The 72,089-nt window shown below is 32.9% G+C and overlaps 3 protein-coding genes across 3 annotated transcripts; all 3 read right to left on the reverse strand.

The window, feature by feature from the left end:
- Nucleotides 1-22,154: 22,154 nt before the first annotated feature.
- LOC147074939 (putative chitinase 2) lies at nucleotides 22,155-25,234 on the reverse strand. The gene is made up of 4 exons (XM_085942532.1): nucleotides 25,057-25,234; nucleotides 23,337-23,437; nucleotides 22,716-22,975; nucleotides 22,155-22,433 (listed from the first exon to the last, which is right to left on the reverse strand). Exons 1-4 carry the CDS (start codon nucleotides 25,232-25,234, stop codon nucleotides 22,268-22,270), a joined length of 705 nt encoding a protein of 234 aa, XP_085798658.1. The 3' UTR covers nucleotides 22,155-22,267.
- Nucleotides 25,235-35,645: 10,411 nt separating this feature from the next.
- Nucleotides 35,646-44,381, reverse strand: LOC147074940 (chitinase-3-like protein 1). Its single transcript, XM_085942531.1, has 8 exons — nucleotides 43,629-44,381; nucleotides 43,010-43,110; nucleotides 42,307-42,566; nucleotides 41,685-41,811; nucleotides 40,328-40,513; nucleotides 39,717-39,833; nucleotides 37,155-37,289; nucleotides 35,646-36,918 (listed from the first exon to the last, which is right to left on the reverse strand). Exons 1-8 carry the CDS (start codon nucleotides 43,804-43,806, stop codon nucleotides 36,685-36,687), a joined length of 1,338 nt encoding a protein of 445 aa, XP_085798657.1. The 5' UTR covers nucleotides 43,807-44,381; the 3' UTR covers nucleotides 35,646-36,684.
- A 3,440-nt stretch (nucleotides 44,382-47,821) lies between these two features.
- mRpL54 (mitochondrial ribosomal protein L54) lies at nucleotides 47,822-53,823 on the reverse strand. The gene is made up of 3 exons (XM_085942533.1): nucleotides 53,601-53,823; nucleotides 53,244-53,395; nucleotides 47,822-48,215 (listed from the first exon to the last, which is right to left on the reverse strand). Exons 1-3 carry the CDS (start codon nucleotides 53,716-53,718, stop codon nucleotides 48,054-48,056), a joined length of 432 nt encoding a protein of 143 aa, XP_085798659.1. The 5' UTR covers nucleotides 53,719-53,823; the 3' UTR covers nucleotides 47,822-48,053.
- Nucleotides 53,824-72,089: the final 18,266 nt, after the last annotated feature.

Here is a 72,089-nt window from a genome sequence, read left to right on the forward strand (position 1 = left end):
AGTCAGGCAATACAAATAGATCATTTCTAAATGCATTAAATAATTTATTTCTCAACAAAATGACATTTTAGTATGTATATACACAAATGGTATAGAGTCATTATAGAGTACTATTTGAAAATTATTTATCATTATATACGAGGGTTGTCCAACGTCCCCGTTGCAATCGATGCACTTGGAGAGCCGTGCGTGGCACAGGTTCTTGATTCCCTTGTCGTGAAACTCCGCCGCCGCCGTCCTCAAAAATATTTTCATCTCTTCCTCCACGTCCTCGTCGGTCTCGAAGCGTTTGCCAATCAAATGTTGCTCAGGGTGAAGAAAAATATGGAAATAACCCAGCGTCAGGTCGGGCCTATGAGCAGGATGACGGAGGACATCCCATTTGAACGAGTCAAAAGGTTCAAAAAGACCTAAGCGCTTTTTAGACGATTTTGTTTGTGAGCTTCCATCAGCATTTTGGGCACCCAACGAGCACACCTTTGCATACCCCGATTTCCCCCTCAAAATCGTTTGTATGGTAGACGTCTGAGATCAAAATTGCGAGCTCACGGACTGTCAGACGGCGATCTTCACGAACTTTATCATTGATTTTCTTCATCAAAACGTCACCAATTGAGGACCTTTTTCCTATTCCCTCCTCATCATGAACAATCGTTCTACCACTCAAAAACTCAGTACACCACTTCCCGCTGGTTCATCACATTACCATAATCAGGTGTGAGACGACGATGGATTTCAACAGGGTGGACTCCCTTCCTGGCTGAGAAACCAAATGATTGAATGCACCTCGCAGGCGGCGGGACTCGACAGCGGAGCGTCCATCTCAAACGGTCTCAAAGTTCATACTGAAAGCAGCTACCGAGCTGACTCACCACTTGTTCTGAAGAGGAAAGTCTACGCTACACGCTAATGCTGTCATCTTTAATAAAGGTCTTTAATTCTTGGGGACAACCCTCGTACATTAAATATATGCATAATGAATAGTAGATGAGATAAATTACTCATTTTCTTATATGAGCGTTATAATTATATTGTGAAGTCTAATATAAAGTGTCTATATTATTATATTATAATAATACGATGTTTATTGTTTATTTATTTAAAATATTAATTCAAGACGTTTACAACATTACATTTAGATTAAAAAGAACAATTGAATGAAGTTATTAGAAAAACAAGCCAAAAAATAATCTTATAGCCAAAAAAATCAAACAGTGAACGACAAAGAAAGAAAAAATAGGCAACAAAGTAGAATTTTAAAAACAAAATACATTGTGCATCACTAAAAATGACGGCCCCACGATGGCCAAGCGGCTTACGCGTCGGCGTATAATGTCATGGGTCCCAGGACTCCCAGGTTCGAACCCATATTCCATCACATATTGTTTTCAATTTGTGTTTGGAGTCAAGAGTAGCGACCTAATAGGTTGTGGCTTACATCCATTTCTCGTAAAAACAAAAATTTGTTAATACAAACCTCAACTCTCTGGATGCCCATATTGATGATAGGACATGGTAAAAAAAGTATATGTCTCTCGGGAGTGGATTGACTAAGAGCCCTCGCTATTGGTTCCTGATAAGCCTGACACGAGGAAACAGTTTTCACTCAAAAGAGGTCATGGCTGCACGCATTAACCCGCACCGCACCGCACCACGCATTAATTGGATTATTATTGTTGCAAGGACTCATTCGATAGTATGCTTACGTTGTTCCAATCGTGCAGGAACTGCAACATGTACTATTACGCAATTTTGGTTAGAATAATCATCTGAATTGAACTGAGATTTTCAAAATGTAACTAAGCGATTTTATTAATGGGAGTTGACTCCCCTGCACGCCCTCTGCCAATAACTATAACAAAAAATATATTAATAGTATTTAATACACAATGTAAACTCCTTTATCGAGTAAAAACCTTGTAGCTACGTGATCAATTCGTCTAAAAGTTTTTAAAACACCCTAAACATACACTCCCGCTAGACCCTCTGTTACAAAGATAACCGAAAGTCCTCGAGTTTATAATATTATGGCCTGCAATATGCCAACCAAACGATCAATATGATTGTCCAATATTATTGATAAATGTTGTCAGATGAAGGACAACCACAAAAAAATTACCTAACTATTAGTCATACATAAATAATGATTTTATAATTACAAGTATTAGCAGTAATAATTTAGATCAGTTAGGTACTCATTATAAATATATTTTTTAAATATTATTTAATTTAGTGATTCCCAAAGTGGTGATATTTTGGAGGCGGCATAAAAGCGTTTTGAAATACTTGGCGATAGGAAAAGGAGCAAATAATACAAATCGAAGAGTTAAGTTTTCTACAAATTTGCGATTTGCAGATACGAGGTTTTATGCATATGAAAAATGCAATTGAATAGTTATTTAGACTTTAGAGTATACGTTTCATAATTTTGCACTCCGGATCTATTATGAAAATGATGTAATATATTCTGAAAATATTTGTTTTACATAAGTACATCATCTACGTATTTATTAATTACTACATATTATATAATACAAGTGAATATCATTTGATCTAATTTTATGCGAGGTAATCAGGCAGAGGCGAATCAATGTAGTAAAAAGTGCAAAAAATGCAAAGTTATAAAACTCTATCAGTATCGAAAAAACGACACTTTGGTACCTACCGTCGACTGACGCCACAACATAATATATTATATGAATATATTAAACATTTGTGCAATATAATGTTCGTTAAAATACATTGGGAAATTTGTGAATAATATTATTGCATAATATTGCTGCAGTTCAGTGAAATATTGGAATGAGAAAGAACACCATTGATACGGGGCTTTACAGCAGCCGTAAGACTCGTTTTATTCAAACTAGATAATATACTTTATATTAGACTTGAGTACACCCGATCCTCTTTTTGCACGGTTTCGAAATAACACGGTTTAAAAAAACTAAAAAGAATAAAAATACGTATGTATGTACATATTTAACAAAAAATTGCATTGCAATGGACCGCACGCCACTGGTGCATACAAACGTTGTCACCGGATGCCGCCTAAACATGCATATGTACATACATGGCGCCACTAGTCAGTCACTTCAGGTTCGATACGAGAGACGCGGTGCGTGCTTCAGCGTCAGCGTCATTAAATATTTCCAGCGATGAGAGTGACTTTTTGCCAGCAAAAAACAGCAGTAAACGGGCACGTTTACTGTCAGGTAGCGACACTGCATGAATATATTTATCTGTGCTAAATAATCGAAAACAATGTGTTTTTATGCATAAATATTAAATAAATTCGATTTTTTTTAAGTTCAAAAATTTCGTATTTTGTGTTACCTATCTAACCTATCTACCATTTTTGTATGGGCACCTTATCTTTTTTACACGGTCTTTTTGCACGGTAGTCTTTAGTACGTATCCCCCATGCAAAAAGAGGATCGAGCGTATAAAACTTTTTCAATCTTCTATTTCTTCGCGGATTTCCTCCAGTTAGACAGGCGTCCAGTCGGAGGCGCCGAATCATCCTAGACCCCCAGTATCTATGTTATTTCATGTGGTGATTACGATATATTTATATAATAACGACATTGAAATTGAAATTGAAATAATTTTTATTAAACATGAATTTTCAATGTACAATTTTTAACTGATTTTTTGGGGTGTGTTAAGAAAGTATAAATACTATAAAAATGGTGGTAGGTCGGTGAAGTTTGAGAGACTCTTTTAAATTATTATTTACATATTATAATCAAAATAATACTAATAGTTGTAATGTTACAACGAATTTAAAAAATATATTGGATTGAACATTATGATATCAAATGATAACATGATGAGTTCTGAAGGGTACTAATGACCACTAATTATAATAATTATACTTAATGTCAATATTGTAATGATAATAGGTATTTCAACTAACTACCTACATATATTAAGTACATCAGGGCCGGTCTTAGTAAGTGTGTGACTCGATTATACAATTTGCGAGACCCCGAGGTGCTGGGCGTGAATATAACATTACTTATACAAGTATGCAGTGAATTTTCTTAATAAGTAATTAATTTTTAAGATTTTTCAAAAAATAATAATTGAGATACGAGCCAAAATGATTATTTTATTTGATCAACTGCTCTAGAGCAGCGGTATTCAAACTTTTGGATATCGCAGCATCCTGGTTGTATAAATATTCTTTCACGGCGTGGCACCCTAAAAATAGATGCTCTGAGGAATTTTCCAATCGGAATCCCATTCGGGACCTTTTTACATGCGTCAATCGAATTTTTTAATTGTTGAAATTACGTACATAAATATAGATTTTGAAATAAAGGACAAATGTGGGGTTTTTTTAATAAATATAAATGAAACAGCACTAACATGAAGGATGAATGGTCACGAAAGCGATTAGAAAATCGCAGTTTACTTGAAGAAAACATCCACCGAAGTATTTACGCCGTAAAACTGTCTGGACTCTTTTTTAACAACCTACGGCTCGTCTATTGAGTTATCGTGATGTATATCATACCAATCAGAATTAAATGAGTAACACACTTTAATATGTATGTTTTGTCAAAACAAAACAATAGAGCGATAATAATCTCAGGCAATTTCTCAATCATAACTAGAAAAGTATGGTCCGTAATAATTGGTAATTGCGACAATATCTCTTGTAATACATTATGTACTGCATTTGTATAAATTCGAAGGATAATGCATGAATCCTCTCTCAACTCATCGAGTCCGTCACGAGACGTACTACTATTTTCACGAGTCCCTCACTCGACATAGTCAACGTTATTCCACTCGAATCAAGTCTCTCAGTTCATTAGTATAATCAATCTCCAGTACATAATTACCCGTGCCATTCTTTTATCATTTTGCTACCCGGACTTTAGCGGAGCTTCACTCGCACCAACCAAGGAGGTTCGCGCAGTGTGCCTCTCTGCTACATCATTGACCTTTCTTTGGATGAAAAATTGGGAAATGCTGTACCTTTGTCCTCCCATTATGTGGCCGAGGTAATGTAGTTTATGGTTTTAATACTACGCACAACTTGTCCGTTCCGTCACATTCGATTGAGAATGGCTAAATTAATTACACGCGTAGTCCAAGGAATTTTGAGGATGCGTCTATATCGTCACATCTCGAAAGCCTAAACTCTCCGTGACATCTACTGGTTTAGCATCCATACATCCATACCAAAGACAAGGATTCAGAGAACATAACAATGAACCATAATATGCAGTCTCAGATATAGGTTGAGATCTCGATTGCTAAGGAGTGTCTTAGTTTGAAAACGGTACTCCTTGCTATTTCATTTAAATGCATTAAAATTGAAACTTGCTATTTCACTTGTTTTTATTTCCTGGGACTGGTCCTATTTCTCATTGGTCATACGTCCGTCAGTTCATTTTAAATGTGTTTTTAAGACACTGGTCCAGAAAATCTATTTCTGAGAAACGTGTCCAAGATGTCTTTGAATAATGCGGTAGACTTTTCCGATGAATTCTATAATTATCCAATTGCACAAGTAAATATTACCATAAAATATTTTATCAGAATTACAAAAAACTTTTTGTTTGTCGACTCGATTGAGTCCAATAGCTTAATTCGCCCTAAGACCGGACCTGAAAAAAATATTGCAGGTATATTATTTAAAATGGCCTATAAAAAATGAAAATTTAACTTATAAACCCGAGTAAAATCAATTGTAAATTCAATTGTCAAAATGTCTTTCACACGTAAAATCATTCATTTCGTTTTATTTGTGGTTTCTTTCATCGCTGTTGTCAGTGCGTCAGGTCCCAGTGGAAAATTATGGGTAAGAAAATTACAAAAAAAAACTCATTCAATATCATGAAATATATTTTATACAGAAATGTTTTGTATCTTTATTTTATAAAAATATCGTTAAACCATTTATATCAGCCAGTGGTCTTGTAGTTATCCACTGCTGGATGAAAGCCTGTTCTAGATAATTCCATTCGTTTTCGTCATTCGTATTCTTCTACAGAACTTAATTATTTCGGCAATCTAGTGACTGCTAGGTCTATCTTTCGGACGTTGTACGCCTGTTTGGTAAGATTGAAATTTAGACGTTGTGATTGTGAATTCTTGAGAAATAATCAGACAAGGCCAATCTCGAGAAATAATTTTTTAGACATTTTGAGAATTCTCATTTATTTACTTCTTCATCAGAAATCGAGAAACTGTCACTAGACTAAGTTGTTCACCGCAATCAGAATATAAAAAAATAACGGAATTTCTCATTAAAAAAGTTCTCATTAATAAAAAAACCTCGACCAGCATTGCCAACTTTGCGTTTTCTTGCCAGATTTAGTATTTTTCGATACCTTTCAATATATTATTTATTATATATTTCTCGAACGGTAAAAAAGCGCGTGAGTGAACATGATAGGACATACCTACCGACTAAAACACTACACGATGTCAGCGATTGGCTATGAATGGGCGATGGACACAGACACACAATTTGACTTGGAGACCAAGATATTGAGTCGGAATAAGAGATCTCCAAAATTCAAAAAGATTTGTTCTAGTGGTTATAATATATTTCCTGAAGTGGTTCAAATGACGTATACTCAATAAAAGAATGTTGCATTCTTAAATATTGTAAATTATTCGTAATATTTTTTATTTTAATAATATTTGAGAATATTCCGGCGGCATACACATTTATATTTTTATAAAAATTGATGTTTTTTTAAAATGAATATAAAAAATATTAAAACGATGACTTAGTCAAAAATATTTATCACAAAAAATAGAAGACTTAATAAACTAAATTTAATAATAAATATGACTATAAAATAATATGTTATAATAACGTGGGACCCTGCAACAAATTCACATTTATAACATTTTTCTTAAATTGTAGGTTTATCTTTGACTTAAGGGGGGACATGCTCGTCGAAGGTCAAAATTGAGTTTTTATTGTATTTTCAAACCATGATCCTGGACACTCCTTAAACGTTGTAGATAATCTATTTATATAATTTTGAAGCCTTATTATCCTTTATAGTTATTTTAAACATTTGATGACTGCATAAAGTATTTTTGTTACATAAAATAGTATTCTTTTAAACCTCTCGCTCTAATGTTTTAGAATATAGTCATATTTCGGTACATAACTGTGCAGTGGTGTTAAGATTTTTTACATTTATTAATTTTTAAACGCATTTATAAAACCATTAGCATAATTTATTACGAGATAATTTTTGTAAAATATTCACGATAAAAAATTATATTGATAATCTCTGTGATCCCAAATTTGACAAGAATTAGGCATTTTATTATTCAAAAAATCGGCAAGATTAACACATTTGAAGATGATTCTAAAGATATTTATTATAAGCTATGTTTTTGACCATTCAAGTGTGATAAACATCTTATAAATAATGATTGCTTTATAATAATTATTGACCTAAGAATAAGGTAGTGTTTTTTTGAAATACGCCATTTCTTTTGTCATTCCCCAGTGGTTAAGCTACAACATACGGCCGTAGCCATAAATTGATAAACTATAATTGAAGTAGGGAGTAAAATGATATTGACGCGCGTGTTTGAACATGTACCGTTTAAAAAAAAATAAAAAAAAATTCGGTTGGGTACATGTTCAAACACGCGCGTTAACATAATTTTACTCCCTACTTTAATTATAGTTTGTCAATTTATGGCTACGGCCATATGTTGTAGCTTAACCACTAGGGAATGACAAAAGAAATGGCGTATTTCAAAAAAACACTACCTTATTCTTAGGTCAATAATTATTATAAAGCAATCATTATTCATAAAATGTTTATCACACTTGAATGTTCAAAGACATAGCTTATAATAAGTATCTTTAGAATCATCTTCAAATGTGTTAATCTTGCCGATTTTTTGAATAATAAAATGCCTAATTCTTGTCAAATTTGGGATCACAGAGATTATCAATATAATTTTTTATCGTGAATATTTTACAAAAATTATCTCGTAATAAATTATGCTAATGGTTTTATAAATGCGTTTAAAAATTAATAAATGTAAAAAATCTTAACACCACTTCACAGTTATGTACCAAAATATGACTATATTCTAAAACATTAGAGCGAGAGGTTTAAAAGAATACTATTTTATGTAACAAAAATACTTTATGCAGTCATCAAATGTTTAAAATAACTATAAAGGATAATAAGGCTTCAAAATTATATAAATATATAATCTACAACGTTTAAGGAGTGTCCAGGATCATGGTTTGAAAATACAATAAAAACTCAATTTTGACCTTCGACGAGCATGTCCCCCCTTAAAATAAAAAATATTTTTCTTTTTAATGTTTTCAGATACATATTTATTAATTAATACGGTTTAAATAAATTGTAAATTATCAAAAAAATGTCTCAAATTGCAAGCTTCGTATTTTTCCGCTAGGTGCCCCTTGTAGAAAGGCTGAGTAAAGGCTTCACCTTAATGAGGTGCAATCTATTAAACGCAACAAATACAAGACCGCCCAATATCGTCAAATATTAATAATATTAAATTCGCGTTCCTTTTAAGTGATAAACTTTAACGTATATAATATACTTATTATGATACAGTCATATCATGTCAGTCATGCATGATAACATAATATTATTTAACAAGCATTTAGTTTATCCCAAAATTTTCCACGAGTATCGTACTTTCTTACAACCATACCCAGAAGGTAACGCACTTCGATGAAACTGTTAAACTGATAATTTACATTATTAATAACCTACTGTATAACCTTTATAAATTTGAAATTAAAGTACATTAATTCTAACTGAAAATAAATTATTGTTAGACTAAGTACGGCTTTCCCATCAAAGAATGTAATAAATCTAAAATATGTTGGATTATTAGGAATGCGCCGGCATATTATATAATTTAGGAACTTTTAAAATAACAGAAAATTATCCTAAAGTCCTCCTATGAAGTTGATGCTAAATCGGACCTACGTTTTTTACCACAAACAAAGAAAATATCTTGCGGACCTATATCAAAGTATTATTTATACAATCATTAAAATTGAGGGGTGTGGTCGAAAAACTGGATAGTCAACAGCATGTGACAAAAGTAGATTTTTCTTTAAATATTCCATTCATTTTAGTTAAAAAATATATTAGTAGATGGCAGTAATCCACAAAAAGACATTCCACATTTACCCACTTTACCGTTGCAAAACAAAACAAACGACAATAAGATAGCCACCCTTAGAGATTCTCGGGAGCATTACAAGAATTCAAACTTTGATAATTATTGAAGATATCCAAGTGATTTTTGTAGAGGAAATAGTAACAATCCAATTTGATGAACTAGAGGTGAGCTTAATTGAAACTGTTGGATAATTTCACTGATGAAACAAGTACCTAGTCCCTTCAACTTGTATTTATTTTTATCTTGATTATCCAGTGTTTCACTTTTAGGTATGCTTGATTTTTAAAAACCGAAAAACTAAAAAAAATATTACCACTCAATGAATTTTAGATGATACTATTGATCACTGAGCATAAATAAATTAAGCAAAACTACCCTGTAAAATAATAATATTGCAATACTATCTCAATCCATACATTTTCATATATTGAAAAACTAGAAGCGGGATCCTTATACCAACAGAGGCACCTAGCGGAAAAATACAAAGCTTGCAATTTGAGACATTTTTTTGATAATTTACAATTTCAACTGTATAAATATGTATCTGAAAACATTAAAACGATTTTTTTTTTAAATCAAAGATAAACTTAAAATTGTAAAAAAATGTAATACAATGTGAATTTGTTGCAGGGTCCCATCATATTATTACATTATATTTTATGGTCATATTTATAATTACAATTTAGTTTATTAGGTTTTAATTTTTTAACGTTTAGATTTTTGACTAATTCATTGTTTTAATATTTTTATATGTATTTTAAAAAACATCAATTTTTATAAAAATATAAATGTGTATTACTTGAAATCCATTTTATGATGATAGAAACACTATATTCATTTGTTTTGTTCATCTGTCATCAACTTCAAAATAATGTTTTAAAATTGGATTTCCATTAAATGTCAAATAAAATTATATAGGTACACACATATTATATAAGAAAATAATTTTATTCAATACAGATAACTGGTGTTTTCGAGTCGAGAAAAAACTTCGCGCTTACTACATCGTTGATAATTTGTTTCGACGGAACGCTGTCTCACTCTATCACTATTATGAAATCGTCCAGGACGTCCCGCGTCTACAATATGAATTCCCACATCTAATTTATTAAAAATGCATTTCAGATTACAAAATACCACTGTCGCGCTTTATTATTATTTGTGTTCTATTTTCGTTGGAAGCATGGCGTATCCACTCTGTTTCTGACAATTTCATGTCAGTGACAGAGCGAGTCAGCGATCCTAAAAATAAATTTCGTAATTCATGTGTTTCTATATTTACATTTATTTTTTATATTATAGGGTGAATGTGCGAAAATACAATATTCAGCATTTGCTCTATGCAAAGGATCGAAGACTAAAAATTTGACAGATGTCAATGCAAAGATAATACTCGATAAAAAGAATCACACGATAGTTGTTGGGGGATACACGGTCCTGGAAGATGCCCAATCGACCAATGTACGTTTTTATTGACATTATTATGTGTGAAAATATTAAATATGGGTAGGTACATAATAAAAAAATACAATATTATAAGTACTATACATACACTATGTCTGAATTACGACATTTTAAAACATTTACTGAAATAATGCAACATCATTAAGTTGGTAAACTGGAATTTTTTATATTAACACTAGTAAGTTGGCATTTCCGTTTTTTTTCGGGTTCCGCTAAAAATTGTTTATAATGTCATATTTATACCTACTAGTGAATAATTATTTGTCGTATTCGAGTCATAGACAGAACAGTGACTCAAATAATAAGACCACTAACCAGGACAGTGAAAGATGTGAGGTTCGTGTCCCATTTGGTCTATATGGAATCTAAAATTTTTATGTAATGGGCATGTTGTCTTTTTCAAAATCATGTAAGTATGTTGAATTATATTTTTTTGTTTACAGGTAGTGGCACGGATGTTTATGTACAAAAATAATGAATATAAAAAAGTTTGGAGTATGCACGAGAAAAATGTATGCAAACCAGCTTATGGATTTATAACTGATTTATTGAAAACGGTTACTCTGGAGAAAGAAACATGTACAGTAAAAAAGGTTAATAATTTAATATTGAAGTTGGCTATTATCAGCTTAATTTCGTTTTTACCCTAAACTTACTGCCCTTATTTATATTCGTATGTTATACATAATATAATGGGAAAAAATACACTATAAAATAATATTAATATCTTTATTTCAAGATTAAGAATAACGTCATATATTTTTAAATAAGACTTCCACGCATATTGCATGTTTCAAGTAATTAATTAATTTATTTTCATAAAACTTTGTATTGGAGTTTATAATTGACTCATAATATGAAAGTGATTTTTAAGATTCATATTTGTATCGATATCCATGTTTAAGAATCATTTAATATAGGTACCTATTATTAAAAAAATATTTATAATGAAATGAGATTTTCCATTGGAGATCTGTCGATGATTTTTTTCATCAATCAATAGGACCAAACAAAGAAGTTAGATACTTCTGTGTTTGGTCCTTTTGATTCACAGTGTTGATTTTTTATGAGCTTAGAAAATATATATGTAATAAATATATTCTTTTTTGACACTACTACATGCGATGAGGCCCAATGGAAGTAATGTAGTGAAACAATCACATAAATAACCGTACTTCAAGAAAACTACATAAATATATTGTGACAATGAAATGTAAATCAATTTCGGAAGTGCCATACGCACTGGACCGTCTGCAATTGAATAAAAGATGGTCTTAATAACACACAGATGGCGGAAAAATCATATTGTATGACCTTCCTAAAATTATGTATTTATTGAGCGGTAAAGAATATAAATTTTGACCATCGTAGAATATTGACATCGTGGCAAATATTGCAATTTCTTTTAAACAAAGAGTCAATAACGAACACAGATAAAACGTTTTACCGTACCTATACATTTTACTAATATAGTTGGATTAAATATATTGTATTTAGCGTATTAACAAAAAATATGACTTGGAAATTTGTGTATTTTGAGATAAAATGAAGTTCATGGATGGATTGATTCGTCATCTCACATGTGTATTTAAAAAATGGAATGCACTATTCTACTGCATATGACAGTGTTATTTCAAATAGTAATAATGCATTCACATAATTTTTGTTTAATTTTAGGCCGATTACAAAGAGGTTGAAGTTGACTTGACGGACATATTTTTCAAATTGAATTCAGGAAAAGCCTTCTACGGATTATACAAAATTGAAGCACTGGGATATAGTCCTCAAGGCAATCTATTTTGTGCAAGTTTTGATGTTAGCTGTGAGAAATAAATACATATTAAGTATTGTGTATTGTTTTAAGGTTGCAATAAATTTTTGGAACTAAAAAACTTTTTTTATTATGAAAATGTTTCAAAATGTTTCAAAAAATTCATTTAAGAGGAAGTGTAGCTGTGTCAACTACTTTCTGTCGAGATCACCATTTGTAGTTGTTCAACTATTTAGTTGTTAATATGGATACATAATTGATTAGTAAACACATAACTGTTTTGATATCTGTTTTAATATTATATTACAGAGTCGCTTTATTATTTTGATAGTTTAATGTCTATTGCAGAAAATGACAGTATGTGAGGAATGATTATTAAACTGAGAGATTATTTGTGAAAACTTGATTTAAAGGTTTGATATCGTCTACTCATTATTTATCTAATACAATATAGTATGATAAGTTTGAGTAACAAGTATTTTATTATCGACTAAGATCGATAGTTCTATTTTATGTTGAAAATCACTATGGATGCATGGCATAATATAGATTAGTGTATACCAAAGTTTTAAAAACATTTCGACCCTTTGCAATAAAATCCGACCAGACAGGATGTCACCGGAATCGGATTACGTTTATGACACTAGTTAAGTGTCTAAGTACCTACCTAATTGGTGTTTTCACTGACAATATTGAAAAAGTATACACGCATATGGTTAAAATTGCATGTAAAAAAGAGTGAGAGGGATTCTTGGAGGCGCCGTGTAGTGTCCATATGGTCCAGCTAAGGGGCGGACATGGCCGAAACGAAAGAAGACGGTTAATAAAGATAATAATTGTATTAATGGGAGGGATGCAATTGATTGTGCGAAAGAATTATGACAAAACGAAACTCTAAATTAGGAAACAATAGGTAACTCATCTACCATCCGTAATTGTTTTTAATTATTATTTCATTTCTAATTGGTAAACCTGATTGGCAAATTATTTTCAACTACTTATACAAAAATGGCAATATAGGTTAGCCACTGTTAATGTTAGGTGTGGATCGTCATAATATCTTGCGCAGCGCTCGGAATGGAGCGGAACGCCCCGGAGCGCCGTTCCGGTTCGTGAATACCTCGAAAATTCCGTTCCGTCTCGTGGAATCCTCGAATCTACCGTTCCTTCTCGTGGAATCCTGATAGCGAGATGTCTCGTAAAATTTTCGAGCCTCATCAGACTATTTGATATGGCGTTCCGGTTCAGAATGTGTTGAAATTGAGGAATATAAATTAGTATAATATATATTTTTTTAAATCTTTTTATTAAACAATGATTTTACTTGTTGACTACCCCTGTTAATACTTCGTACATGTCGATACAAATTGGTGCCACAGGAAGCCAAATTTCTTCTTAGAAATGCATCTAGGTATATTTTTTTCCTAACAATGCATTTCTAGACAACCCATGTGTCTGATAATAAAAAATACAGTTTTTATTGAAGAAAGAACCCTTACATTTATTGCTCTCTTCCGTTTTCTTTAAGACAATATGAGATAATAGTACCTACTTATAGGTATTATTCTATTCTATAGTGATATTTAACAAGTTGTTTTTTGCTTGAAGACAAAATCACAGAATACATCATTTATTTAGGGTACCTACTACTAATAACGATAATAACGTAAAATTATCACGTACCTAATAATTGTAATACACACTGGTAGGTACGGTTTGATTTTCAATTAAAACACATGAAATATCTACATAACATTATTGTTTAAAGTTTTATGAATAATTAAATTACCTCAGTGTAGGTATCTACCAAGGCTTGGATTTTCGACCCTTTGGTATCAAACGCGGAGCTTAGCTGACTTGGATAAGACTGATAAGAGTGTAAATCGCGGGTTCCCAAACAGTTTTTATTTTGAGTACATTTGTAATCAATATGGGAGTGGAAGTCACAATGTTTTATGGAGTGAAATGAATGGGAGAAACAAAATCATAACTGTCCGATTGACGATTGCGCAAAATATAGGATATAGTATAGCTAACTTTACATAGGTAGGTTTGACGCATTAATAGTTTTGACAATACATCACAAGACAATCGAGGCCGTTCATTAGTCGACCTGTTGATGTTGGTGTTCAGCAACTATGCCCTTTTTATGGATTTTAGGGTCTCTCATATTGTCCGAATTATTGCGTCAATAAAACAAAAGCACCGAACGCGCGCTGACCGCCCGTCATCCAGGCAAACAATAGTGATTTATTGCAGACAGCTTGCATTTATTTTACTTGCATTGTTTGTAAAGTTTTTGTTTAAACTGTTTTGTAAAAATTTTGAAAAAATAAAGCACTTATTTGGTCATTTTTAAAGGATGACATATGTCCCAAAATTAGTACGTATCTTCATCTTCTTTCTCTCTGAACTGGTCGCATTATTTCCTTGTAATTTAATATTTCCTATAATAAATCTCAATACAAAATATTTTTAACGTAGATATATAACATAAGTGACAATAAAATATCATCCAAATGTTTTTGATGATAAAATTAATATTAATATTGATACGTTTGAAAATTAAAAGCGTATACCTATTTCTCGTTGATATATATTCGTGTTTTTTGCTTGACTTTTTTATTATTATTTTATATATCAACTTACCTACAAATCCGTTTATTAAGAAATATCTGTTATCTTAGTGTAAATTATTATTGATTGTTCGGTACTTAGTGTAGTGAAATACGAGATTAGTGTCGTGTCATATAATTACTAAGTATCTATAATATACCGACCACAAGAGAAATTAAGTGCTTCAATAGTGGAACTAAAATGATTTTTTTTTATAATATTTTTATTTTATAGCGGTTTAGTTTTGTGTTACCTACCCAGTAAAAATCTCAAAATTACTATGCCTGTGGTGAGTTTCGTATTTTATTTTGTAAATAGTTCATAAAAATGGTTCTCTTTATCGCTCCAAATAAAAAGTAGACATATTAACATACATATTATAAAAATAACGGTACTTATATTAAAACTTATCGAATTACCTTCAGGTTCTTAATATTTCACTAGGTAGTTTTTTTGTTGATAATGCTATTGAAACCACCATTCGTATTTTGTATTCTTGATTATATATTAATTGATCCTGGTCCAATTATTAAGTATCGTTATAGTCATATATGAAAAGATTTGTGCTTAATTAGGAATCCCAATGAGCCAAGGAAAACCAATGCCAATCGAATCGAGTAGAGATAATAACTAGATCTGTGCATATCAGTCAAAATGAAAATATGCACTAGGAAAACAATTTATAACACGAATTATAGAGGATAGAAGAATAATGGAGAGTAAAAATTAACACAAACCAATTAATGGTGAGGCGGAAATACATAATATTATGTCATATGGAGACGTTAAATTTTCCTCATATTACTAGTAGGTATATTAAAACAAAATAGTAGAAGTGCGACATCTTTTTAATACAATCCAATGAAACCGAGTTATCATAAAAATTGGGATGGCCATTAACTCTGGCTAGGGGCGATATTTTCTTTAGTGATACCATAGAGCAGTCACGTCTTGAAGGGTAGGTAGGTAATGCACTGTTTATGTGTTCCATACGTTAAGGAGCGGCAAACAGACAATGAATAAAAAGAGGATAATATAATTTTTCGAAGAACTATTTCGTGGGAAAAAAAATTCGCCTGCGATATATTTATATTATTGATTATTTGATTTGTCCTACAAAGGCCTATAATATAGTATATGCTGTTCGGACTTCAGATCTGCCCCAAATTTGCAATTGTTTACCTTTACAAGCAGGGCTGAACTCACCAAAGGGCTACAGGTCCGGGACCCTAATTTAGTAGGTCTCTGGAACCAGAAAAATAATTTGAAATCACAAAAGAACCTTGCAGCAAAAAATACGCAAATGTACGAGCTTCTAGAATTTTGAAGATTAGAGCTCAATTATAAGAACATTGATGACAAATAAGTGATTTTGCAAAAATTGAGTAGGTATTTAAAAAAAAACTACATTTAATATGGTATTGAGGGGGGGGGGGTAATGTGTATTAGCGCAGGGCCCCTTCAAGCGTAAATGAAACCCTGATTACTAGGCATATCGCCCTTATGATATCCGAAAAATATCTAACCCAATTTGATATTTTTTGATTATTCAGCGCTCCGGCTCGTAAGATTTTCTATTTCGAGCACTGATCTTGCGAAAGGATTGTGACCCACTCAGTGATGAATACTTAGAAAATGATGCAGAAATCTTCTTTACCTCTGCACTTATGACAAAATTTTGGCGGCATACTTGGAACCTCAGTTTGTACAGACACTGCTAAAGTATCTATCTATAGCAGTGATTAAAAGCAGTTCAAAAGTGTGCAATTTGTGGAATATTTACGAGTTTTTAACAAGCGTTGAGCAATATCCTTGCAGTTCAGTGTTATATTGAAATTTAAAAACACACCATCGACATGATTGAGTCTTCACATCAAACAAAGAGCTCGCTTTATTATATGTATCTAGTAACATCCACTAAAACGACACTGTTTCAGGGATTATGCCAGAACCAACTTCTGGTGGTCTTATAACTAGAAGTAGCTTAAATTGGTGTAACATTAATTAAGATTTAGTTGTATTGTTTGTATTTGTAAAAAATGTAAAATGTAACAGATTACCTGCTGAGACAAAATGCTTTGTCAGTGAACCATACTATATAAACGTATGAAAGTGATGACAAAAAAGGTTCACGAGGACCGCTAATTATCATACAAACTTTTAGAATTACCCACCATATTTTTTCTTACATACGTCATATAAAAGTGCATTTTTTACTGATCATTGGTGATTTTATAGGGAAACTATAAAAGGTTCGGAATAAGATACAATACCTTTGGTTTTTATCATAATTTTTATTCACTTCTACACGAATATAAAAATATAGTTATCGACAACAAATAAACAATAAGCTAGTTATTATTTTTGAATTTTGCTTATTTATATTTTACTTAAGGCCCAATTACACTAGCGGACTCGCATACCCAAACAGATTCAACGATCGTCGCGAACAAGGTGAAGCCTTTGGCTCAATTTACGATGAAATGTGACTTCAACGCCATCTAAAGGCGTCTTACCATGAATTTCTAAAAATGATTACTAAAAACTTTGGTCGATTGCAACCAGATGGCAATAAAATTTAAAATGAAATGTTGAGTGTCGCCACATATTAAAAATCATAAGCTTGATAAAAATGCATTTAAATTTATTATATATTTACTTACCTATGTAAAAATATTTACAAATAATATTCACCCCATAAAATATTTACAATTCTCACATGTCTATTTGATTTGATTTAAAGTGTTTATGATTTTTTCATTTTGTTTACCGTAGTTTTTTTACACTGGCAATAAAGGGTAACCTCTCCAGTCAATGAACCAGATTTTTTTACGTTGTCAATACTAATATAAATATTTTTCTATAAGTAAAGTTTATTTATAGTAGTGAATGAACATTTAAGGGGGGACATGCTCGTCGAAGGTCAAAATTGAGTTTTTATTGTATTTTCAAACCATGATCCTGGACACTCCTTAAACGTTGTAGATAATCTATTTATATAATTTTGAATCCTTATTATCCTTTATAGTTATTTTAAACATTTGATGACTGCATAAAGTATTTTTGTTACATAAAATAGTATTCTTTTAAACCTCTCGCTCTAATGTTTTAGAATATAGTCATATTTCGGTACATAACTGTGCAGTGGTGTTAAGATTTTTTACGTTTATTAATTTTTAAACGCATTTATAAAACCATTAGCATAATTTATTAAGGGATAATTTTTGTAAAATATTCACGATAAAAAATTATATTGATAATCTCTGTGATCCCAAATTTGACAAGAATTAGGCATTTTATTATTAAAAAAATCGGCAAGATTAACACATTTGAAGATGATTCTAAAGATATTTATTATAAGCTAAATCTTTGACCATTCAAGTGTGATGAACATCTTATGAATAATGATTGCTTTATAATAATTATTGACCTAAGAATAAGGTAGTGTTTTTTTGAAATACGCCATTTCTTTTGTCATTCCCCAGTGGTTAAGCTACAACATACGGCCGTAGCCATAAATTGACAAACTATAATTGAAATAGGGAGTAAAATGATATTGATGCGCGTGTTTGAACATGTACAATTTAAAAAAAAATTTAAAAAAATTCGGTTAGGTACATGTTCAAACACGCGCGTTAACATAATTTTACTCCCTACTTTAATTATAGTTTGTCAATTTATGGCTACGGCCGTATGTTGTAGCTTAACCACTGGGGAATGACAAAAGAAATGGCGTATTTCAAAAAAACACTACCTTATTCTTAGGTCAATAATTATTATAAAGCAATCATTATTCATAAGATGTTCATCACACTTGAATGGTCAAAGACATAGCTTATAATAAATATCTTTAGAATCATCTTCAAATGTGTTAATCTTGCCGATTTTTTGAATAATAAAATGCCTAATTCTTGTCAAATTTGGGATCACAGAGATTATTAATATAATTTTTTATCGTGAATATTTTACAAAAATTATCTCGTAATAAATTATACTAATGGTTTTATAAATGCGTTTAAAAATTAATAAATGTAAAAAATCTTAACACCACTGCACAGTTATGTACCGAAATATGACTATATTCTAAAACATTAGAGCGAGAGGTTTAAAAGAATACTATTTTATGTAACAAAAATACTTCATGCAGTCATCAAATGTTTAAAATAACTATAAAGGATAATAAGGCTTCAAAATTATATAAATAGATTATCTACAACGTTTAAGGAGTGTCCAGGATCATGGTTTGAAAATACAATAAAAACTCAATTTGGACCTTCGACGAGCATGTCCCCCCTTAAGTTCAAATGTTTATAAGATTGAGTTTAATCTTGAACAATTGACAATGACATCGAATTTATAGAGGTGGAATAAAAAAAGGATATTAAATGAATAGCAAAACAAATGCCATTCGAAATATTATTAAACAAAATAAGGAATATACAGTCGTACTTGGTTATTACGAGGAAGGTTGGACCGGCTGAATTTGCTCGTTATAAGTGGTACTCGTTATATCAGAGAATAGGTATTTTTATTGTCGGCAAAAACAACAATTAGACATTTAACTAGTGTCATAAACGTAATCCGTCTCCGGCGGCATCTTGTCCGATCGGATTTTATTGCTTAGGGTCGAAATGTTTTTAAACGATCAACACATTAACAGTATTTTAGCTCGGTATATCCGATAAGTTTCTCGTTATAACAGTGAAAAAAATGTAAGGAGAAAATCATATACCAAATGTCAACGATTGTTTTCTCATTACATCCGAGATCTCGCTATGTCCGAGATTGTAATAACCGAGTTCGACTATAGTTGTTATAATAATTATGACATAGTCGATATATAGACATCCCAATTCGTTTCGTTTCAACCATGTCCGATCCTAATGGGATCATATGGGCCTCCACAGAGTAGAAGGTTTGTATTAACTAACTAACTATATCCGAGATAAAAATAAAGTAAGACACGCAACGCATTGAATAAAAAAGAAGTTGGAAGTAAGAAAAAACGTAAATAAACATGGGAACAAATCTTGATAAGCAAACCCAAGGACAAAATAAGTGACAAATTAAAAAAAAATTGTAAAACATAAGAAAAAAATTTAGAATTTGAGGTAAGTGCACCACTGATTACATAATATTCTAAGATAAAGACAGAACGTTATTTCGTTGAAAAATTCTAATGTCGATTTTAACGAAAGTGCAAGATAAAATAAAAGATAGTTATATTTATTTTACTTATGTTATGTAAGTGAAATGGATTTGGAGATATAAAAAGAAACCTTTTTGGCCCAGTGGTTTCTAGGTGTGGACTTTTGTAATTCCCTGAAGATCTCGAATAAATAATTAAAAACACCTATACCATATTCCTAGGTATCTACTATGATTGAAAAGTAGATCTTCATTTTTTGTATTTATGATTGCTTCGTAAAAAAAACAATATTTACGGCTTTATGATGTGGCAGATAAATGAGCAACTAAATAGTGATCCAAATATTATGAAAAGTCCAACTATCAAAGCATCACGGCATAAAATTAGTAATACTACGGTTATACACAATTTATTGTACCTACCTATTGTTATAATTTTCTTAGTTAATTTAATCGTTGTTTTAATTTAATTTATTTGAATTCAAATTCATCTCTTATGTGTTCATTCACTGAATTGTTTACCCTAGATAGCGTATATTTTTTACTATTCTTAGCATACTAAATTATCAACCTCCACTTTTTGATGACAGACAGTTATAATAGGCACGTAGATAATAATTTTAAGGCCGTAGACAGGAATGAACGTTCGATGGCCCAAATATAGTACACTAGTATGTATGTAATTAAAGTTAGGGTACAAGTCGGTTATCCTGGATACAGCGGCAAACACATTTTGAAAATAACCGATATACTAGATTATTTGTTAGGATTACCTAACCTAACCTAATCTAACTTAATCTAACCTAAACTAACCCAAACTAACAAATAATCCAGTATATCGGCTATTTTCAAAATGTGTTTGCCGCTGTATCCAGGATAAACATATATAACAAAAGTTAGTGAAGTGGAAGTTTGTCGAGGCTGTTTTGATCGGGTTAATTTGTCTTTGAATAATATTGTGACTAGAAATTTTAACAATTCTTATTATTTTTAACATTGTATATTGTTCATAATTTTCGCGTCTACCACGTGAATAGACGATTTTTTTTTACTTTTAACATTTTAAACACTTAACATAAATATGGATAAATTGTACAGTTACTAGACAAAGATTAAATTTGATGTGTGTCAGAAGTATCTTAGGCATTTTCGCTCGTATGCTTTCTTTATATTATTATGAAACTATATTTATTTTAAAATCGCTTTATAAAAGGTAGGTACGTCAAAACAGTAATAAATATCTGAAATAATTACACAACACTATTTCAGAAAGTGGAGGTTGATATATGTAGTCCATTGACATATGCTCCAATATCGCAAACAAAAATTATTGACAGCAGAATTAACACAGTCTTTGTCTTCGTACCTGGCGAACCTTTATTTTCAATGTATGTGTGTGTGTATGTATTTTTTAATCTATGCAAGTACTGTTTCAAAAATGGTTCAATTTATTTCCGCGTTAGCAGCACATGTCGATAAAATCTTGTCAAATATTCATTTTATTTACAATCGATTCGTTAATATACAAAAATACAAGATTTAATTTAAATAACTAGCTTAAAAATTAATAAATAATATTTTTAATAGAAACGCTAAGCGTTTTTTGCGATAAATTACGTCTGAACCGAGATGTTTTGATTTTAATTGCATGCTTTCTAACCTCTAAATCGATGTTTTTTAAATATGACAAAAAAGATATAAGGATATAATAAATTCCAATTACGTTTAGCGTTTCTCTAGGTAATAGATTTACGTACATTTTTATCGTAATTTTGATAATAAATCTTTTGTCATTCATTCTTACCACCCGATATAAATGTACCGAATTTGACACGTATTTTTGGTATATAGAACTCCACGATACATCTTAATTTTTTATTTTATTTTTCTCATTACTTTTGAATATATATTTACCGATTAATAAACTTTTCTAGCTATTTTTCGATAACAACTTTACCTAGAGACATCACCTTAAGGTGCTTACAATAACTCTATTTGACACCATATCTCCAGGATATGTGGGATATGGTCATTTCAGTTTGGTTAGGTTTTAATGAACGAACATTGTTTTTTTTTTAATTCGACTAGGATTAGTTAAATTTGTTGCAACAATGTTGAGTGAATTAAACATACCACATTGAGGCCAGCATTTCCAGTATTGATCTCAGATTTGGATATAAACAATGGAGAGTTGTGCCCAGTTATTCCGTCATAAGCTCCGTGAAAATCGTATGTCATGATATTGATGAAGTCAAGATACCTAGAATAAATTTATCAGATGAAAATAAGTCAAACCCAAGAGTTCTGAATGAATTACTTTGATGTAACTGGTTCTCATCATCTGGGAAAAAATTCCATGATTTCCTATAAGGCAGTTGAATGGACTCAACCAAAATACAATAAAAACTAATACGTTCACTAGAAGTGAGTTGGCATACAGTATGCGGATCATTATCATCTGTAGAGGTCACACCGCTCCCAGATCTTATCTGTTATTGGTCCAATCAATCTGTAACCGATTCTTTATTAAAATATAACTCACTTTACAAGGTTTGGCACATCGTACGATTGAACAACGGAGAATTCTGCAGCAGCGACAGCTGCCGTCAATAGATGACCGGATTTATCGAATTCACATCTCAGAGCCTTGATGAGCTCCACGAAGTTCGCCTTGTCTGTCGGTGCACCTCCTCTCTGCGCAGGGTATTCCCAATCTAAATGCAATCCATCGAAGCGATACTTTTTCAGAAAGAGAACTGCGTTTAAAGCAAAAGTTTTCCGCAGTGCTGGACTACTGAAAATCTGAATAGACAAAGATATTGATAAGTTATTCTGCATAAACTTCAAATAAAATAATGACAACAAAAATATGCTATCATATTTGTTTTTTTTTGTTTTCACTGTGTGTTCTTTCTCCTTCTTTCCTTATCATTTCAAAGTTTTTGCGAAAGCCATTCTCAAGAGATAATGTAATTAGGTGTATGAATGCGAAGTAAAACTAGTAAATAATATTGTAAGTAAGAAAAAACTGATAACGTAGGAAGAATGACAAATACAATAATAACAATGAAGAGTTTACCGATTGATTTAAATTGATCATGTTTTATTATGATATAATGTCCACGTTCATATACCCTAATCGATAACGATTGTTGTTAATTACCTGAGAGTATCGAGTCGATCCTTCATTCCATCCTCCCATAGCAACTAAAACCTTAAGTTTTGGATTGGCCAACTTCAATTTCACGAGTTTTTCAAAACCACCTGAAAATGGTTGAGGTTCAGTATTCTGTATACATTACTTTTACAAGTTACATAAATGCTATTACAAAATATATACTTGTTGACAATTAACCACATGACCAATGTCTCCGATGGCTCAGGAGGGCTTCGATCCTTTAACGCATTGAGATGCAGCCACCCTTGTATCAAGCCGCCGTGCTGTCCAGTTACACATACTAAAACTTTGGATCATAGTCAACTCTTAACCAGCTCGATCTCAGTTCACGGACTTATTTGATACCGTCAAAAAGGTGTCATCTCCTAGGGACCTGATTCCCATAGAACCAATAGGAGTCCTAAACCAGTATTGAGTTACCGTATAGCAAATATAATCACAGTTGGCTAAACATGAGTATAAATAGCATAAGTTTTATACAATTTTAGATGTTAAACGTTTAATTAAACGTACCTGCCTAAAATTATTGACAATTAGAGTGAGATTCTTAAGTTCAAATATCTGTAAAATGTTTTTTTAGGATATTATATTTTATTAAATTAAATGTAAATACTGTAAGGGTCGGATAATAATAATAATATTACTTGGCCAGCTGTAAACGTATTGTGGGGAATATCAACGGTATATACAAAAGGCGAGTATCGACCGCTAAAGTGATAAAGTGATAGTATTTATTACATACATTTTTTATTGAGGTATTATAATTATAACAATTAGTTAGCCGTCTAATCAGTCAAAACTGTCTCTCTCTCGCTCTCAATTTTAGCACAGCAAAGAGATGTGCCCTTAAATTTAGCACTTATTGCAACAATTACATCCAACTTATTGCAATTGTTACAATAAGTGCTAATAATTCGATACAAACCTACTCTAGTTAGCGGTTGTAGCGGCCAAAATCAGCCTTGTGTATATAATAGACCCACAAGAAGGGTAAGTAGATGGACTTGGCATGAAAGGTTGTCACCTGAGACCCAGGTAAAAAGTTGTGCATGCAGAGTGAAAACAGATGAGTCAATTCCAGAGCAGTTAGAGAGAGACAAGGGATTTTCGGAATTTGGCGACAGAATTCGCATTTTATTATTATTTTTGTTTTTCACTCAGTTTTGATCTGTCCAGATCGAGAGCCGTCACTCGAGTTTTTGACCTTTGGCACATCGGTAGGACTATGATTTCACTACACAACTGTCATTGTGCTTGATCAGCGCTCGAAATGGAAAATTTTATGAACCCAATATTAACATATTAATGTAATTTTTTAACAATAAGTGTGTTCGATTCTTTTATTATATACCTACCGAGCTCAGTCAGTCAAATGGAATAAGTCTTCAAACTTTTAGCATGCAAGATTAGCGGATGCAAACATTTACAGCGCCACAGGCGAAAATCGAAGCTTCATAAATATTTTTTTTTACCATGATTCAGGTTTGTATAAACTTAATTTTTTCACAAGAAAGAGCGTCAATCGCGGGAATTTCATAAACCAAAACTGTACTCCGGTTCATATAGAGCGCTGGGCCTGTTGCAGTGTTAAAAACATATATATTATATATTTCTATTCTGTATAAAAAAAAAACACTTGCAGAGACCAAAATACATTATGGGATTTAGTACCGAAAGAAGATTTGAATATTGATTAATTACTTACCTTTCCCTGAATTTTCTGAGAGGTCAGCTAATGGATCCATGACTTTGACAAGTCCAGTGTCAGCGACAGAGATGAAGGAATAAATCACATGTGTGCAGAGAGCTGGAGGAATATTAGAAATAGTAAAGTTTCCGTCCCCAACTCTGTACACCGACCAGCTGCCGAAGTAGCACACCATTTTGTCTGGGAATAAAAAAACAGTAAGTATACATTAAATTAAAACATTCCTGCGTTCATTTGTTTACAAATGAGGCTACTATTTGCAAACACGGCTTATTCCCGAAAACATATTTTGCGGCAAAATAAAATAAAATGCTATACAGACAATTAATATTAGACTAAGTTGTATGATTTTTTAGTTAATTTTTGTAGTGTTGCATATTTAAAATAGAAATCAAAGGGAAATTTATTCATTTCACAATCACTGCTAACCTTTTAATTACCAGATTTAAATAACACGTTAATAATATCTAATGGCCAACGACTCCAAACACGCCAGTCGCGGTGTTAGCACTAAAAGGCCGCGGACCTGGTGGAAACGCTCATGCAACGCGCGACCAAGTCTAGACTAATTATCCGCTCCAAATGCTTGGCCTGCCCCACGTAGGAGCGTCCTTTACCAGCGGTTTGAGCCAGTGGCACGTCACCTTTTCAATATAAACATTTATTTAATATATTTAAAGAAATTCAGAACCTGAGCAGAGTTGTTTGAATTATAACCAGAGGGTATTGTATGATCTTTTTGTAAAATACCCACATTGTTTGTAAACTGATATCGCTTAACAAATGCACATTACAAACATTTGTAAGTCTACGCACGTATTCACCTGCACATATTGTTATCAATTAAATGTGGTCTGGGCAGCCCGTATCATATAGATTTATGAGATTTAATCAAAACAACATTCGTTGAGACCACACCGCGTTACTTTTAGTGAAACAAAATCTGTAGACACGTCCACGCTCGCATGTTTGTTTGTGCGTTTGCATACGTTTTCTATTCGTGGCGAAATACAAAAAAAATGCACATTTGTTTAAAATAGTATCTATGAATTGTTTTTATACAAATGTTTGCAAACAATTGATATGCAACTTTAAAACTGTTTATATAATGTTTTTTTATTTATCTTGATTTGGGACATGGCATAACTCGGCACATGATGGCGGTTCCACAACGTTTTTAGTATTGGTGAATTTGTAATCATAATATTATATAAAATCTGGTAAAAATTAATTATACATTATTTTATTCAGAATTAAATAATATAATAAAATAATAAAAGGTTTCACAGCGCTGACGGCGTATGGTTTTGACAAGAAACATGACACCTGACGTAATAAATTAATAAGAAAGTTATTAGTTGCCTCGTAAGAAATCGGCATTATTATTATTATACCCATAACAAAATTATTTTGTCGCCTGCAATATAATAATAATAATAATATTTCATTTTATGCTCCGCATAATTAAAAAAATACAATGGAGCAGGAATAACGTAATTATAGTAGGTATGTATTTGTATTTAGTTAGAAATAGACATTTCCGATTTCAAAATTACAATATTTTGGACGTACCTGCTATAATACCTAATACCTATAGACATTTTTTATATAGTTCGTCCGGCAAAGGAGCTTGGTTACCTACGAGGAATGGTTATCAGCCATTCGCCGAATTCATTGGAACCTCGCTCTGTTACATATTGTGTACCTTGTTAATATCAGCTGGCATGCAATCATACATATTTAAGTTATTAGCAGTTACTTATTTTTCATTCATTTCTCTCGGAATAGGTAAAATTTATTCAGAGATGCGAACGAACGACATCTATTTTAAATTTACCATCAATTTCGTCCGATATTTGAAAGCAGGTCTCACAATAACCTTTTCTTTTGTTGTTTTTCAAGAATATATTGCATTTTTATAATATTAAAAAGTTTTAACACCTTGATATTATCGACACTTCTTGCAAGTTGAAGTTGTGGTCTGTGATACCAAACATTAGTAATAATATTTTTTTTCTTATGTTAGGTGACTTCCTATTATGTATGTATGTACTACCTATGTGAAAAAGTGAAGTCCAGACAGCCGTGTGTTCAGTTAGTATACATATAGACTTCAAACTAGAACTACGTATTTTCAGTACCTACCAAGTTAATAATATTAAATAGTATGTCTTTATCAAATCATTCTCGGATATTATGTCATCTCGAAAGGAGTTCGTTTTTCACGTATGATATCTTAATGAACAGAACAAACATTCACGATTTGAACTGTGAAAGAAAAAGTGTTGGAGAATTTCATACTTTGTATAACGATTTAAGGAACTTCCCAGAAAAGTTTTTTGAATATACGCGGATGTCGATTGGAACCTTCGACTATATATTAGATATCATTCGTGAGGATTTAACCAAATGTGATACTAACTTTCAAATGGCCATCTCGCCGAAGGAAAAATTATTCATAACTTTGAGGTAAGTGTAAATTGTAAATAAAAAGATAATACGTACATATTATTGAAGTGGTGTTTATTGTAATCAGAATCATTAGAATACATAAATGCGCTAATCTATGAAATAGTGTTCTTATTGTAAATAATAGTAATTTACTTTAAACAATATCATTCAAATTAATAAACTCCTGATGGACACTTTTAATAATTTTGATACTCGTTTAAGTATGTATTTAACCTATTATATTTTGTTTTATATACCTATATTTACAAAGAGTTTGTGTAGGTACTTACCAATAATTTAAATTCAATACAATTAAAGTGAAACTAACCGGTGCATGCATACATGTATAATATTTAATTGTTGTCACTTCGAGGGTTTTCTCTATTATGATAATCATAATAATATGATTCAGGGAGTGAACTTCTATTTAATTCTTCCATCATCACCAAGTTAATGGTGTTTCGAACCCTGAATTTTTGCGACGGCGTGAACGATTCCATCTGGGGCAAGAGACTCATCAAAAAATAATAGTCCTCGGACTGAACACTGGTCGAAAAACTCTTATTAATTTCTGACTCTAGAAGAGTCAGTCTTCGTTTTTCAATCGCCAAAAATTCTGACCTTATGTCGTTGGAATTTTTTCGTTTTGGTCTTGCTGAGGAATCAGAACTCGAAGATGGTACTGAAGAGGGAACTGGAGAGGGAACTGGAGAGGGAACTGAAGAGGGAACTAAAGAGGGAACTGAAGTCGGTGGTGTCGTTGAATATAATTGATTATTTGGTGTTGATTCTTCATTATCTTCAACATCAATTATATTAGACTCATTGACGCAAGGCATAACTTCTTCCCTCAAAAATCCCATTATCGGAAAATATCTCCAGTGTGACTGGTATACTCCTCCAGTATCCATATATCACTGCCCTGTTCTTGTGTTGTGGATGACGCGACATCCAAATCGACGGTTTGGTTAGAATCGCCGAAATAAATTCTTCACAATTTGTTTCCGACGCCATTTTTAACTATTTTACCAAAAAAATGCGTCGATGTAGCTTGGAATCACAAATGAAATGATAAAATATATACTGTATGCGCGACAAAATTTGTGTCTGGTTCTGGAGAAGAAAACAAAGGGCGAAGGGGAATTTCCAAAATTGACCTCATCACCTTATTTATACAGGGTTCTATGTCAAAAGCGGGCAAAATCTTTATTTTTTTTATAAGAGTATGGTGAAACAGATGCATATAATGTAAATGAAAGTACTCATGTACTAATGTAAGAGACTATATAGCAGTGGTGGCGAACTTGTGGCATGCGAAATAGTTTTGTATGGCACGCAAATGCTTTATTTTAAAGAGGGAAAAATATCCATAACAATAATAATAAATGACAGATCGCATTGTATAACAAATAGCAGGCAAATACTCTTCACGAATACGTATTACGTGTAATGCAAATATAGAATTGCATAGGTCGGTCCTTACTTTATGCATCACATATAATATTAACGCACTAACCTCATCAGGGGGCGAGGGAAGCCACGCCGCGAACCTCTGATTTGATCGATTTACAATGCTTGAGAGGCTTGAGACCACTGTTAAGCGAGTGAATGCCTCATCTGATCGATGCAATTCTAGTGTAAATTTGTGAGTAAAGAACCAACCTAAGTACCTAATACAGTAACAAACAATTTCATTTACTACCCAAAAATAAGAAACAAAAACTTGGTGGAGTTTGTAGTAGTAATTTTGGCAGACAGTTTCAAAATTGATGGACCGAAATGTTTGGCGTAATTGAAAAAGGTGATGGAACTATATTATTTGTCCTATGTTCTGTGATATCTAGAACATCATCGTTTTTAATAGAGTTCTTAAAAACCATTTTTTTCTCCATCAAAAACTGCTCGGCACGCCAGTCGAAAAATAATAAATATAATATATAATAATAAAAAATTTGGCACACGTACCTACGTATGTTTGCCAACCCAAACCAGGTTTGCTAAATAGAATACTATACTTAGTTAAAACAGTACGTACGCATAAAACACCAAAAAAAAACTTCTCTAATTAAAACTTAAACGTTAAATGAAAAAATTGTAGATAGAACTCTGTTGAACCAACGTGAGTTTTTGCCCAAATATGTAATATTACCTAGTATTTTAAAATTATTTGAATATCGAGCGTATTTTTTACACTTCGTTCTTCCATATTTTTTGATATAACTATACGAATGAAACCATAGTATTTGCATACCTACTGTTATAACATTCCTTTGTATTTTTAATAATATGTAATTCATTAGGTATACATATTGGAAACAATGTGCACCACGTACAATAAAATATGTTTTATTCAATTAATAATACCTACATAAAGCGGTTGGAGCGGATGATGGCGTGGGGCGAGAGAAATGGCGCGACCTTGTGCTTTCCTTGCACTACGATGATGGAGCCTGATAGTGTTGAAGTAAAAAATATTTATCACAGTTCAAAAACATAAAAAAAAATATTTATTGAGAATTCTGTGCTCCGTGGCCATAACTCAAAAACTCCTGCATGATGTAATGATTGATGAAAATGTCACAACTTATAAAACAGCAGCTTATTGGTACCAATTTAGTAAAGTTTCGTCTTGTTTTTGTACTCCGAACATGTGGTCCCCAAACAACCTTCTTCCAAAAAACAACTTGTTATGTTTTTCATGCTTTGAAATCGTCTTCATACCATAGATAGATTTGTTTGTACTACCTAGTCAGTTTCCAGATATGAATTTCAAAAAACGATAGTACGATTACTATCTCAATATAAATGAAATCAAGGTTAATGTGCATTTTAAATCTAAAACTATCGTAAATAAATTTCATCAGTGTACCTATATCAGTGGTGGGTTTAGAGACTTGATAAAGAATACTACCAACGTACCTAATAAAAATAACAACGTATCTATTTCCCTATCCAATTATTATTGAAGATGACAGTGATGACACATAATATTGGTGGTTTATTTTTTATATGTACACGTACGTGTGAGTTGGAGGAATTCTGCATCTCTGCATTCGACATCTTCAGGCAATATGTAGGTAATCTTGACTCAATAGGTAGGTACCTGCTTTGTTGTATTAATTTTATTATATTAGATATAATTAACTGCATTTATTGACAGTGTTTATTTACCATTTATGAGTGCGCATAGTGCCTGAAGATGCCGTCAGTCAAAAACCGGGTCGCAAAAAACGACTCAAATGGAATACATAGTACAAAACTTAAATGCATTAGATTATTTATACCTGTACATATTAAAAAAAACTTAAAGTATAGGTACATGCTAGTGTAATTTATAATAATATGGGATTAGTAGGTATTTTCCTTCAAATAAAAATGAATAGCAAACTAAGACGCGCGTAAAACACAAACTATTTTGTGATCCAAAAGATTCATAGCAGCGGCTACCTAACGCTACCGATTGCCGACGTTTTTTGAAGTCGGGGAAAGGAAGGGCGAGGAGAACACAGTAAATTGTATTTGACACGCCGCTAGCTAGCCGCTCGAAACGCTGCAAATTCGAAGAGCGGCCAGACTGTCTACCGCTCACTCTCCGCGCTGTCATGGTGGTCCCCATACATTTTTTGGCTCCGCTCGACCTGGCCGCCCGTACCAGGCCCACAGACTAAATGAGTTAATAAAGAATCTATTTACATTTTAATATTTGTGTGAGATTTTGACATTTGAGTGAATGAGTCATTTTTGCAACATTATGATTAATATCCGCCTATGAAAGTGCAACTTAACCATTTCGATTAATCCGCCTATGAAAGTATGTAACCAAATGATATACCACTAAAATGTTATAGACAATGTTTGTATAGCAATTATGACCAGTTTCAATTGTTTAAAACTCTCACAGTCAGAAATATTAATTTAACAATAAAATAAAAATTTTGATGTCATTTAGGTAAATACTGAACTTTTTGGCTTCATTTCTTTGCTATTTTCTGGTTCCCTTTCTAGCTTTGATACTATCACAGATGAAACAGTACCTAATGTCCATTATGTTTATTTATACAAACTAGCTGAGCCAGCTGGCTCTCGCCAGTCTGTCTCGCTAGGTCTTGCAGACAGCTTTTCGTTATAATGACATGGTGTTGGATTTTAATATAATTGTAAAGTATGTATAGACGGCGCCATAGTTTTCTCTTCGGGATGGATTTTCATTCACGTTAGACAATTTGACATTTTGCTGATTTGTCAGTTTTACGATTTGCATGTCGTCACTGCCATACAAATTTGGAGTCGTATGTGTAGTCTATTCTGGAGTCTGGCCTTCACAATATCGTCTGACACCACTTCAGGCTGCTAGGCCTAGCAGAATCGCCGATTGCTACCAATGACATTTTAATTTTAATACAATATATGTGTAGATGTGTGCATTTAAATATGATAAATAATTATACATCTCATTCGTTCGAATATACAGCAATAATATGTGATTATCTTAAAAAGCGATCCATTATATCAAAATATTAATCTCTTTAGGGTCCCATTACATATAAGAAAAAGGTTAGCAGCATGAAAAACAAATTTAAACATTGTTTTATTTCATTGTCTATAAAAAATAAATGCCTGCAGCCATAGAATGATATTTACAAAATTAAATTTTGAATTCAAAATTAACCTTAACCAATATAGTTTTCCAGTGCGGGACATTCATATTGAGACAAATGTTAATAAATAATAAAACAATACATATTATATCTGAGAGGAATAGACCAATTCTGATAAAAACAGGAATTTATAAAACCTAAAAATGCGGAATCAGCTTAAAGAGGCCTTCATCCAGCAGTGGATTGATACAGGTTGATGACGATAATGACGATATAAATAGGTAGGTATATAAAATCACAAATTAAAAAAAATATAGTAGTTTATATGACTAAGAAGAGTAGAATTAGGTTGGGATAACCTTCATCCAGCAGTGGATTGATCTTGGTTGATGATGATAATGACAATATTATGAATGGGTGAATATAATATCAGCAATTTTGATAAATATAGCAATTCATATGACCGTATGACCGACAGAAATACAAACAAATTAGAAAGGCCTTCATCCATCAGTGGATTGATTCAGGCTCATGGTATAATATAGATATAATATAATATCACCAATTTTGATAAATACAGCAATTCAAATGACAGAAAGGAGTATAATCAGGCTATGGGAGGCCTTTATCCAGCAGTAGATTGGTTCAGGTCGATGATGATAAGGGTGATAGAAATAAGTATAATATCACAAATTCGTTAAAACAAACCCTTCATCCAGCAGGATTGATGATGATGATGAAATTCAAGACTATCAAGAATACAATCAACGTAGAGAGGCCGTCATCCAGCAGTAGATTTATTAAGGCTCGTGATAATAATGGCATTTTAAATATAGGTAGGTAGATAGTATAATATCACTGATTTTGATAAATATAATAATTCATGTGTAAGTAAGGAGTATAATAATGCTGAGGAGGCCTTCATCCAGCAGTGGATAGGTCCAGATTGATTATACAATATCACAAATTTTGTTAACTATAACAATTCGTATTAATTTATTTCATTGTTTGCAATGGCAACTTAATATGACTATATTGTAATCTATCGAAATTAGTAGCCTAATTATTCAATAAAAAAGAGTTCGTGAACAGCCACAAAGAAGTATTTAAAAAAATCAAATTTGTTATTTATTAATAGAAAACTCATCTTACAATAAAAATGTCTTGATTGAAATTGATTATTTAACATGCTAATAGAAATGTCACATTTTTCGATTGTTTCTGCAAATTCTAAATTTGAATTCTGACACGTCAAATGAACTTGTTATAGGCGAAAACAATTGAAAATCAATCATATATTTCATTTTGTGAAGTGGTTTTGGATTATATTTTCGTAATAATTAGTGAGGAAATATGTATTTATTTTGTGTTAAAACTCAAGAATACGCCAATGTGCCACTTACAGATTTTAATAATTTTGTGGAATATTAATTTAGATATTTTACAATATTGATTATATAAAAAGTATTAAACGACATTATAATCAATTTGAGGTACACGGACTGCAAGATGCGAAAATGTATGGTGACGGATATAAAACGCGATTTAAAAACGATAGTATCTGTGATTGTGTCGAGTTTTATCAGATTGTGCCCGATTCAAATGGAAGTAGATTCGGGACCCTAAAAATTGAAGTGAATTCCTTTAATAATCAACAAAACGGTGTTTAAATAAAAAAGTTGACGTATTTTCCAAAATCTCTTAGGATAATAATATATAGGAGATAATTGCTTCAATTAATCAATAAACACCTTTAAACTTGAATTATATGAGGAGCGGCCACAACACAACTTACTGTCTAGCAAATCATACCAGATGCTATTAACCACGTTGTCACCTCCGAAAGGGGGGGGGGGGGGGGGTAGGTATTAGCGCTCAAATTAAACAAATGAACAAAAAAGAGACACAGAAAAGATTAACTGTAAATAAACATTGATTTGTTTAAAAAAATTGAATTGAAAGTAATCGAATCAAACTTGGCTGATACATTTTATGAAGTGGCGATATCAATTTTTGAAAAGTGTAGGCACCGTAAAATACCAAGGCGGCAGTGTGTTATTTCCTGTCCCAAGGCATGAGCTCGCTCCATCTATTTTATATTTAATCTATGGTCCCAAATCCAATTTAAGTTGAAGTTTATAATGTGTTAGTGCACAGAAATTTTATGTCCAGTTTTTAAAGAAATTGTGTTAATATAGTCAAAACACTTGTCTACCCTATTATAGAACTTATCACCGGCCTTCTCGCGCTCTTAGGCGGAGATGGCAGACCGTGATAATGTCATAGCCAAGAAGCGGGGGTGGGGGACAAAAACGCACGGGGTATTTTGTCAAGGCTGGTTTATTTTTATCGTATTTGCGATTTGGCGGGCTGCAGACGTGGTGTCGCGGGCTGGGTTACTTGTTGCTTTAGCCTCACATAACTTAAACTTACTTATGTACTTACACACTTAAAATACCAGTTTCTTTATATTGTATTTAATTATCATTCAAACCTTAAATACCTAAGTAAATAATTTTGCCTTTAACATTATTTTGTTGGTATGTACTAATAAATATATCTCTGAGATTGTGTATTTTCTACCATTTAGCATCCCATTTTTTAGTTTATTGTTGAATTGATTGCTTAAATTGTGTATTTTCCGGGTTATTTCCTCTGATGATGTTTCAAATTTATTTGCAAGTTCTATCTTTTTTCAAAACTCTGATTTATGCTCTTTCAAATTCACATCCCATAGTTCCGATTTGGAATGATATCATTGAATTGAGTCGTCAATGTCTGCTTTAAACTGAGTCGTATAGTATCAAAAGTAGATCTGTGCATTATTCATCATTTCGAGAAAATGACGAAAAACATTTTGTTAGATTTTTTAGTGTTATAATAGCATGAAATATGTTTCTACATTTAGAAATTAGAAATTCAATTCGAATTCAACAGTTCTACTATTGTTTCCAAAGTATTGAACAGTTCTAATTCTGATACCAAACCCTATTTTCCATCACAATTTTATACCACACAGATATGATTTTGATTCAAATACTATATTGCTAGTCGTACATTATGGTCAGAAGAATAATTTGGCATACTTAGTTAAATTTCGATATATTTGCGACAGTTCTACTTTTGATACTATACGACTCCTAATCTTTCTTCATTCTACCTATACTTTTCACAAAACAATATCAATATAAACACTCCTGTCAAACTAGTGAACCAAACAATGTGTCAGAGACTTCATATAGAAGTAGTCGGTGGTTTAACTTTTGCGATTTATGTTTGCAAGTTTGAATTCGTCGTAGTCTCGGTGTTTACATTTGACCCATAGAATTGGCAAGACAAATATTAGGTAAGCCTCAGACACATATGATACAAGTGTAACTAGAGTATACACTAGTTGAATTTGGTGTCAGACATAAATATTACGATATAAGTATCCAGGTATAAACGTACCATAAAGATAATATTTATTGCGGATGCAATCATGATTTGTAACACGTGCGGCAGTGTATTGAGAAGTAAATGATAAACATTTTTATTGCTTTCTAATTTATTAGGTGATTATCATAAAAATACAATTCACAGCTTATTGAATATTAATTATTACATTATTGAAACAGTAATTAATAAACACTTACTTATATAGAAATAAATGCATGACAAAGATCTTATGCGTATATTATTATGTAGTGCCTAGTAAATGCTGGTTAAAATTAGTTAAAAAAAAATGTTTATAACTACAACAATGTGTTCAAAATCCACTTCGCAGTTGCATCACTTCTGTCAATGCTGTCATTTTGAATTGATCGAATGGTGTGATTTCACTTATGCGATGATTGCATGTGCATTCAGGAGCTCTGAAAACAAAAATGTCAGTTACTAGTTTCGTAAAATGTAGGCAAGTTAACAAAACTGTACAATTTCTTTCTTAAAAGTATATCTTCAAAACAAATTATTATTCTAAAAATGTTGTACACTGCTATAATATTTTAGAATAGTTTTTTCAAAGTCACACCTATAAGAAAGAAAAGACATTTTTATTGACATGCCAACATTTTACGAGAATGGAAAGTAACATTTTTGTTTCCAGCATTTTTTTTGTATTGTAATTTTAATTCAATTAAATTAAAATAAACATATAATAGTAATTCATAAATCTAAACGATTCGATGATTGATGAACATTGTGAAAAATTACACATACAATATTTAAAATTTTATGTAGATATTATTTCAATTTTGGAAATAAACACCCGATATGCTATATAATATAATATGTAGTAAAAATCGGGAAATTTTAAAAATATTCCATAGCATTATATAATTTGGTGTTTCTGAATCAAATTTAACAAAATTATACTATATTTACGGCAATACACACTCACGAAATTAATCATTATGAATTCAATATCTTACGATTGTGACTAGCAGGTCAATTAAATATCAACCTGGGTCCCAGAACTTATTGCGATTGGAAAGATCAAACACAAGCTAATTTGCCTTTACAACATTTGGTAGATACTTATTTAACTAATTCACCATTTATTTTAATATTAAGTGAATCCCATGAAAACAACCATTCAGCAAACAACATTTTCTTTCCAGTTGCAAATATTCAAGACAGCATCAAACACCAAGGGAGCACTGCATGTGACCGGTCCAGATTGGACGAGCCTATTAGTATCTTGAGTACAGTAATAGAATACTGCGCAATTGTTGGGGTCTCGAACCATTCCGACTCTGGTGCAGAGGCCGCCGCTTTGGACAGGCGGTTGTACAACAACCGGTGGGACCGGAGCAGGATTTGCCGGAGACTGAAAAAAATTAACATTGGTGATATTAGTTTCAAGATTACATTATAACCATTTCATCTTGGATCACGCTTTAGTCCTGAAAAGGCCAAGAAGTTATAATATATTTAACATATTCTATGAATGACAACTTTATTTCATTAGTAGTTCAGATGTAGAATTTGTGGCTTAGTGCAATAATTCACCAACACAGAAAGGCCACAGACTAAATTGATGTTATAATTTATAAAATATCTCACCCCAGATCCTCGGATTCCATTGCTAAGAACAGTCAGAATAGGATATTTTCCTCTTCCGCATACTCCTCTGAAGTCATCAATATCGATACTCCATACCATTGCACCTCCGAGGTTCATTCTCTTGATGTAGTCAATCTGGAAAAGAATTAATATTAAAAATAGTGAAATTTCCGCTGTATGCCATTGTGATCTTGAAATTGATGATGTGTGATTGAAATTTAATGTATTTATGCTAAAGTGTCTCTGGAAATATCAACATATGGAGTTCGCCGTATCACACTTCACCGGGAAATGTTGTATCAGTAATATATGGTCGCATATTAAAGACAGTTCAACCTCTTTCAGTCGTATAGTACTGTGATAAAATTCATGTCTGAATAAAACACGGTTCTTGTCGGCTTACAGGAAGCCAGCGGCAAACAAATTTTGAAAATAGCCGATATACTGGGTTATTTGTTAGGTTAGGTTAGATTAAGTTAGGTTAGGTTACGTTAGGTTTGGTTAGGTTAGGTGAGGTTAGGTTTTCATTCTTGAATTTATTCATGAATTTTGTTTGTTTGAAATCAGCTATTGAATTAATTAATATTAAATAGCTAAAAATTGAATTAATGTTCATATTGAATCTAATAAAATTGGAGACCCTATAGTATACGGTCGTCTCTTTATGGTAAGAAAGCTCACTGCAAACTGTGCTTCGGTGAAATGTTATACGTACAATTTACATGTAACCATGCCAAAGACATAGCGTGTGAAAGTAATAGGGTGTTCATCCAAAATTTTCGAATGCGATTTTACGCCAGATATATAATACGCCCGTATAATTGCGTTCATCCAAATTTAGTACATAAGCATCTCGCCGAACCCGAACACCTAATGCCCCTCTACCATAAGTTTAGCGAAACCGATTGCTAAATTCGGCAGAGTCCATTTTTGACAGATCGCAACTGACAGCCCGCGTTTGTTGATAATTGTCATAGGTTCTTGTTTTCTTCCGTATTTCATTATGATTCAGTGTATTATTTTGATTATTGTCTAATGGTACTATCTATTTTACAATTGATTCTATAATTGGTGCTTATTTTATTCAATCATGAATGCTTTATTTATAGGTAGTAAACTTTGTTTTCGTAGATAAAGCTAATCTACAATGCCGCAAATTTCGTAAAAGAGGCGACGCTTTCAAATTTAAGAGTCTCGTTAGTAAATACACATCAGACGCAGATTCATGAAATCAAATAAATACAAGTAATATAATATTTTGAACAACTCAATTCACATGATTATGCTGGAATCGATTTATGCATAATAATTATATGGTAGGTAGGTATACTATCACGATAACCATTTACTTTCATTTGTTTATATTGTAATGATTATTTATTCAATAACGTTGATTCGGCATTCGGATTATCCGGCCATAATGTAGTATTAATCGAAAAATAAAAGAAATAATATGAAAGTAAATGTAATAGCGAGTTCAAAATATATGGACCACTAGGGATATCTAGCGGCAAAATGTGAGAAATTGTCATTTATTTGACAGTTAAGTGCCCATAGACATCAAAAACTGACCATAGAGAAAAAATATTTTTCTGTTTTAATATAAGGAATACTTGTTTCAAATAGGCGCGCATGTACAAACACCGTTATTTGCATAGAGCATAATGGAACACGGCGGCGCCCGTATATACAAATCCGAAGCTAAGTGGGTGAACACTCGACAAGTTTTATTACGGCAATAAACGGTTTCGGCGTAAGGTGAGACCGTCATAAACCATTCGGTTCGGCTTATTTCCATGGAAACCCTATAAAGCAGTGACAAGATTAAAATGGTAAAGATACCTGCAAGTCATTATTGTGCATGGGAGATTCATTTCATTATTGCCAACACCTGTCAAAAACTGCAAACATTTTTACGTTTTTATTAGGTCGTATTCTTATTTGTTCGGTGGTTGTTTGTCCGGTACAAATCTTGCAATCGATTTTTAACTAACTTCCCAACTAGCTAGACATTTGAAACTTTTAGAATATATCAGAACACAATGTCAATGCATTTTTTTAATACCTTTAGCCATTTTTAAGTAGAATTAAATTCATTTTCAGTTAATTCTGTTTTGTATGAAAAGTTATTTCGGAAGAAATCCGTAATCAATCCACTATTACTGGTTGCTAGGGTCCTAACAACTAAATATTAATATATACGTGCGTTACTATGGAAATCAATATGACATTTCAGTATTATTTTGATTATTTCTATCAAATACAATTTTTTTGATCGTTTAAGTTAGTCAAGTCAAGTTTATATGATTCAACAGAAAATTTAAAAACGTTGTATTTAAAAAGTTCTTTTTATCTTGTAATTATTATATTCACTCTGTCAATACCATAAATTCCAATAGATGTGCAGATATATACTAATTCACAGGTAGTATAATTTTAATATTGCCTTTTTGCTTCTTCTCAGGGCATACCAGTAGTCATAGATTCTGTGGTTCTGTGGATGTTATCTGATGATATAATGAGGAGGGTTTTGAAAAAGAGACTTAAATAACAAGTCTTTACCTTGAGCTGTGCTGATTGTTGATTGTCATACGACACCCAAGTGTTTCCGTTTACCAAATATGGCACCTTAGCCTCATTATCGAAGAACAATCGCGAGTTTGCTTCTATTTTACAGATCTGAAAAATGAAAAAAGTATCCTAAATAATTATATAGATCTAAGGTTTCTCTATAAAAATTATTGAAGCAAATTGGAATTTGACTGAAGGGGGATCCTATATGCCAGCAGAGAACCTAGCGGAAAAATACGAAGTTTGCAATTTGAGATTTTTTTTTGTTAATTTACAAATTCACATTTTTGTTACAATTGTAAGTTTATCTTTGACTTAAAAAAAATAATTCTTTTTAATATTTTCAGATACATATTTATTAATTAATACAGTTGAAATTGTAAATTATCAAAAAGAATTCTCAAATTGCAAGCTTCGTATTTTTCCGCTAGGTTATCTGTTGGCATATAGGATCCCCCTGAAATGCAAATGTGTAGTAAAAATATACACTAAGTTGATATCCCATTTATGATATTTGTGAAGCCACTTAAATTGTGGGAAAATGAAGATGCAGTCATCGACATCAACCAAGTAAAGATGAAATAATAAAGAAACACTATTACCTCATTATATCCCAGCATTCCTGGTTCTCCCGTAAAAAGTCCCGGTGCTCCAGGTCCTGTTGAAGGGCATCGAGGATTGATGCATTGACCGATGGCTAAATTGAATGAATGCCCATATAAACCAACTCCAAGAATAAGCTTTGATGACGGAACTCCCCGTCTAATCCATGCCTGAATGCTTGCTTCCTACAGTAAAAGAATAACAAACATCCATGGTGAAATATGAGTTTAACGAAGTCTTCTTGAAAATTTTGAGGTAGGAAAGGGGTGTACTTATCAGAATTTACGAGGATTTGTGTTATATTGTGACATCTGTTAAAATATTTATCAAGCACAATCTTGATAAAATAATAATTAGCCAGGTTTCAAACCGAAACAATACACATATTATTCTAAAAAAATTATCCTTCATTCAAACATTTGTTCGATTCCAACCTGGGACCCACAACATTATGAGGCGATGCATAAGTTGCTCGGCCATCGTGGGGTCGTTCTAACAAAATATGCCATTGAAAATGTTCATTTATTGCGAACAGGTTACCACATTCCATTCGAAAATAATCAATAACTAGCACTACCATCGTAATCCACTATTCAGTGCCACGGCCTGACTATGGTTTTGATAAAATAATATTATGAACAAGAGGTTTTGATGTTTTCCTGAATAGTTAAGGTTTATTTTACTGTATTTTAAGGACACCGTTTGTTTATTTTATTATTTCAATTTTCTTTATGTAGGTACTTTAGACTGTTTTCTTTTTAAATTAACAATGTGGCAATTTATTTAGGATTCTTAGTTTTTAGATTTACTTCTTTACAAGAGTGTATTTTTCATTTTTTATTAAGGCTATACCTCAGCTGAGGCATGGTCTAAAAAGATCGTGACTAGGCGATACGCGGATTGTGCGAATGACGCAAACCGAATGAAATATAATTTGTCATAAAAATCCAACATGCGTCCATTTAATGTTATGTTTATTGTTATATTAATAATAATAATAGTATATTCATTGACATGTTTTCTTTTTCAAGTACATGCGGAACGTTTTTTAGCCATCTTTACACGATTTAAGAATATATTTTTCCGACGCCATCACAACACAAATTGACGTGCTCACAAGTCGACTATCGCTCTCCGAATGGCAACGTGGTCGAAATTACGTCCCACATAGTGTTGAAAATTATTTGCCGTTTCACTTATGTATGCTCTTAAATATACATAATATGGTACAATATCAGACAGTTCTGAAATTTTCTAATCTAATGTAGGCACCTTTCTGAGGTTGTTCCGAATCACATTAATAATTCTTAATTTAAAAAAATTGTAGTTGCCAGTATACAAAAATAAAATCCTTACAATGCTTAGAGCAGCGTTGCCTGTATTTCTTTCAGCATTGGAAATAGAAAGAGGTGCATTGTGGCCAGTTCGGCCCTCCGAAGACTCGTGGAAATCGTAAGTCATCACATTAATGAAGTCTAGATATCTGCAGAAAAAGGTTTATGAAATTATTTACGAAAAGAAAATAAGGGAAATAAATATTTTATTTACTCATAAGGTTGTAGTATTAAGATTTTACCATTGAGAATGCGTCTTTTTCTTTAACTTAATGATACATGCTATTTTAATTTTAATAACGGACGTGTCATAGCTGAGATTATATAGCACTGTATCTAGTGTAAAATACAAAATCAGGGGTTGAGGTATAAATATGTATGGGAAAGGCTGGGTAGTTCTGCCGATTACTTCTAAGATGTCTGCAGCCATGATTTTACAATGGAAAGGTTATATCGAATATCATAGCAATAAAATAAGTTGAATGCAAATCTTATATTAATTTTGCTATTAGGGTCTGGTCACACTGAGTAGAATTGTGGAAACAAAAAAATGTTATATTTCCATTGTCTTTATCAACTTTCTCTATATTAATATATAGGTATTACAGGCAATATTTTTGCCTACAAAATTCTCTCCTATTTACCTGGCAAGATTAGGCACATCGTATGATTGTGTGAATGAGTCTTCAGAGGCAGGTACGGCTGCTGTTAACAGGAATCCACTCTTATTGAACTCTGTCCTGAGAGCTTTAATAAGTTCGATATAGTTGCCTTTGTCCGCAGAAGAGCCTCCTCTTTGAGCGGGGTATTCCCAGTCAATGTCTAATCCGTTGAAACCATTAGTCCTTAAAAAGTTGGCAGCATTTACGGCGAACGCTTGGCGCAGATTAGCGTTGCTGAAAATCTATTAGATATAAATATTTATATTATATAGGTATTATGTACAATACAAGCAGAAATATGGGACATTTCATTAAAATTAAATGATCTTTTAGTAAAATATCGCAGTTGCTTGATTGTGGAATTGGACAGGCAACATTAAGAGGGATGTGGAGCAGTGGCGAGGGGTGGTGGTAGGCTGTTATGATTCAACATAAATCGTGCACACTAAACTTTGTCATATAATACTTATTATATATTTTATAATACCTAATGTCCTATAATACTTATTATATTATATTATGACCTGTAATACTTATTTGTTTTCATGATGTGGAGTGACTGAGTATGACCAATCTGAGAGCGAGATAGGTCGGGATAGAGAAGTCTGGAGTATGGTTTTGCAGTCAGCATTGGAGCTGAATGGACTGTAACATTACCTTAAGTAGGTTAGTTGTGATTACTTACCCCAGAAAAGAGTGTGGAACCCTCATTCCATCCTCCCATTGCAACCAATGTCTTCAGGTTAGGATTTGTTCTTTTAAGATTGTTTATTTTTTGGAAACCCCCTAAAACATGATGTATGAGTATATGAGTACATTTATGAGTTTAGACCAGTGGTTGGCGAACTGCTAAACGCGAGGGTTTGTCTTTTTTTATTTTTAATATATTCATGTTATGACTGGATAACAAAATAGTTTCTAATAAAACTTACAAACAAGGTACTGAGGATTAAACAAGTACATGCGACATAATTAAAAAATAAGTTAAGAGCAGTTTCCACATTACTTACATTAGGATTCTAACACTAAACTGGTTTGTATTACAAATTAGATTTAAATTCTAACATTGGATCACATTTCATGGATTCCTGTGTGTATAATGTTATTATTATTTTCATAGCAACATATGTAATTTGAATGTTTTGACCTGGTTTCACTAAAACATATAGAAATATCTCAAAATGTTAGTATTTGGCTAATGTGGATTTATGTTCTGATGGATGAATCGTCATCCATTCTTAATTTGGACATTATAACTATTAGAAACAAAAAATGTTTATAAAAAAATATTCCAATATCCATACCAAGACCACCTCCAGTTGTAAGTTCAGCCCATGGATCAAGAATTTTGATTTTGGCGTCGCTAGTGACAGAGACAAACGAGTAGATAATGTGTGTGCAGAGCGTCGGTGGAATATCTCCAATTACAAAGTTGCCTTCGCCAGGTCTATAGACAGACCAGCTGCCGTAGTAACACACCATTTTATCTAGATGACAAAAATTAAAAAGATTTATAAAAAAAATTAGTCATAGTATTGTGTCATCTTGGAAAGATAGTCTTAAACTTAAGCTTAAACAGAGGAATCATCCCCAGTGACCCGTGTAAACGCACATTCATCAAAGAATCATCAAAAGTGATGATTCGGAGTCAAAAGTGAATGAAGTTCAACTGCATGGGCACTGCGTCCCTGAGTAGCTTAGGATTAAGGCTTTCTCTCATAGTTGTATTTTCCTTGGTAATCAATTTTAACTTTCACTTTAACGAGCAGATTTTCAAATTGATTTTCCCATATTCTCAGATGATTTTTGTAAATACATATCTTGATCTTCTCCAGCCCATTGAGATACCCATGGTTTTATTCACCATCACCTCTTTTTTCTATTCCTCTTCCTCTCGATGAAATTTCTGCATTCATAAAACAAATAATCACAAATTGTTTGAATTCCAACCTGCACCGAAATTTCACTTGACGCCAATTTGGAATGAATTTGAATATTTAACTTTCGGTGACACGTGTAAACAAAAAGTGAATGCCTGGATTCAATTTTACTCTCCCTTTACTATTATGATTGATGACTAATGAATAAGATGGAATCCTTTAATGAATTCACATTTTAAAATGTCTTTTTTTTCAATTGCAAATTTATTTTTGGCTTTTTTTCTGGTTTTTGAATATAATATTGATTAATTAAAGCACTTTAAAATTACCAATATATAAATTGTCTCAAATTGCAAAGTTCGTATTTTTCGGCTAGATGCCATATTCGATCATTGAAATATTGTAGTTGTCAGACCACTACAGAAAAATCTATGGTAGATGAATAGCTTTTGGTAAAAATATTTATTTAATTAATATTACCAACCATCAACTATTTTGAATTAATATTAAAGATAAACTATTATTTTACCTGGTGCAGCATTGGTATAATCAACACAGATGTTTACAAAAACAAAGCAAACCGCCAATGTGAACAACTTTGTAAATAAAGCCATGGTTCAAAGACCGGAGAATCTTAATTGATGATCTGAGAAAACTTGACTGATGATTTCTCCAATGGAAGGTGTGTATTTTATAGTAAATTCATCGAAAACATACCTATATAGTTAGAGCGTACGAATACCTTAGTTTTATTACGCATTCATAAATAATGACTATCCAATGTAAAGAAGGAATCAACATATCTATGAAAATAATATGCAGTGTAAATAATTAAGGTAATTAATATAGTTTGTAATAGATTATTTGTGATAAGAAAGTAGAAATTTATATTTGTTTTACCATACTGTCACTGTTGCATGTTGTGTTGATTAGCAGGATAAAAGGTGAAACACCTTTTCAATTCAATACCTCTACGTCTACAGTGTGAAGAAGGTATTTAAAAATATTTATCTTTTTAAGCTAATTAATCAAATGTTTGAGCCTGTTTTTGGATCCCAAATACACATTTTGAGTGAAAAAAAATGTGAATTTTACTCACCTACCAATCAGAAATGCAGCACTACATTTATTGACAGGACCTACCTCAAAAAATCATGACGCGAAGCGTCACAAATAAAAAAAGTATTACTTATTTATCGAATTTATCGTTATTAATACAATTCTATTAAATTATTTCTTCACAAGAAGAAATTTATTTAAAAAGGAATTTATTTAAACTCAGTTACCAAAATAATGTAAATTTTAAAAGAACAGCGTACGAAAATATGGTTCATGGTCAGTGGCAGCTGCTCTAACACCATACAAATGCACCACACTCCCTATAATTTTATAATAAATAACTTTATACAACATGCGTTTGTTATTCACACCACATTGATCATTTAATTGCAACGCAAGCCATATAGAATATTTAAAAAATTTTCTTGTGCTGTGAATGCTGATGACATCATCCAAGTGCGCAGAGATCCTGCCACATTATTATCTCCATATAAGACTGATCGAATATTTGGTGTTGAAGATAAACACTTCGGACTGTGCCAGAGAATTCGAATTCGTCATTGCTTTTACATTGAATTTTTTTTTACTGTAAGGTAAGCACTATAACTGTGAGCAGTTGTGATAAAGGCGTATGTGGCGCTTCTATAGATTCACATTCGCACGCTGCTTGATGACCTCTGCTGTGACACCACATAGCTACAATACATAGTTGAATCACAGTTGTAAAAAAATGCTAAAAGAAAAATTTAAAGAGATAAATGTAATTACTGAATTCTAGAAATGTCTTAAAAGCATTATGGTCAATTAGGATCATATTATGTTTAGGGATTTATATCTGTATTTGGCAGCACATATCTGTGTGAAGGCATTTAAAGAAAAAATGCGTAACATCTCAGTACATGTCAGCATTCACATATAAACATTTACAATCAATTTGATGACAGGGAGTTATAACTTTGAACGCCAATTTGGTAAAATGTCATCTCAAAAACAGTAATTTCATTTTTCTCCATAGTATTCTCATCAATATTTCATATAACTGTACTCTAAATATTATCAAGTTACATTTTTCTAATAAATTCATGAAAGTTTGCCGACAAAAAATAAAACAGTTAACTAAGTAACCTTTTAAAATTAAAAAGAAATATAAGGCGATGCTAATATAAAAAAAATGTATTTGTTGTCTTGAATCTGAAATGTCAGTCACGATATTGAAGATACAAACGAGATAAACTTCCATAAAAAGTTTTTTACAACTACTGATGACGTAATAAGTAGGCTTGTTTATTGTATGTGCGTAATCTAATCAACATTACTACGTCACACGCACAATATATACTCAATATCTGTCAAACAAACACATCTCATATTCATATGTGGTAATTAAATAGCAATATGAAATTGAAAAAAAATCTGCACTCCTCAAAGTGCGAGTACTACAGAAACAAATTTATTACAAGAATTCATTTGTTGATAGCTTATATTCATTTTCATGCCATGACAGTATCAATTGAAGCTTGGCACTGAATTGAAGTAAGCTTCTTTGAAGTGTGTCAGCTGTATCAATGACATCTTTAATACTAAGGGAATTTTTTAGGTATTTCATAGATAAGAGTTCCTCTTACAGCCTTTGCTGCCATCTGTCTTTCCATGCAAGAAAAACTGTAAAAGATCATAATTCTTACTGTCGAAAATGTGTAGAAATAAAACTAATTTGTGTATAATTTTAAGTAGTATAAACTAAAATGATTTCCTCTTGTTCAATGCCCCTATAGCCCAAATTTAACCCTGGCCTCCTCAATCCTCCACGACACTCAGTCCTCGTCTACTACCCTCCAGACGTCTACCAGCAACAGCTACCTGGCATCCCTCCCTGCATTGTATCTTCAGCGAATTCTCGGTCTTTCCACGGGTCTCTTTCCTCTTGGGAATCCCATCGCTCGATAACTGCACTGCTCAGTTTCTTCGAAATGCGAGTCATTCATCTGTCGCACGTGTCCTGCCCATTGAAGCCGGAGTAATTTTGTATATATGGTATATTGCAAAATTTTCTTATTCGGGATTTGAAATTTGGATCCTCAACACTACCGCATAGCTACAGCAGCTGGTGTGGTCAGAGCCAGATTTACACTTGAAGGGGCCATGGACTAACATTTATTGGAAGGCCACAAAAAAATGATTTATTAAACTGCAATTATATGTTTATTTTTTGATAATATAAGTAGGTATAATTTCTTAGTGAAAACTATTATTATTATATTTGATTAATAGTAATCCTCGATATAAGTAGTAAATTATTTAATTCTCCCACAAATTTTGTCATAATGTGTCATGGTTATTTCAGGATATATTAACAGCACTATTTCAATTAATTTTTGGACTCTAGGGACCGGTAGGGAATCCGGTCCTGAGTGTGGCTACTAGTTAAGTAATAACTAGTGATTCCCAACCAGGTATCTGCGAGTTATGTCAAGATTTCCATGATAATTCTCAAAAGCTTGCGGGAATGAAAAACTAAAATTTGTTTTTAGAATCCGTCAGTTAGGTAGGTAGAGTTAACACTGACTTAAGTAATAATTTCACTATTGCATTGAACGCAGCCTATATAAATGAATACAACACAAAATGAATGAACTGCATAAAATAATTAAAACAATCAAAGATATTTTTCATAAATAAACACATTTATTTCCCTACAATAAAACCGTGAGATACATTATTGTGTCTCACAAAACAAACAATATCAAAGTTTCGTCTCAAAACGAAATATACATGATAAAAATAAGGCAGTTAGTATCGTTTCAGTTTTTTTAACATATTGTTCCGCCTCATTCCCATGGTTCTAACTTTGATCCAGTAGGCTTTCGTGGTAGGATCTAACTCTTCCAGAGTTAACGGTTTTCCGATTCTCAACGTCCACAGCCAATCCGGATATTCACTATTTGGTTTGAGCTGAAAAAGATGACAGTTTATAAATTTAAATTATTGAGTTACTTACAACTACTTCATAGTAAAACAATAGTCGGAAATAGGATGACAAGGTGGAGCATATATATTTAATTGATAGAACAAGTGATGTACCTACACTAAAAATAATGAATGAATCAAGTTATACCAGTGACGAAGATGACTATTGAAAGGACGTAGGCTATGAGGATCAAAAAAAATAGTGTACAGGCGGCAGTGGCGAAGCGTGGAGGTAGGCTCTTAAGATCTGACATAAATAGTGCACACTAAACCATTTCAGTCAACTATGTTTGTTTTCATTTGACTAAGACTACAATATGTAGATAGTTTATAGATAGAAGAATATTTTTTATCGATTATGATTTGGTATAGGTGGGGCATAATGGATTTTAAAAAACTAACCACACCATCTGTGATATTACTAAGTATTCTTAAATCAACGAAAACAAATAAGTATGACTGAAAAAGTATGCACTATTTTTGTCAGATTGCCAATAGCATACCTAAACTATTATGGTTTGGTTAGGCAGGGTTGAATTGAATTTTAAAAACTAACCAGCACCAACTGCAATTTGTATTCTAAGTTCAACGAAAACAAATACCTAAGTATGACTGACAAAGTTTTGTGTGCACTATTCATGTGAAATTTTAACAGCCAACTCCACCCCTCACCATTGGTGTCAGCCTATAAGTCTAGGGTTCGAATCCTCGGTCTGGCAAATAAAAAATACATGTTTTTTTAATGTGTATTTGGACCTGGAGTATGGACCTAATCCATTTCTCGTAAAAATAAAAATCTATTAACACAACCTCCACTCTGTGGATATCTTCTTAGGATTGAACATAGTAAAAAACTATGTAAACAACAGATAACACACTTTCACTATCATGTACGTCAGTAAAATTTAATCTGTGTTTACAAATTGAGGACATTTAATTTTTTGACGAGATCTGTTACGTCATACCTTAGCAAGTCACAGTGTCACGTATACCAGTGGCGAAAATTGCCTGTTGGACTACGGTAAACACGTTTAACAAATGAAAAAAATAACTATACATACTAATAAAAAAACTGTGCGCTTCCATGCAGTCGCAATTGATAAAGACACAGCATATTATAGAACTCTTGACAAGTTTATGCACCTGATTGCTAATAAGACTCGTTAACTTTATTATAGCCAATTGATAAATAAATATTTTTAAGTCCACTTTTTGATGTTTTTTTTTGTATATCGCTCTACTTTCGCACATTCAACATTCGTACACAATTTCAGGAACCAATTACGTATGAAAGCCGAGGGCCGCCTGTCAGTCGTGAGGGGTGGAGGTAGGCTGTTAAGATTTGACATAAATAGTACACACTAAACTCAGTCATACTTATTTGTTTTCATTGAACTAAGCATACGATTTGCAGATGGTGCTGGTTAGTTTTTAAAATTCAATTAAACCTTGCCTAACCAAATCATAATAGTTTATGTGTGCTATTGGCGATCCAACAAAAATAGTGCACACTTTTTTTTCATTTATACTTATTTGTTTTCGTTGAATTAAGAATACATTATTATCGACAGTTAGACATTTTTTTTTAAATTCATTAAGCCCTGCCTATGCCAAACCATAATCAATAAAAAATATTCTTGTATCGAAAATGATAATAAATTGATTACATCTAGCGATTCGTTCTGAAAGATTACTTTGGTCATTTAATTCACGACATGAGACGTCTACACACGTCATGTAATGTGGCTTACAGAACCATTATTCTATATAAAAAAGGTGTGTCACAAATCATGATCGATATCTGTGGCTCCGAGTTAATCCCCTACACTGGTTGAGTCCTCCATACCTTACTGAGTACATCTTGTTAAAATGATGAGCTTGTGGATGGATGAACAATTAGTAGCGAGTCTGTTGGACAGATAATTTTGATTAGGTTGTTAAGGTTAACAAGATGTTATGACTTGGGTCCCGCCCGAAGAAGATAGATTATCCGCATGGGAAGATTGGGTAAAGCCAGCAGAACATCTCCCACCTGGAGCCAGTCTTGGGTACCGTACATGGAAAGCCCTAAACAGACTGAGAACCATTTTAGGGCGCACCCGAGACAACATGGTGAAGTGGGGGTTCTCCGCTGACCAAACCTGCGAGTGTGGTGAAATGCAAAGCATGGAGCACCTATTTTCATGCAAAGCTTGCCCAGCAAGCTGCAATTTCGATGAGATCTTACAAGCCGAGGAAAATGGTGTTGCCTTCCCTAACTTCTGGAGCGACACATTGTTGCTATTGAAGATCCGACATGACGAAGATAAGTTGGCTGATTATATTCTACATTTTTTATAATAAATAATGTGTCTCTTATTTGTAAAAATGTATACCTACCTATGTCGATGGCCTAATGTAAATATCCCATAAGTGACTTTTTACAAATTGTGCAGGAAGCTAAAAAAACTAAATATTTAATATCCCGTATCTGACTGTTAATAGTTCACACATATTGTAACTAAAAAGTGGTAAAGCAAAGCATAATATAACGCCTAATATAATGATAACATCCAATAAAATGAGACATAATATTATATTATAATACTAGCTGACCAGGCAAACGTTGTTCTGCCATATAAATTATTTCTAGTGAATATTTTGGTTGGTAAATAAAAAGTAACGAATGTATCGTAAGTGTGTGGGGATGGAATCTATGACAGAAAGAGGAATAGAGCACTGTAGACGATGACCGCCGATAAAAACAAAAAAACATCAACCATTCATTTTCTCAATTCAAAATGAGTAATGATGTTCATAATGAATGAATTACCTGTGACAGGATCTCGTTGTTTAATGTTTATGCAATATCCGTCTTGTCCCTTCCAGAAAATTAGCGGATATTGGAGAGCGTCGTATGAACAGTATGTGTCAGCGATGAACTCCAGATTATTGTTTCTTCTTCGAATCACGATTTCTCGCGTCGATGTGCGGTCATCAACCATGATTCCAGCAATGTCGTCAACAACAGTCGCATTGAATCGACGTACGTGCTCTCCAGCTAGTGTTTTATCAGGATTGATGACAATAGCGTGATTGTCACTTTGCAATTCGTGCATGTGTGCTTTGAATAATTTCAATAATTCATTGTGCTCATTCAACAGGGCGTCCAGTTCGCCGACGATGCGCCTGGCATTAGGCGAATTGACGCTATTGTAGCCGCAACGTGCATCCACATGATTGATGTCCTCACCGCCGCGCCCATGAAGTAGATTTGTAAAAATGTATTTGGTTCGTTTGGCATTAGCAGCAATGAGCCTACTTTGTGGTATACTTGACCTTTGATTTTGAACGTAGAATGGAATTGTTGACCATTTGCCGCAGTATTGTGAACTATTTCTGTTGCTCCGGACGAAGTCATTTGGAAGCATGAATTGAATGTGCGAATGGACTTCAGGGACAGGTTTGAATCTGGAACAGTGCCAATGAGCAAGCTGTTCAATGGTTCTGGTGGTATCTCAATTTCTGGTAGTTGCACTTTTCCTGATGCGCAACACATCCCGGCTGACTCATGTTTGAATTTGAGCGCATGACAATGGGGACATTCTTTGTCCATAGCACCAATCAGCACTTTCGGATGAGCGGAATATTCATTATCTGGCTCGTACTCGAATGCGAGACGAAGGAACGAAGCGGATGTAAATGTTCGATGTACTTGTTGGCGTTGTCGGTCATTTGCTCTGCGTGTGTTAACTACGAACCGGCGCGCTTGGCTCCGTTCCAATTGTCGTTGTTGATTTCGTTCAGCTCGTGCCTCTTGTGATTGAGATGCACGCAATTGCGACATGCTTAGACGCACGTTTTTGTTATCTTGTTGGATTTGTTCGTCTGTTCTTTCTACTCTACTATTTTGCATGTTTGTTGCTTTATTCGTTCGACGGCCCAAATGGCCCCCTTGCGTCTTGCTGGCATTGTGCACTGTAATATACGCACATAAAAATAGATAAATTAAAATAAATCGTACAAAATTTTGCACGCACTGCGTTGTGATTTGCCGAATGAAATGTCAAAATGACGCGACGCTTCTCTTGAATTCTTCTCGGACGTAGTGCCATCTGTCATTCAACAACATAAATAATTTCGTTCTGTTTGAAATACGAACGACGGTTAAATTTGTTCATACAAAAATAATAAAATCGCGATTAAAAAATGGGAGGATGAGAGTAGGAAAGTGAAAATTTGAGGTTATAGGTATTTTTTATGCCAAATAATAAAAAAAATACAAAAAAAAAATTGTCAAAAAAAATAAAAGAAAATTTTTCTGGATAGAGATACCCTAATCACCTAGCGGTATGAAATATACTTGTTGACCTATTCTCATACCTAACAAATATACATAAAAAAATTCATAAAAATCGGTCGAGCCATTTCGGAGGAGTTTGACCACAAACATCGTGACACGAGATTTTTATATATATAGAGATAAAGACAAACATCCAAATTTGTTCTATGACTTACTGTTTTACCTTTTAAATATTTCTAAAGTGATTTTGAAGCTGAATTCAACACACTACATGAAACGCGCTTGACAGCAGAGGCAAGATACGGGCTATTAGAGGTTTATTCCTGCAATGATCAGATACGGGAAATTACTAAAATGGTATCATTTTTGTTAAAATAACTACAGATATGGGAATTTCGCAGTCGATGGGCAGTATTTTTGTTGTTTTTCATTATATATGTCAGATACGGGGTATTAACATTAGAACATCGATGGGGTCTTGTGACTGGTTCTCCGTCGTCGCGCGCTGCCATCTGTCAGTGAACACAGTGTTGCCAACCGAACTATAATTATAGTACATTTACATTTACACGCCCTATAATTTTTGCCGAAATACTATCATTTCTTCAACCGCGTACTATAATTCGATGGCAAAAAGATAGCCGAATTCAATAATGGCGACTGACACCCAAAGACGGCGGACGACCAGTCACAAGCACCCATTTATGTGCTATTTACAAATAGACGAATACCTTAACGTCTTCTCCGGTTGAATATATGTTGCTCCCGCACACATAGTTGACAAGTTTGACAGTATCTGTTTCAACTGGTTGTACAATTTTTTCCACAGCACCAGTACCCACTTTACCGCCTTTCTTTTTACCCTTTCCCAACCCCATGAGTGCTGTGTAAACAAAAAAATATTATTATTGTCTGTGGCAATGAAAGTTTGAAGAAAATGAAAAGGATGTGAATTAATACGGGCAACGAAATCGTGCGATAGTCAAGAATACTTCACTTAGAATTTAAAATAGACTTCATATGATGATAAAATAATAATGATTTGTAAGAGAAACAAATAAAAAATAAAGATGTTTTGTATAATTAACCTCCAACGTTTGTAGCGGCTGCCGTTGTCGAACTATTACGAAAAGGATTGACGTACAATTTACATTGTTTTAATACAAGTGGCTGACACCTAGATATCGAGACTAACAGAGAATTCATGATTCAATGTATTTAAATTAATAATGATTACTATAATAATGTCCAAATAAAATTCAACAGTTTTATAACATCAATGACAGTTTCACTTTGTAGGTTATGTATATTAATTTCGTGTTGCCTGTACGTATACGGTGCTGCATTCATAAAAAAATAAATTATTTTTCTATTTCGTAACATTCAGATTACTTAATCCAGTAATATTATTTTATAAAAAAATAATGAAAAATAATGTTATACCTATTGCCAATCCAAAAGTGAATAAAATCCAAAGATACAGAGTTTTTTCTTACACCGAATTCCAACTGTTTTTAAATACCATGTTATAGAAACGTGGTATTAAAAAAAAAAGCAAAATAGGTGATATCAAACAGAAACATAATGGGAAATAGATACGTTACCTTCTGGGTGTGGTTGTAAAAAGTCACGATTCTGGAGTGTGGAGAAATATGGGATGAATGATGTAATTTAATACGTACGTTTGTATAATAACAATAATATGCATTGAAGTTCGTCACAACGCGCATTCAACAATATGGTAATATTTGAGAACATTCAGGAGCTTTATATTTCTTGTACCTATATCAGGACTTTCCCATCATATAGTCATAAACCAAAAATGCTGTCATTTTAATGGCGGTGGGATTTCGCATGTGTAGGTATATTATTAATCTGTTCTGTGAATGCAAAAAAGTGGAATTATGCAGGACTAATGTGATTATTATGATTGTTGCTATTGTCGACTGTACCTACTTACGTGAAGCCTATTGCATCGCTTTTTTCACTCAGTGTCCCTCCGACTATGTCTTGCTTCGTGTTAAAATTATTGAACTTCACGGTTTATATGGAAGTATGTACAATATTTCCAAATAGGTTTTCAATCTGGCACTAAACATGGGATACAAATAAATGAAAATAACTTTTCAAAAAACATTCAAGGGCTCACCAGTAACATCACGTAAGGCTCGTGAGGGAGGCAGGTCATGCGTTGCTTAGGGGCGGCAAACGATGGAACGAATACTATCAGTACAATATTTTTTAAACCAACAGGCTGTTAATTTAATATTAAAAACTAACTAGAACCATTGCAAATTGTATTCTTAGTTCAACGAAAACAAATAAGTATGACTGATAAATTTGAGTGTACTATTTATGTCGAATCTAGCCTACCTCTACCCCTCACCTTTGGTGTCTATCTGTGAATCCGAAATATTTTTTTATGTTCAGCGTTTAGGCTATATTATCTCTGATTCGTAAGCATAACAATAATTAGGTACCTACCTATAGTCTTTTTGGACTATTAGATCAATATTGTTGATACTTACTGCTTATAGACGACATTATTCATACTTAATAATTAAGTCGAGTTAATGTTATTAGAGATATCTCAAGAGGACAGGTTATGAAATTACAAGATAAAATAACGAATTAAATGGTAGTCAGATAGCAACGGTGGAGTGATGAGGTGAGGTACGGGCAGAGGGGCACGCGACTAGATCGAACGTTGTCGATCACATTGATTAACCAACATCGTTTGGATTTTATGGTGTGAAGAACGTTTCTCTTCTGTCACGTATGCTCATCACACATACACAATTTTATTTCTCCGTGCCGATCGATCTACGTGGAGTATTTTTTGGAGTGTCTAGGTAGGTAAATATTTTACTTATTCCATCTTTCATAATTTCAATGAAAATGTTCCTGCGGTACCTATTCAAAATAAAGAACAAGTTTGGAAAGAAGCATAAATCTAAATGATACCTACTCTAATAATATAAAGAGAGAGTGGTCATCGCGGCGATAAGGGAAGAGCAGTTTACATTCTGCTTGAAGAAAACAGATACAGGGATGTTCTTCTTTTTGTGTCATATCCATTATCAGATGATTTCGTGTATTTTTTCGCTGTCTATCGCTAATCTTAATATGGATTGAGTGCTGAGCTCAAAACATTCCTCCAGGGCCTCCCTTATCAGAGATCTCCCTCCTGAATGATAGATGCAAGGTTACATTTATTGTAAATTGTACGTATTACATATCACCGTAGCAAAGCTCGCCGTGAGCTGTCTTACTCTACTATATGGTCATCTTTATAGCATCGAGATGAAAAAAATACGTGTTGTTCTGTATTTCTAATTTAATTGTATACCTACATATTTTCTAATGTCTTTCCCTTGTATTTCGGTAGTTTTTATTACCTATTTTTTAAAGGTACAGTTCGGTTTACAGGAAGCCAGACGGGAACCGCGCCAATTTTTATAACCGATTTTGGCAAAATTCATGAATTCAAGAATGAAAACCTAACCTAACATAACCTAAATTAACCTAACCTAAAGTAACAAATAATCCAGTATACCTATCGACTATTTTCAAAATTTGTTTGCCGCCGGCTTCCTGTGAGTAAACCGACAAGAACCGTGTTTTATTGAGACACACATAATAATTATTATCTCAGTACTAGACGGTCTTTAATATACGACCATATATTTCCGATACAACATTTTACGGTGAACTATATACGTACAAATTTCCGGATACGAAATGCAGAAGTTGATATCTCTCCGTAAGACGCATGATGTGGTCAACGTATACTAACTTACCGAAGCATGCGAGCAAGTAAAATGTAGAAAGAGAATAATAAAATAAACATACAATATATTAAATTCTAATTACAAAAAATACAAGTTAAGTAGATTGCTACAAAAAGTTTAATTACTAGGTAATACTTTTGAGTGCCTTAACTGGAGTATTGAACATTTCAATAGATACAATTACTATTGAAAAAGAATGAATCCTGATGTAGTCAAACTTCATTTTTGTAAAAGTAATAGGTAACTAGGAACTGGAGAAGAAATTTAGTTTTATTCAGACTAGGTACCTACCTACCTACTTTAATTCTTGCGGCATTGTTAGCACATTATTAAAAGAGACAAACGCATAATTTTTAACATTTAGAGCTGACAGTAATATTTTCAGTTAATCCACACAACTCGAGATTTCGGCGAAAGCAACCTACATAATTAACATTACAAGCTTATAGCTGTTATTAACCCTAGCAGAATCGCATTGGTACGTGAAAACCGGACAAACTGGTCACTATTTATTGTAAAAGTTATCAACACAGAACAGATTAATAAGATAAAAATATAAAGTCCAACGTTATGGACCAAGGTTTTGAAGCAGAGTACTTTATGACGTTACATTTACGTGACAAACTTTAACTTTAATGCATATTATGACACCTACATGGCCCCCACAAAGGGGGCTGACAGGGCTCTAGCCTCGGGGCCCGGTGTGGCGGGTTGAGCAGATAAGTGAGATAAACACACAACACAAATTAGCTTTAATAGTAAAAAACAATTGCCTGCGGCGCTATTATGCTTTATAACCATTAACATTTTTAATTATATGATTGTTCCATATAATTTTAGATTATTTTGTGTCGATATTCGACAACTCTATGATTAAAGTAGATGTATTAAAAATAGAAAAATCGCTAAGAATACACTAAATAGGTACCTACTACCCTTAATTTGACCTGAAACACAATTTGAAAAACGTTAATTTAGTGCGTTATACTAACCTTTAACCTTAAAGATAGGTAGGGGGTCCGCCAAATATCCTAGCCTGAGGGCCCGCTTCAGGATGTGGGGGCCATGGACACATATGATGTCACTAATTATATACGTATTTTAGTTTATCCCACATTTTTCCACATTTGAGATCCGTAACCCGTTATACCACACCCAGTAGGATAATTGCTAGTTCTTATTCATCTTGTGTTCCCTGGTTATCAATTTCTTGTAAAAATTATTTGTTTTCTATACTACTGTTATTGCCGGATGTCACTAGCAATTTCTCGTATAATCCTCATCCAATTTTCCAGTCATAATCCTTGTTCGATTGATAGAGGATTATCTCTGGAAAAATCGGGTAAGTCTACCATAGGTAATATAATAATATACAAGCATGTTTTTACAAATACCAACACATGCAGGTACATCATGGCCCCCACATCCTGAAGCGGGCCCCCATTGCCACGATGATTTCCGCCCCCTACCTATCGCTAAGGTTAAGGGCATGCTCTACAGCAGTGTTCCCCAAATGGTATTCTGCGGAACACAAAGGTTTCGCAAGGTAAAATTATTAATTTTAGTGGTTTTTTGTATTTTTATATTAATCCACATGGGTTGGTGAGTTGTCGACGCTACTTTTATGGTAGTTTAGTAACATAATAATATGACCCCTCACCGTATAGGATATAGGCATTTTTATTAGAGCCAGGAAATATACTAAAAATAATTACACGTGCATTATTTTTTAAATATATCAATCATTATAATATTGCATTAAATTGTATCGCACAACCATATATATTACTTGCCTGCGCGGTACAGACTTACAGCACTTTTCGGTTTGCGCGCGTTTCCGTTTTCGAACCCATACGCACGGGTTTCCCGATACAAACCGGTTTGCGCAGGTAAGCTTGTCGTAAAGCATGAGCGTCTAGTCGGCGCTTTAGAGCATATTTGTGATGTGTCTCACTTCGCTGATCGAGGCGCCTCGCCGGGCCCTCCCCAAACCCGGGCCTCAAGCTATAGCCCTAACAGCCCCCTTGTGGGGGTCATGAGGTACATACCTACCGTGATGTCGCGGAGGACAACTTTTTGACAATTTGGTTATATTACGGATAAGTGAAGTCAAAGAGGAACAATTATTCTTATTTTTCGCGCCCGACTCAGTCGACGATCGGTGACAGTTGGGCTGACGATTAATATTACATTACTCTTATATTTTTCATTAATAATATCACATTGTCACGAAAAGAACCAATTTAAAATTCTTTTTTTACAAATATCGACAGACGGTCCGATTTAGTCAGAGTCGAAGTTAATGCCATGTGTAGGTGTCAGGTAGTGTAGAATGACGTTGAATGGCCATGCCATACAAACGTCAGATGGCTCGACAAATCGGGTCACCTGCAGGGTGGTTTCATGTCAGTCGGGCAAGTAGGTACATAATATGGATACATAATAGATGTGAATGTTTTTTCGTTTCCATTAGTCATTTTTTTCAAGAGTTTTCTTCTCCACAAATGTGGGATGATCCATGAATTATAATTACTCAGGATGTTTCTTCAAACGCCAGTCTGATCCATATTTTTATCGTGCAGCCTGGAAGAAATAGATCACCAGAAGTAATATAGTATTGGTGCCGGATTCATTACTTGTCGTGGACCAGATAATCTGTAAGCACTGATAGTTTGATGTAACCTTCTAGGAAAGCAAAGCAGAGGAAGATCATCGGCCCTCTTGAACGACTATTGGAAGGTGTTTAATGGTAAACCTTTCATTCTGACATGAAAGAAGCAGGTGACTGTGGGATGAAGACTCTTGATCGTCCAGAAGATGACTGAATTTCGAAGTGGCCACGAGGAAACGGCTGAAAAAAGAGTGTTGGTACCATCCTCACCTGTTTCCGTTCTCTTATGTACTTTCCTCATCCATGAATTCATGCCAATTTTGTCAGTTATAACTTTCTGTAATATGTATCTGGCACTTATGGCACTTATCATGGCGGATTACATGCTTTAGATACCACAAAACCCTCTCCTCTTTAATTTCCATAAAACAATTTGTAACAAAATTTGTATTTTAATACGGTATCAATCCGCCCCTGAATTTCCTCTAATGCCCAGTGTCTTTTTACCTTTTAGACCCTACCCCTAACTCTCCTTGCTTTACGCTGTCTGTTCGCTCATTCCACGAGATTTAACAAGCAGCAGTAATGTCCTGGAGCACTCCAAACTTAATTCTGTGCCACGATTGTAGGGCGACTGCAAAAACCTCCCAACCCCGAAGTGAGGTATGACGTCACCGGTGACCAGCTAATTGAAAATGTGTGCGGTTGTTTTTCTAGGGATCGTAAAAAGTTTTACTCGGCGTCAGAGGCATTAATAGATCAGTAAGTTTTTATTTAGTTTTCTTTTCTGGCGTACTTACCGTTAGATTATCTATTATTATTTTTGAAGTGTCTGTTTTATTAAATTCCTTACCCAGAGTAGGTACATATACTAAAAAGTAGTCTAGTGAGATCGCACTACGAATACAAAACGAACTAATCAGATAATGATTCCTGCAATCTATTTCAAAAAAATGACAGCCTATTAAATAATTTTGTATGGAAAAAACTGTTTATCATTACTCTACTATGCCATATTAGGTAGCTGGTAGAGTATATGATTCATAACTTTGCACTCCGGCTCTAGGATGAAAATTATGTAAAATCTATTTATTTATTTATCAGTACCTACCTACATATATTAATACAAGTGAATATCATTTTATCTAATTTTATGCGAGGTAATCAGGCGAAGAGGCATATCAGTGTAGTAAAGAGTGCAAAAAAAAAATACAAAGTTATAAAACGTCTCGGTAATTGTGCCGCAGAGGTGGACACGAGCTTTTATATGAAAAACTTTACGGAAACAGTTTATTTCGTGTAGTCTCTACATACTTGCCTCTTTTTTTGATGTCTGAATAGGCAAATGGGTTGAAAAACAATCATAGTAAAAATCTGTACCATTGTATTATATAAGCGTCAATATTTTCCATTTACTGCCGATAAAGAAATACGTTGAGTGGGTAGGTCAGTGATTTTAAACCTTTTTTGATTGGCGGAACCCTTGACACATTTCGTAAAATCTGGAGAAAGCCTTATCTGGTTGACATTGTATTAAAGTATAAAGTGATAAATGATAACACTGACGTGTAAAACAGGATAGTGATATCCCTAGACTCTAAATATGTGGCCTCATATTTTTTTTATACCGTAATATTATATTATATACCTACCTACTATTAATCGGGGTGGAGGTAGGCTGTTATGGCATTATATCATACAAAATTCTAGATATTTTATAGATAGAAGAATATTTTTTATCGATTATGGTTTGGCGCAGGTAAGGCTTTTAATTTAAAAAAAATTAACCAACACCATCTTTAATGTGTTTCTAATTCAACAAAAACAAATAAATACGACTGAAAGTAGTACACTATTTTTGTTGGATCGCCCATAGCATACATAAACTATTATGGCTTGGTTTAGGCAGGGTTTAATTGAAATTCACTAGCCATCACCATCTGCAAATTGTGTTATTACGAATAGTTCAATTAAAACAAATAAGTATGACTGACAAAATTTAGTGTGCACTATTTATTTCTAATCTTAACAGCTTACATTCACACCTCGCCATTGTTATTAATATACTATAATATAATATTCACATGTTTATGAAATACGTTATCTACTACATTTTAATATTTCTGCATGGCTATCATAAACGAATACTCATAGATGCAAATATTGATTATATGATATATATTATATGAGGTGATAACATTACAAAAGATGCCAACCAGCTGCTAAAAATCAGGAACTGGAAAAGATGTGCGGAGGACCGTTCCGGCTGGAGGACGGCGGTGGAGGAGGCCAGGGCTCGACTTGAGCTGTAGCGCCATCGAAGAAAAAGAATATATTATGTGATTTGTTGAACAGTACGATCTACTAATACGGATAAGCTATTAGTGCCGCAGGCGAAAAAACAAATAAATCTGCGGAATCTACTATTACATATAAAAATTGTATTATTTATATTTCTTTCGTAATTTGTTACATTAAATCAACGGGTAACCTGCCTATCAAGTGAATAGTATCAAAAAATGACGTCAGTGCTAGTTTGTAGGTGAGTAATTATCCATAATTAATTAAAACACATTTATCGTAGGTAATATTATTATAATTAGCTATTCATTATATATTGCAAAAGTTATAAAGTTACAAAAAAGTTCAAATTGTACTTTTTTCGTAACCTTTTCATAAATTCTAGCATAACCAAGGCTAGTAATCAATAAGGTGGGTGATTAGTGTTATCTAATTTAAAATAAAAATATATAATATGGGAAAACCAACGTTATTGTTTTATGTTTTCAACTAAAACCATAACTGCATTGAATAAATCTTCGAAATACTAATCTAATAACACCACCTTTACCCTTTTTTATATGTCGCAATAGATGTCGAAATACAAGGTTATTTACTACATAGTAAAATGATCAGCTGTTATTCTTTCAATATTGTTCCGAAAGAAATGTTCAGTCGCTTAAAGATGTATTTGCGGACACATACAGGGCTAAATTAAGGTGTAACAACGACACGATATAATTCGGATTAACTTATTTAAAAAAAATAGGACACGGACTAGTTACTAGAAGGTAGGCTGGACATGTACCGCTTATGGGTTGATGATTAAGGAAGAAATATGAATATTGTAAACTCCTCTTTTTTCGGTCATACTTACCATCCCTTAAGGTTCTTATGTTTCTCTCAGAGTAAATTGAAGGCTATCTCTAAGTCAAGATTCTTCACTTCGTCGCTCCAGCGGCCTGATGTTTGTCTCGTCTCCTGCTTCGCCATTTCTGGCAGGCTACGCAAAACCACCAGCTTCTTCAGATTATACGGTCTGTGACGAATAATATGTTTGCAAAACTGCAGAATAAATCTGAGGCAATATTCTAATTATTGTCAACAGTCGTTCTTTTATCTCAAGCCTCTAAGTAGTCTGAGTGATTGACTGGTTTGTCCTATTCTCTGTCCAAGAGAATGAAAATTCTATGAGTTGTTACTTATTTGTAAAAATAACGAATGAATTACTGTATAAATATAGATATTTTTATAGCATCTCAGAAACATACGTATTAGAAAAAAATATTTGTATCTAGTATGCTGGGCTGGGTATCAGCAATGTGCTTTAACTGCTTGGTAAAAAATGGGGTATATTTTAGTTAAAGTTCGTTTGGTGAAGTTATTGCCGGCAGGAGGAAGCCAGGACTCATCCTGGATTTTCGTGCTCCTGCTGACGATGAGGAGACATTTCCCCTGTTCACCCGAACACATAATAATAATATTAAAGGTCACTATTTCATAAGTGAGCATAGATGAGCACTGATAGCACACATTGGTTAAATGATTTACGCTGATTTTGTCTCAAATAGACGTAATTGTTGACCCGCTCGATTTGAGTGCCATTGATGATGATCGCTTTTCGTTCAGCAAAGCAGTTTATCGTCACTGGTGTCTACTTTAAGCCTAATATTCGTTTATAATAAATATGAACTCTAAAATAAATATACCATCAGATTTCCAAGTGTTTGGTGTAGTTACTGAAAAAATGACCCACATTGTCTGGGTGCGGACCTGGAGAGTGGTCATAAAACTTTGTTATCAAATCATACAGTGGTCGCCTTATGGTGCAGTGATAAATTTAAAATTGATTTTGTGGCAGGCTGCACGGAGGTTTGGTCCGGATCACGTCGTGGTAATTGTAACTTGGCCAAACGTTTATATCGAGACATTTGTGGGACAGCGATCGTAAATGCGGAATTCTAGAGCAGCAAAGAAGGGTCGTTATTATTATATTTTTGTCAGTACCTTTTCTTCTTTATCTTAGCCTTTTCGTTTGAAAACAAAACAAATATTTATATATTTATATATTTAGATACAGATATAATATTGGAAATCACTAATCATCGATTATTTAGGTAATGCTGTTTAGCGCAGATGCGAGCAATTTCATACGGGTGATTGACGGCCGACTTTCGTCGAAGGCGATCGCAACGATCCATTATCGGCAGTCACTGGCAGTAGCGAAGAGTGGAGGTAGGCTGTTGAGATCTGTCATAAATAATGCATATTAAATTTTGTTAGTCTACTGTATTTGTTTTTATTAAACCATGACTACAATTTTACAGATGGTGTTGGTTAGTTTTTAAAAATCAATTAAAGCCTGCCACAGTAGTTTTGGTATACTTTGAACGATACGACAAAATGCACACTTTTTCATTCATACTTATTTGTTTTCGTTGGATTAAGTATACATATAACACATATTGATGGTTCATTTTATAAAATTTATAAACAGAACTATAAAAGATAAAACATATTATTCTATCCATAAAATATCCAAAGTTATGGTTTAATGGTATAATTTTAGATATTTTATAGATACACGAGTATTTTTTGACTATTATCTATTATAGCTTGATTTAATTGACTTTTAAAAACTAACTGTATGTAAATTGTAGTCTTATTTCAATGAAAACAAATACGTATGACTGACACTATTTATGGCGGATCTTAACAGCCTACCTCCACCCTTCGCCACGGGTCACTAAGCACAAAGTATAAACATAAAAAATGGCAGCTATTTGACAGTAACTGGCGATCGCTGGCAGCTTTAAATGATAAAAACATTTATAAAATACGGTGTATCGTAATCCTAATCTAATCTGACTTCCAAAAACGTATATTGTACCTATATAGATTTTTCTACATGGAAAGTTTATTTTTAAATAAAACACAAATAAAAAAGCTTTTTAATGATTTTAAATTTGTATAAATTATTTTTAATGAATATAAGTAATCAATAAAATATATTATTATTCAAGTTGTACAATAAAATTAATGTACAGAGGCATTGATAACTTTGCCATTGTCATTAATTTTATTTTGATATATTTATGAATGGATTTTGTTGTGATTTCGATTTAACGTAACGCCGAAATTATATGCATCTATTCATATAATAATATCCTTAGTGTCATTGACTTTTGCGACTATTATTATACTTTATAATATTTACAAACAAAATTGATTTTATCTCTACTGTTTCAAAACGGTTTCGATTTCAAAGCGTAGTCTCTATGAAAAGATAATCCGTTTTTCTTCTCGCTTTTAAAAACTAAAAATATACTCCGAGAACAATATAAAACATGCACACATGCAAGGGCTATTGTGCGCGTCATTAGAGCCACCCTCTGAGCGTGAGGGTGGGAGTTTTTCATATTATGAAAAGGGGTAGGAAAATTATTTTCAGTCATACATAGTATAGTGTACTTTTGTTTCTTTTGTTTGGGCATACAAAAGTCTAGCAGCGGGCCTGTTTTCTGGTGTGGTGACCATCGGGCATTTAAAATACGAATTAAGCATGATTAAAACAAAATTGACATTTTTGAATCTGGTTAAGCCGTGCCCATATGTAATAATATCAGTTAGGTAAAATTTATTCTGCTAGGTACGCAAATTGTACCGTGCATTATTTAATACTGAATTCAAGAAGTTTTTTAGTGTAGCAGGCACGAAATACAAAAGTAAAGGAAGTAGGTTGTCCTCTGAATAAATTTCAGATAAATTTCGAGTGTGGGGAAAAATGGGATATGTAAGTATGTTATTTTTAATAGTTTTTTTTTATGTATGTACGAGTATTAAACTTCGCCACGTCAATAAAACGAATATTGAATATTTGTAATATTCAAAGGTGCGTTAAGCAGGGTTGTTAGGGGGTGCAAAACGCCCAGGACGTAGGATTCAGGGGACGGCAAAAGATCCGATATTTTTTTTACTGACATGAGCTCCATGCTCATTTTATCATTAAAACATAGTTTATAAATTGTACTATCGTGCTCTATCGACACATGTCTATTGATTTATGACGTTATGAAAATGTTATATTATTTAAAAAGTAAAATATGATAAAAATTTTGTTTAAACTTTTCTTTAACTTTGTCTTTATTTATATCTATCATTTTTTATTTTATTTTATGGAAGGAGCAAATTCGGGCTTACATCCGGGTGGCAGCTACCTTTGGTGCGTCCCTGGTAATATTTGAGGAACTTTTTGAAAATTCTGATTTGAAGCCACCTACCTACTGAAAAAACATTGCATCAGAACCATTTGTCTTATTAGTACTGTGGGATCGTCTGTCAAAAATGAAATACGTGTAGGCAGATAATTAAAATATTTTATTTAGGTTGATTATATATAATTATAATATAATGTTAATGTATCAACGTATGTGTTACAACGCAGGACTTATTTGTAAGTATTCGTGTTGATGTTGCCGAGGTCCGCCGTATACTGACTGAACCGGTAACGCTACAGTACTATTACAAAATAATAAAAGTTCAATCTGTCCCAGTTTCAGTTGACAATGGTCGCACCATAATAATGAGAAAAACTTTTTCTAAAAATAAAACCTGAATGAGCTCTATGAGGAAACAATGAGCGGAGGCGAAAATATTTTTTGTCCGAATTTCGAAAGTATTCAAGAGATTGAAAATAATAATAATATGCAATATATTTTTCGTTTTTTTTTCGAATACAATAACGATGGCACCTTAATTTAATTAAATATATCTGCTTGCATCAGTAAAACTACGAATCGAAATCTATACCGCATGTATATAGATAGCATGTCGTATTTCATATATTATCAATTATTGTTATTGTACCTACATAACTTTTTTCTTAACACTAAATTTAGTCCAGTTGCTGAGACACTTTTCGTGTACACAATTTAAGAGACACAGTTTATTTTGTGATTCATCTACCTGAGACAATACGGGGGCTTAGCGTCAGAAGGGTGTAACTACAAAATTGCTGTTTTTAATGTAAAAATGCCACTACATTCAGTTTTTGCCGCTTTATATTATGTCAGAACGATGTATCCATATTTTAAAGACAACAAAGTTCGACATTAGGGTAACTACAATTCTTTCAGAATAATTAGTGTCATAGCGATTGAACACCTCATACTTCGTTGTGTCACTAAATAACATAATATGCTGTGCAATATCAGGCGATAAACCCTTCTGACACTAAGCACCATTAACATTTTGCATTATCGTTCCATGTTAAATGGAATAACTAATGGAAAACCTATAACTTTTTTTTCCGATACATGTTCCGGACAGAATAGGAATGTAAATATGGCAGTAATGTTTTTATATGCAGTCCAGAAAAACGATATACCTGTCATCAGTCAAATGCTTTTTGAAAGTGGACATTCCCAAATGGAATGTGACAGTGTCCATGCAAATATTGAAAAACAAACCAAATTCCTAGAAGTGTTTGACCCTGTGGGGTGGTATACAGCTGTACGCATGGTGGGGGCAAAAAAATCTAAAAATGCAACTGAAAAAACCGTTTATGAAGTCATTGAAATGAGCCAAAATGATTTTTTAAATTTTGGTGATCTGCAGAAATGTACAATAAAAAATAAAAAAAATAATGTTACAGGCAATCCAGTAAATTGGTTGAAAATAAAGTCGTTTTCATTTAAAAAGAATGACCCTAAACACATTTACTATAAATAGATCAGAATGATGACGATTTTCTGAAAATTGAAGTTATCCGATCGAAAAAGAGGCAGAAGGTTATCGATAATTTCGAATTGAAACCTTTATATTCTAAGCCACTTGGTATTAAGCCACATAAGCTTAAAGATCTGATTGATCTGTGTAATTCAAAAATTATTCGTGAGCCTTATGCGACATTTTACAAAAACTTAGTTCCAACGTCGTCTGGTGCCTTTACAGTAGAAAATGACGTAGGTATAAGGCGACGATTAAATTCAAAATAAATGACAGTGCCAAAAATTATGTACCTAATGTTTAAGCACTTCATGACGTATACACATATTAAATAATAATATGTGTATACGTCATGAAATTTTCTCATTGGCTTATTTCGTATTTATGTGAAATGTCAGAAGAAAATTTTATTTTATTCTTTCATTTTATCCCATATTATAAAACTTTCTTTTTTAATTATAGTAGACTGTTATTAACTCTATATATATTATTTTATATCTCATAAAAAGTCAATATAATAAAATTATATTGCCATGGTATGTAAGTAAAGCTGACCAGTAAAGGTTGTACCTGCTGAAACTTAAAATGGATGTCAAGAGTGCCATTTAATTTTATTCCATAATATAAAACTTTTTTTTTAAATTATAGTTAACTCTTAACTCCATATAGATTATTTTATATCTCATAAAAAAAGTCTATATAATTATATTGCCATAGTAAGTAAGTATCTGCTGAAACTGAAAAATAAAATTTATGTGAAATGTCAAAATGTCAAAAGGATGTTGTCATGTTACATTTCATGTGACATGTCTACATCTTAAACGCAAACTTTAAATACTGTTAATTAATTAACAAATAAATTTGGCACAACCTTGTTGACATTCTGTGTCAACCCTGCACCTTAAAACAATAAACCGTTATAAATCAACCAATAAAAAGTCTTCCCGCTTTTTAAAGCATGACGCAATAATCTGTCACAAGGGGAAGGGGAAATAACATACAAACTATTAAGGACATGACCCGGTCAACGTATAATAACAGTTCAACGCCATTTAAAGATGCTTCCTTTCGGACGGGAAGTATCTTTAACTACAGTTCCAGCCAAGTTGTAATACCAGCCATCAGTTAAAATAAGTTAAGTAATCAAAACCATTTAAATACTCTATGACCCGTACCAAACAAATACACCTCGAATTTGTATTAAATTTCTATTTTTCTGTATCAATTCTAAATTTCAATGTTGTACGCTTGTTGTACGAAATTGTGTTGTGTGTAATTAAATAAATCTTTTAACAAACTAAGCTATGTTCTTATTTTTACCATTGTTTATTTAACTTGTAAAATACACACTTTCAAGGCGCCCAAATTAATAATTTCATATTTCAAACGAAGTTACTGATGACAGTTTATTGAGGTAGATAATGATATGAAACATTCCTTGCAGAAGGTTAAGTTGGCAGAAAGCCGAATCTATACGTTTTGAGATTAAATAGTACTTTATTTCATGTTCTATCGATTAAATTAGTTGGCACTTCATGTTTAACTATTGTTCATTACAATTTTTAAACTCATTTCTATTTCATTCTATTATTATTATATTCCATATCCTATCTACTGGCTTTTCATCGCCATATAACAATGTAAGAGTGGCATTTAATTTTATTCTTTACTTTTATCCCATAATATAAAACCTTTTTTTTTAATTGAAGTAAACTGCTGTTAACTCCATATAGATTATTTTATATCTCATAAAAAAGTCAATATAATATATATTGTCAAAGTTGTATAAGCTGAAACTTAAAAATAAACTGTTTTCTCATTTATCTCAAAGCTATGTTTTTGTAGTTATACCCATCTGACACTAAGCCCCCGAATAGTAAATGCGATAAGAAATGATACCAGTCAAGGGAGTGATCGTAGACTCCGCTACTTAGCCTCTTAACTTCGTATTTGCAGGGCACCGTGTGCTCTCCTCAATTTTAATATACGCACTTTGACTTATAATGTGTACATTAGCATCATTTTTCTTATTCTCTGTCAAAACTCATGACTAGGGATCGTAACCCGAATGATTTGGCTGATGAGTAGAAGCCTTTTCGACGACTCAGGTCTACTCCCCTTGATATCCGTGAAAAATCTAGCACTTCTTCGTCCTCTTTAATTTATACTTGATCAAATCTCCCTACGTGGTATGTAACAAAAAAAACTGGAGAGCCCAGTATAAGAAAATTAGGCACACGATAATTAGCTTCAAGAATATACATGTTGCTAGGCAGTTTATTGATGGACTTATATAGGTAAATAGTAGTAAATAAGTGTTAACATCATACAATAAAGACATACTATAAAATAAAACTATAGTTTGATTACTTAAACATGAAAGTAGTCGAGTGGAATGGATGAAAAATATGGTTTTAAAGTGTTTAAAATAGTAATTATTAATTGAACATTAACAGTTTTGATACAGATTTTTGGGTCTAGGACGATTTGGCACCGGACAACTGGACGCCACGAAATTCGAAAATAAATAGACGTTAGGTACTTATAGGTACTTTAAAAAATATGATTATATTATGATTTAATAGTTGGTGAGAATGTAAATATGCAGACGTAAACAATGATTATTTAATCGTGCATATATTTAAGTTCCAACGAAAAAATAGTTTTTTATTTTATATAAAGCTTTAGGCATGGTAATTCTCAATCCGCGATAAAGAATACATTATGTTAAGAGTAAAATGAATTCAAACTACTACGTAGTAGATAGAAACTGATTAAAATACCACTTCTACGTTCTGTATACGTGTCTACGACAGTGCGGCGTCCAATTGTCCGGAGGCCAGTCGTCCCATTCCCAGATTTTTTACGTAGTATTTCAGATATTTACACCTGCAAGACTTCTTCTACCTCATATTAGTATGGTTACAAAAAGTGTCGCAGCACCGGTCTAATTCATATTGTTGATAATTTAATTTTTAATATTTAAAATTACAATTAAAATAAAATTATCCATCAATGTCTGTTATGCATAGGGATTGCAATACTGTTATTTCAAAACTGTTATCGCAGTATTTTTTGATACGGTTCGATTCGGCTTTAAAAATCTCGGTATTGGCAGTGGAAAAAAATGTATTAATTGACATAAAAATAGGACTGTAATTTTTTGTCGTGTTACGCGATGTCTAGTTTACTTCCGTGGCCCTTCATCATTCTTGGTGACTAGTAATGGCACATGCTATAAGATATTAATACTTTAAAGAAATTTTTACATAAACTATATTTTATTGGTTCCGTTTATTCTGTTTTTTCCCAATTATTTTACGAATACCGATATTCAATAAGAAATACCGAAATCCGAAAATCGAAAAATTAGTATTCTTATTCGGTATTGCATTCCCTTGTCATATTGCATCGACTTACATCAGTTATTAGATTGAAACACGGTTAACGCTGTTACGTTAGCGTAGGTACCCACGAACACTATCAGTAGTTGTAGCAGTTTGTAGTGAGAGGGCTACTCTAAGGGAGATTGTTTCCCGAATGACAACCAAAAATTGCCACCCCATCACTTTAAAAAATATTTTTTAATGGAAAATAAATAGTTTTATATAAATTACCAAAATCTAAAGCCGGCTACTCATTGGCGAGTTGTAACTTTACTGTATCCGTTCCAGATACAGTAACCAACTTACTATAGATGTAGACGCGACGACAATGATCTGCATGTAATTGAGCAGCTCTTCTTTACGTACTGTTTTGAAATATGTGCTATTTATACGAATTTATCACAAAAATATGCGGATTCGAAAAAAATGCAATATTGATATAATAATATTATGATGAGCATTTAATGACCAAATATCGCTGTAGAAACTATTAGAATGATTGTACACAAGAAGGCCGTCGTATTGTCAACACTTCGGGTGTAAACTCATTCACTACTGACTAGATAATGATGTTTTAATTACTACCTTTAAAATGCACGTTAATTACATCGATTGGCCGCCTGGTCATTACGCGCCAGGTGCGTCTTCAGCGTCCAAAGTATTAAAACCACCACTGCATTTACAGCATATGAATGGAATTAGCAAGTGATAAAGCTTGGCTTAAAGAAAAGGCAGGCCTGATTGTTCCAGGTTTCGAAAAGCGTTCGTAGCACAGATAGTTAGTACCTAAATACCAAATTTATAATACATGTATCCAACACCTAAAAGCAACTTTCTTCAAACATTCGGGTAATTCTGTAAAAAATGTAACCGCGTAGTTTACCTGACGGGGCCATTTACCCTTTCCGTGGTTTGGGTGAATTATGACCATGGGTCAGAAAAGTACGTGTTGGTTATGCTAAGGTTAAACCAGCAACAGTTGACGACAAGTCCTTTAACGAAGATGAATATATATGAGATGCAGATGTTAGCATTCCTAACAGACATGTAAAAGTGAAAAATAATAGTCTAAATATATTGTATTGTCGTTTTAACTACATTTAAAGTAAACTAACTGAAATCATATTAATATACTAACTACTAAAATAACACGGTCATCGAACAGTCAGTACAAATAGACTAAGAAAACTAATTAACTTTGTCTCATTATATTATAAGATTTCAATTCGAAATATATACTGCAACAACAAGTGAAAGTCAACATAAGAAGATAAGTACGGTATTTTAATATAATATGAGCCAATAAAATAAATTAAAAAATAGATTTATTATAAACAACTACAACTTAGGGTACATAAACAGATATGTAAGTTAAAATCTTCAACGATTTCCTGTAAAGTTTTCTGTTTCACACAAAAAGCCTTTTTGTCCATTTTTCGTATCCAGAGACTTTTGAGAGAGAGGGATTTAGTACACGCGTGCTATTACTTACAGTAACAATAACATATACTTTTAAAATTTTGAGGTATTTTGGTAATCTAAACATGGGTCTTTCTTCAATGTTCCTTCACGACTAACTTTTTTGTTAATGATGTTATCGGTCTAAAACCTTCACTGATTGATTCCTCATTGACGGTTTCTAGAATGTAAAAAATGGGTATCGTCGATGGAGATATCTAGATAATGAAACTTAAACATAGATTTTAGGTAATCTGTAGACTGCAGCTGGCAACTCAATTTATGATAATCCCCCCCCCCGCCGAGGTCGCTTCACTATACATA

This window comes from Rhyacophila brunnea, unplaced genomic scaffold (assembly GCF_057557595.1).
Source record: "Rhyacophila brunnea isolate RB1 unplaced genomic scaffold, BYU_Rbru_1.0 scaffold_15, whole genome shotgun sequence".
Classification (NCBI taxonomy): Eukaryota; Metazoa; Arthropoda; class Insecta; order Trichoptera; family Rhyacophilidae; genus Rhyacophila; species Rhyacophila brunnea.

What these genes read in the sequence shown, in the direction of transcription:
- LOC147074939 (XM_085942532.1), bottom strand. Translation starts at nt 25,234, where the DNA reads ATGGTGTGCTACTTCGGCAGCTGGTCGGTGTACAGAGTTGGGGACGGA. An exon ending in CTCAGAAAATTCAGGGAAAG is followed by an intron (nt 23,438 to 25,056) that starts GTAAGTAATTAA and finishes AACCATTTTCAG; the next exon opens with GTGGTTTTGAAAAACTCGTG. An exon ending in GATCGACTCGATACTCTCAG is followed by an intron (nt 22,976 to 23,336) that starts GTAATTAACAAC and finishes TTGTCTATTCAG; the next exon opens with ATTTTCAGTAGTCCAGCACT.
- LOC147074940 (XM_085942531.1), bottom strand. Translation starts at nt 43,806, where the DNA reads ATGGTGTGTTACTACGGCAGCTGGTCTGTCTATAGACCTGGCGAAGGC. An exon ending in GAATGCTGGGATATAATGAG is followed by an intron (nt 39,834 to 40,327) that starts GTAATAGTGTTT and finishes TTCATTTTTCAG; the next exon opens with ATCTGTAAAATAGAAGCAAA. An exon ending in ATGGAATCCGAGGATCTGGG is followed by an intron (nt 36,919 to 37,154) that starts GTGAGATATTTT and finishes AATTTTTTTCAG; the next exon opens with TCTCCGGCAAATCCTGCTCC.
- mRpL54 (XM_085942533.1), bottom strand. Translation starts at nt 53,718, where the DNA reads ATGAATTCTCTGTTAGTCTCGATATCTAGGTGTCAGCCACTTGTATTA. An exon ending in AGCCGCTACAAACGTTGGAG is followed by an intron (nt 53,396 to 53,600) that starts GTTAATTATACA and finishes TTGTTTACACAG; the next exon opens with CACTCATGGGGTTGGGAAAG. An exon ending in CAACCGGAGAAGACGTTAAG is followed by an intron (nt 48,216 to 53,243) that starts GTATTCGTCTAT and finishes CATCTTTTTCAG; the next exon opens with CTCAAACCAAATAGTGAATA.